The sequence below is a fragment of the Labrus bergylta genome, chromosome 8 (assembly GCF_963930695.1).
Source record: "Labrus bergylta chromosome 8, fLabBer1.1, whole genome shotgun sequence".
NCBI classification, from domain to species: Eukaryota; Metazoa; Chordata; class Actinopteri; order Labriformes; family Labridae; genus Labrus; species Labrus bergylta.
In genome coordinates, this window is record NC_089202.1 from 29,249,142 (window position 1) to 29,314,411 (window position 65,270).

The 65,270-nt window shown below is 41.4% G+C and overlaps 1 protein-coding gene and 2 long non-coding RNA genes across 3 annotated transcripts; 1 reads left to right on the plus strand and 2 right to left on the minus strand.

The window, feature by feature from the left end:
• Nucleotides 1-6,947: 6,947 nt before the first annotated feature.
• LOC109999519 (IgGFc-binding protein) lies at nucleotides 6,948-43,532 on the minus strand. Its single transcript, XM_065957869.1, has 36 exons — nucleotides 43,520-43,532; nucleotides 41,415-41,465; nucleotides 41,186-41,319; nucleotides 39,226-39,884; nucleotides 37,465-37,901; nucleotides 37,051-37,217; nucleotides 35,455-35,631; nucleotides 35,043-35,268; nucleotides 34,109-34,354; nucleotides 32,964-33,065; nucleotides 32,470-32,617; nucleotides 31,591-31,711; nucleotides 30,923-31,255; nucleotides 29,841-30,012; nucleotides 29,608-29,705; nucleotides 27,838-27,968; nucleotides 26,852-27,021; nucleotides 25,923-26,137; nucleotides 25,433-25,624; nucleotides 25,131-25,319; nucleotides 23,454-23,893; nucleotides 22,251-22,369; nucleotides 21,016-21,212; nucleotides 20,074-20,212; nucleotides 19,700-19,882; nucleotides 19,028-19,173; nucleotides 17,477-17,823; nucleotides 15,883-16,106; nucleotides 14,622-14,763; nucleotides 13,378-13,714; nucleotides 12,458-12,574; nucleotides 11,785-11,886; nucleotides 11,154-11,349; nucleotides 9,741-10,004; nucleotides 7,583-7,725; nucleotides 6,948-7,392 (listed from the first exon to the last, which is right to left on the minus strand). Exons 2-36 carry the CDS (start codon nucleotides 41,461-41,463, stop codon nucleotides 7,201-7,203), a joined length of 7,254 nt encoding a protein of 2,417 aa, XP_065813941.1. The 5' UTR covers nucleotides 41,464-41,465; nucleotides 43,520-43,532; the 3' UTR covers nucleotides 6,948-7,200.
• Nucleotides 43,533-46,507: 2,975 nt separating this feature from the next.
• On the plus strand, nucleotides 46,508-48,232 carry LOC136179804 (uncharacterized). The gene is made up of 2 exons (XR_010666759.1): nucleotides 46,508-46,744; nucleotides 47,710-48,232. It is a non-coding gene; the product is annotated as an uncharacterized lncRNA (long non-coding RNA).
• A 98-nt stretch (nucleotides 48,233-48,330) lies between these two features.
• LOC136179805 (uncharacterized) lies at nucleotides 48,331-51,635 on the minus strand. Its single transcript, XR_010666760.1, has 2 exons — nucleotides 49,423-51,635; nucleotides 48,331-48,810 (listed from the first exon to the last, which is right to left on the minus strand). It is a non-coding gene; the product is annotated as an uncharacterized lncRNA (long non-coding RNA).
• Nucleotides 51,636-65,270: the final 13,635 nt, after the last annotated feature.

Here is a 65,270-nt window from a genome sequence, read left to right on the forward strand (position 1 = left end):
CGACCATAGCGACCAGCTCTCCTCACTTGCTGCTACGGTAAACATACTGAAGGCGGAGGTAAAGTGTCTGACAGAGAAATGTGAGGATCTGGAGGGGAGATCAAGGAGGAATAACCTTCGGCTACTGGGGATTCCTGAGGGATCAGAGGGTCCACGCCCAACAGAATTTATTGGCCAACTGCTAAAGGACCTGCTTCACCTGGACGAGACGCCCCGACGACAGAGCCAATGTGCCAAACCCAGGGATGGGGAAGCACCCCGACCATTTATCATCAGGGTTCATTTCTTTCATGTTCGCAATGATATTCTACGCCGTGCCAGTGAAACATCCTGTGGCACCTCTCTTTCTCTCCAGGGTAAGAAACTCTTGATCTTCCCGGACTATACCCCCGCTGTTTTAAAGAAGAGAGCTGCATTTGGAAGAGTGAAGCGTGATCTGCGAGCCTGTCCCGGTGTGAAGTTTGGTTTGATGTTTCCAGCAGTTTTGAGAATCACTCTGCAGAATGGTACCTCTCACACATTTGACGACCCGGCTGCTGCTTCGGCCTTCATAGACAGTAAACTCAGAAAAGTGGTCCCTTCTACAAGCCCTGTATAGGGAAAGCGACAGTCTGTTCACAGTTCCTTTTGAGTGATGTTATTTGTATTGTTTTGTATACAGCTGCTGCACCTTTTTAACAAATAGCACAATTGTGTGATATTATCTATAATGCACTTTTTTATTTGTGACTCATCTAGCACCAGTCTGTTATTGCTAACAGGATTATTATTTATTTCCTTTATTTGTCATACCCTTTCCATCTGATTTATGAACCAACCTAGAGTTGCGCAGCAGACTGGAGGAGTGTTAAAATTCTTTAGTTGGAACTGCAAAGGCCTAAACCAGCCAATCAAACGTAGTAAAATACTTGGACATCTTCAACATTTAGGAGTTCACATTGCTTTCCTCCAAGAAACCCATCTTAAGCCAGCTAACCATATCAGATTGCGGAGGAGGTGGGTCGAACAGGTGTACCACTCTTAATTTCAAAGTAGATCTCGAGGGGTGATGATATTAATAAGTTGATTAATTTTATTTGCTCAGACGTCTTTTCTGATCCAAATAGTAGATATGTACGAGTGACAGGGAAACTATTTGGCTCTCCTGTGGTCCATCTTAATATTTATGGCCCTAACTGGGATAATGAACATTTTTTCAAATCAGTCTTTTGCTCTTTACCAGACCTATCCACAAATCATCTCATCCTGGGGGGGGACTTTATTTGCTGTCTTGACTCAAAATTAGACCGCTCCTCTACTAAAAGTACATCCCTTTCGAGCTCAACTAAGATTATTCAATCTTTTATGAAAGAACTTTCACTATCAGACCCTTGGCGATTCCATAACCCATCTGGAAGGGCATTCTCTTTTTTTCTCTCAGGTTCACCATACCTACACACGTATCGATTATTTCTTGATTGATAATCAGCTTATCCCAAAAGTATTGTCCTATTCGTACGAACCTATTGTTATATCGGATCATGCTCCTGTCCTAATGGAGCTACAAATTATGGGATGTGATTATACTCAACCACCCTGGAGACTGAATACCCGTCTTTCATCAAATGAAGATTTTGTGGCTTTTATCTCTCAGCAGATTGATTTCTTTTTAGAAATTAACAGAACTCCACTCTTACTCTTACTGTGCTCACGACGCTAAAATTAGAGGTAAGAAATTGGCAGATATATCCAAGCCTATTACGCAGATTGATGGGGTCTTCTCTACTGCTCCAACACCAGATTTATATAAAGAGCAACTCCTACTTCAAGCAGAATTCGACGTTCTTTCTACCACCCTTGCAGTGGAACTACTTTTCAAATCGAGATGTTATGAGCAGGTGGATAAAGCAAGTAAGCTTCTAGCCCACCAACTAAGACAAGAGTCAGCTTCACACCAAATCCCACAGATCCAAACTCCAACAGGTATAACCACGGACCCCAAACTAATCAACGAACAGTTTAAACAATTTTATGCCTCCCTTTATACTGCTGAACAATCCAATGACCCCACAGCGTTTAACAGTTTCTTTGCCCCCCTTGTCATCCCTAAGATTAGACCTGACCTTGCTGCAAGACTGGATGAGCCTATCTCTATAGAAGAGCTTGATAAAGCTGCGCGTGCTATGCAATCAGGTAAATGTCCGGGCCCGGATGGTTATCTCGTTGAATTCTATAGGACATTTTTCAGTAAGTTAGCGCCACTCCTCATTGATATGTTCAATGAATCCTTACTCACCCTTAATCTACCACATACACTTACTCAGGCCACAATTTCTTTAATTCCAAAAAATAAAAAGGACCCTCTCCTTTGTGGGAGCTACCGCCCTATAAGTTTACTGCAGGTCGATTTAAAACTCTTACCTAAATTATTAGCTTTGCGTTTAGAGACTGCTTTACCCCATATAATTTCCCCTGACCAGACAGGTTTTATACAAAATAGGCACTCATTTTCTAATATGAGGTGTCTCCTTAATGTCATATATAATCCTTCCACTTCTTCAGTGTCGGAGGCTGTGATTTCATTGGATGCAGAGAAGGCCTTCGATCGGGTGGAGTGGGGCTATCTTTTCCACACCTTGGAGAGATTTGGTTTTGGTGTAACTTTTATCAGCTGGGTGAGACTGCTCTACTCCTCCCCTACCGCCTGTGTCAGAACTAATAACACCTACTCTAAATACTTCTCTCTTTTCCGCTCTACTCGTCAGGGCTGTAATTTAAGCCCACTTCTATTTGCGATTGCAATTGAGCCGCTGGCCATTTCACTTAGATCAAACCCTCATATAACTGGTGTTTATAGATTTGGTGTTGAGCAAAGAACCTCACTATATGCCGATGATTTGATTCTATATGAATCTAACCTTTCTGTTTCTGTTCCAGCAGCCCTCAAGACTTTTAGGTCATTTGGCATGATTTCAGGCTATAAGCTTAACCTGGAAAAAGCAAACTCTTCCTTTTAAACACAGAAGCCCGTAATTTCCCCCTGCATACTTTGCCATTTAAAGTCACGCTGCTTAGCTTCACATATCTTGGTGTTTACTTTACAGATACATTTGAGGATCTGTTTAGGTTAAATTTTTTACCACTGCTAGATAAATTACGTAAAGACTTTGAATGCTGGTCCCTACTGCCCTTGTCACTAACCGCATGAATAAACTCAGTCAAGATGAACATTCTACCAAAATTCTCATACCTATTTCAGTGTTTACCTATTTTTCTAACTCAATAATTTTTTCATAAAATTGACAGCCTGGTGTCAGAGTTCATCTGGAACAAGAAAGTCCCTAGGCTTGGCAGAATCTTATTACAAAGACCAAAACCTTTAGGTGGCCTGGCTCTACCAAACTTCAGGTTTTGCTACTGTTTAGCTAACTTCAGAGTCTTGCAGCACTGGGCCCAATTTCATTATTCCCCCTCACTTCCAGCATGGTCACTCTTGGAAAATTCCTCTTGTAGTCCAGCGTCATTATCGGCACTGGCGCGTGCTCCTTTAAGTTTTCCCCTTTCTCCTTACTAAATATTATTGTTAAATCAACACTCAGGATTTGGAATCAGTTTAAACGTCACTTTGGTTTGCAGTCCTTATCTTTATCGGCTCCTGTCACAGCCAACCCGATCTTTCTCCCTTCCTTGATGGATGCAGGTTTTATATAGGTAATGTAGTGGCATCATTTGAACAATTATCTGAAAAATATGCACTTTCTAAATCACATTTCTTTAGATACATGCAAATCCGTAGTTTTCTCCGAAATAGAAACCCTGATTTCCCCAACCTTCCGGACCCCACTCCTATAGATTCACTCCTGAAACCCTCACATTGTGTAAAGGGTACTAGCTCTGTAATATATGCTCTCATCTCCTCACTGCGCCCCTCCTCTTTAGACAATATTAAAATCAAATGGGAGGAGGACTTGGGCGTAGAGATTACTGATGACCTGTGGTAGGTAATTTTGCGTAGAGTCCACTCCTCTTCATTTTGTGCCAGACATGGACTAATTCAATGCAAAATTGCCCATCATACACGTTTCACTAAAGTCAGATTAGCAAAAATCTATGGAAATATTGATCCCACCTGTGACAGATGCCATCAAGCACCAGCATCATACAGCCACATAATATGGTGCTGCCCTTCTCTAGTTACATTTTGGACAGAAATCTTCCAAACAATTTCTAAAAGTTTAGAGGTCCCTGTCAGGCCGTCTGCTATAACAGCTTGCTTTGGCATTCCCTCTCTTAATCTACAGCTTCCAAAATATAAGACAGATCTGGTGGCATTTGTGACACTCCTAGCAAGACGACAGATTTTGCTGCGTTGGAAATCACCCACTCCTCCCTCTCACTTTGCATGTCTCAAAGATGTTCTGTACTTTATTCAAATGGAGAAGATAAGATGTGTAACAAAAGGTTCAACCAAAAGATTTCGTAGAACATGGGGCACTTTTTTCAAATACGTTAAGGGTCTGCATTTACTGAATGACTCATAATAGTGGTATGTGTACATCCATCTTTTATGTGTATGTTTCTGCTTATTTATTTATGTGTGTGCACGTTACAAGTTTGCATACTTGTTCGGTTTTCCTTCTTTTGTCTTTTATAGCCCTTCCGTATAATATGCTATAGTTACCTCAATACATATTGTGTTTATTTCTTTTTGTAATTCGTTGAACGGCCAAGCTTAGTTTGTGTTGTGTTCTAGTTGTCTTTTCTTTGTTTTGTTTTTTTAATTCAAAATTACTCTTATTTTTCTGAAGAACCCGTCGAACATATATCTGTATGTCTCAAAACTCAATAAAAAAACTTGTGAAAAAATAAAAAATGGTAAATGGACTTGAGCTTGTATAGTATATATTTTCTATATATATATATATCACACCTACCCATTCACACACTGATGGCAGAGGTTGCTATGTAGTAAGACCATCAGAAGTAGCTAATCCCATTTATATGCATTCATACACTGATGACAAAGCAGCAGGAGCAATTCAGGGTAAAGTGCCTTGCCCAAGGACCCATCGGACATGTTGCTGCAGGAGCTGGGGATCGAACCCTCGACCTTCCAGTTGAGAGATGATGACTCTACCAACTAAGCCACAGCTGCCCAGTAATTATGTTGCTGACTAGTGAGTTTGAAAAAAATTAAATCGTTAAGCCAACTTGTCTTGCACATCCCCAGGGGTAATCAATGAGCCTCACACGGGGCACCACAATACAAAGGGTATTGAAAAGAATTGTTAAGTAATAACCGCCCTGTTTAAACGCCCACACAGCTAGATAAATTCAGATTTTGCACTTAAACCATGTTGTAGTAATATAAAAGCTATTTCCAAAAGGATGTCTTGTATAGATGTAGAGAAGTATGTAGAAAATTGCTTAAGGAGTCAAGTCGGTACAATACACCACCAACGATCACATTTCAGTCATTACATCCTGCTTTACCTTATAGTCACTAAGAGCTTTATCTAATAATAGATGTTTTTAATCTTGAGCTAAATAAATCAACAAAATTAGTAAGATTTTGCATTCCTTAAATCATACAGCAGGATAGAAACCCAAAAGAACATTCTCCTTTCAGAAAATGGATAACCAGAAATAGGTTTTCACTTCCCATGCAGGACCTACATAACCTGATAATTTACGTCATTAGTCTTAGAGTCTGTTTACACTTGCATGAACATCCGTCTTGGGTGATCTGATACGTGAAAAGCACTTATTTACACTTTATTTATTACACTTTGCATACTCCATTGAGTACTTGTCAGTCAAATAAGTGCCTATAAATCTTTTCCGTTGAAAAAAATGAATGCATCTTCGTTTACACCCAGTGGTAGGCAGCATTCTTCCCCCAGTTGAGGAGGTGGTCCTTAATGCTGCCCAAGACTCCTGAGCATTTACACAACCAAACCATTGTGGATAAATTGCGTGCCAGACCTACAGAAGCATATTGCATGAGAAAATAAAAATCTGCTCTGTTTTTCTGAATTATTGAGCATAGTTTTTATGAAGAATGAAAAATGTGTTCAACATCGACACCTACAGTAAGTCGCTCGCTATGGGGATCCAGTATTTATTGTTTCTTGAGGCACTATGTATCCATTCTGAAAGCATTTTAGATGCTTCAATTTAAATCATAGAAGTATGCCTTATTGGCAGAGCTGATCCTGATAGACCAGAGGGGGGTTTGCGTCTGAACTGCAAACATTTAAGTTGCAACATCACCATATGTTTCACCTAAATACACAAGTATCTGCCGATGCGTTAAAGAAAACAGTCTGGGAATGTTTTATTCTTTAAGTGGTCTAAATAAGAGCTTCTGCTGGGATTTTGATGTACTAGTATCTAATTGATTTTGAAAAACAGCTGTTTTCTATTTGTATTTAAAAAACAAAAAAACCTAACTCGTAAATCTGAGATTTTTAGCCTGAGAAGAACAAAGCAGATTTTTATTTTCTCATGTGAATTCAATACGCTTCTTTAAAGACCACCTCCTTATGTTGTCTCAGCTGTCAAGCAGGTCAAGGTCTGTCCTCAGGACGCATTGGGGTGCAGTTACACCCAGCATTATCAGATCATCCGGTATGTATATTTTTTTTAAGGTGTAAATAAACGCTTCGCCCTATCAAATCAGGTTTACAAATTGTGAAACTGTACACCTCTAAAATGCAGTCAAACATACGTAGAATATACCATGTTACTTTTCCACATCTTCACATGCTCCTCGCTTTCTCCTCATGATGATCATATATCTCTATGTAGAAATGTCTATAAACATGCTTTTGTGTAACACCTTTGCATCTAATTTAAGGGCCCCCATAAACAGCGATTGAAGACTTATCATGATTTTTGCTTATACATTTAATGTCGCCAATAACTGTCATTTGTACATTAAAAAAAAGACACAACAGACCATCATGTTGCTGAAATATTTTTAATGATCATTAGAAATACTTGATTAGTAAAGATTGATTGTACAGTTCACTGCAGATAAATGTGTGCATGGAAGGAAAAATCATAGGGAAAGATGATTACTGTGATTTTTTACTGTGAGTTATAACAAGGTAAGAATCATCAAGAGTTTCTCTAGTAATGGTAAAGGCTTTGTGTTAAACACTCGGTAAAATCAATATCCTGCTCTCTCCTAAATAACTTGATTTGATGACTCCCTGATTAGTAGCAGCCCCTCACTCCGTTCACCACACCACATTTCTGTTGGGGGCCGCAGGGTTTTAGTGCGCATATCCTTATCCCGTGCAAACACTCACAGTATAAACCGCAGTGATCGTCGTAGTGCCCCTCACCGTTCTCGAGGTAATGATCACCAAGGAAACAGCCACATTCAGCCAGTTTCACACAGCGATCCTGCAGAGGAAACGATTCAACAGTCAGGAAAATTAAATCAGGAATGTGTGATTCAAACACACGTCAAATAAATGTTTCTCAAACAATCCTGTCATTATAGTAAGTTCATATTGTGCTGATTTATGTCTTAAGTGATCAATTTAATCTAGTCAGTTTATTTCAGTGGGCGGGGCATGGATGAGGATATTACCTTATTCAGCACGTATCCATGTTGACACACACAGCCCTCACTTGGTGCGACTTTACAGTTGGCACGTAGAGATAAGGAGTCGCAGGTGATTGGACAGCCAGGAGCACTGAGACTGTAATCACTATTGGCTTGACAGTCCATCGCTGACAGACACACACACACACACACACACACAAACACACATAATATTAAATACATTACAGACACAAAAAATAATTAATCATGAAAGAATGGAGTCCGGAAAACACGTTTAGTACACCTTTTCAGAAGTTTGGAGCAGAAGAAGTTTGTTGTTTTATCTACAGAAACATCCAGTAAGAATTGCCATGATTCCCACATTTTAACTTAAAGGCTTTATCTGTGATTTTTCACACCTAAATGTAATAGAAATCAAGTATATCCACTGAAAATAACTCTGTGAGTCATGACTGTCTACAACAGGGGTGCCCAAACAGTTGATCACGATTGACAGGTAGATCGCTGACTGATTCTCAGTCGATCGAGATGTTTAGTCAATATAAAATACAATTGTAAAATAGAAAAGTGATTTCAATTTCATCTCATTGCACTGTTTCCCACACACGATACCTGTGTTGGGAGCCCAAGTATACTTCCGACCTGTTTGTATTTAATTTTTCATTTATTCATGAAATTGCTTGCGTGCATGAGAGAGCGAGCGGGGGAGCGAGAGAGCGAGCGGGGGAGCGAGAGAGAGAGCGCGCGCGCAAGAGAGAGTGCAGGCATGCGCAATGACGTGCAGGTAAAACCGGGGGGGTAAATGTTTTACCAAAAAGTCATATATAGAAACTATGCTACGAGTATTAAGCGCATTTGATGTAGCTGCAGCTACTTTTCTCTGCTCCTCTCTGCTGTCATGACTGTGAGCATCGCGGGGCACACCAACATACAGCGCAAACGCACACACATACACACACACTTGCACTGGAGCGCCAGCCACCACACGAACCTTTTTACTTTTTACTTTTAGTGCTACAGCACACAGTTGATCTGTGATCTTTACGGACCGAGGCGGGAACACACGTGACCCGGTCAAACGGTCGGTTGGACTTTACTCTGTTCACTCTCACCGTGTCTGCAGCTAATTTAACAAAAGCAACATCATCTCACAGCAGCCTGCTGTAGTCTGTGAACATCTCCACACAGATTAAAGTTGTTTGTTGTAAACAAAATTAAGGGAAAAACATATGTGATATAAATACAAACGTAATATTAAAATGTAGCCTACCCTAAAATAAGAGTTTTTAAAAAAGTCGATATTGCATTATTTTTTACAGAACTCTCATTTATTATATCTGATATTATTTTCTGTTTGTTGTTTGAGTATTAAATGCGTTTGTAGGCTGTCGGTAAAGGCTATGGCTCACTATGTGGACTGGTAGATCTCGGCAGACTGGCAACTTTAAAAGTAGATCTTGGTTCAAAAAAGGTTGGGCACCCCTGGTCTACAATGTCAGAGTCCCACTGTCTGTGATGTTTTCAGAGTCCTATCTTCACTTTGTTTACATCGCCCGGGTTAGGGTCCTCCCTTTGTGTGTAAAAGTTGTTTAATTGAGGGACTAGAGAAAAGAAGAATAACATATTGTACTCACTGCTTAACTGTGTTTCTAGATCACGCTCATTTCAGGTAAATTTACATGCAGTGTGAAGATAGGAGCATAATAAAGATCGCTAGCATTAGCATGCTAACACAACAATGCAGCGCGAGTTGTTTTGGTTTCATGCTGGTGCTCAAGGGAAAAAAGCCTTTAAGTTATACATAGTGCGCACATAAAGCCTTTAAGTTAAACAAAACCCAGCTCCTTTCTGAAGGATTGTGAATTTGTGTGCAGGGTGTCAATATGACTTTAAGAGTCTCAAGACTGTGAAACAACAGGACGTCTTCATTCTTCTGTTTCTTTGTTTTTTTTCATCTTTTTTTCTCTGTCACTTGTCTGCTGTGGCTCTGTCTTTTTTTTGCAGCGTTTTTTTCTTTTTTTATGAAGCTTTACTACTTTTCTTTCTATTGAACTTAAAATAAACAGGGTTTGTATTGTTTTAGAATGAGTGGTATTGATTTATTTATTTTTTACAACCAAAATCGATAACAATCAAGAAACAATCGTCATAAAAGTGAGAAAACGTAATTGAAAACACTCACGGCAGAAGTTCTCCGTCCTCCACGGTTTGACGTTGCCTTGTTTCCTCTGACACTCCTCCACGTAGTCTCTGATGATGTCACAGGCTGCCTCCTGTTTGCCTTCATTTAGATAAATGTCGTAGACACAGTCTTGGTGGTACTGTTTGGAATCCAGGAGCTCTGAACATTCAGCCAGGGGTCCGTCATTTGCCGTTATCACGTCACACGCCTTAGTGTAGTCGGGCAGTTTGTCGTCAGCGGGGAGGGGTGGAGGACAGTCTTTACCTGGAAACACAAAAAGCATCAGCAGCATTATCATTGATTTATTTGTTTTTATATGTGTGTGTCCAAGGGGAGCAAACAGGAGTACAGGCAAACAGGAGTACAGGTAGGTCATCATGGACTTTGTTGACTGGAGTGAGCTCAACAACCTTCAGCTCAACGCCAGCAAGACAAAGGAGATGGTGATTGACTTCCGCAGGATGTCACCCCAGACTGCACCGGTGAACATCCAGGGCTTGGACATCGAGAGGGTGGAGATGTACAAATACCTGGATGTTCACCTCAACAATAAACTGGACTGGTCACACAAAACCGTCGTCCTGTACAAGAAGGGCCAATGTCGACTTTGGAGTGTGCAGGACTCTGCGACAGACTTTTTATGACACTGTGGTGGTGTCTGCACTTTTCTATGCAGTGGTCTGCTGGGGAGGAGGGAGCACAGAGAGAGACAGGAAGAGACTGAACAGACTGGTCAGGAGGGCCAGTTCTGTCTTGGACTGTTCTCTGGACTCTGTAGAGGAGGTGGGTGAGAGGAGGATGTTAGTGAAGCTGACATCCATCATAGACAACCCCTCTCACCCCCTGCATGACACTGTGGGGGCCCTGAGCAGCTCCTTCAGCAGCAGACTCAGACACCCACCCTGCAAGACAGAGTGCTACCGCAGGTCGTTCATCCCATCTGCCGTCAGACTGTTTAATCGGATTCTTTAACAACATCACCACCTCATGCTACACACTGTGTGTGTTTTTTTAAGAACAAGTTACTGTGTAATTTTACATTATTGTATTTTTATTTTTTATTTTTTATTTAAATGATGTAAATATGTTTGATCTGTTTTTAACTTCTATTTTTATTTTTAATAAGTATATTCCCGTCCCCTGTTTTCTGGAGCTGCTGTAATGCACAAATTTCCCCCACGGGGGATCATTAAAGTTTATCTTTATCTTTATCTTTATCTTTATCTTTATCTTTATATGAAAGAAGATATCCATCAGACATTTTAATGTCTACTGTCCTGCTCTGAAACTCGTTTTTCCGATGTTTCCAACACCACATGAATGCAGGGTGATGCACAGCAATTTACATTTAAAATCTAGATTTAGATTCAAAATTAAATGACAAGTAAAAGTGAGAGCCAATGAGCTTCTTACACTCATGAGAGCATCCCTCCACATCAGCCACCCAATGGCTCACTCCAAACACCGTGGCGTTGTCGGCCTGCTTCCCGTCGGGCAGCATCAGGTCGTCCGCTGGGTCTCCGTTCATGTTTCCACAAAGACCACAGGCTGCATTTTTATAGGTAGAAGCCAGCTCCACCCTCACTGAACTCACATAGTCAAAGGAGACCTGTAACATGAAGGAGTGTTTATTAATTAATTTATTATTATTATTATTATTATCATTATTATTATTATCATTATTATTGTTTATTTATTTTTTATTTTTTTTGCTTTGTTAAAGAGAGCTTGGAACACAAAAATGTAATTGCCATCTATGACTGCTTTGCGTGTTATGTTGTGCATTTCAAAGAGTCAAAGAAAAATGTATTCTCTCTGATTTTTGACTCTATCCACCGTCCTCTCTTTAAAAAAGACCAAACCTGCCACACACCTGCTATTAATCAGATTTTTTTATTTTATGATGCCATTTGCCCGATTCAAAGTCATTCTGCAACATCATCACGACACACAAACAAGACGTCTCATGACGAGCGTGCAGGTAAACACACATTTCAGCCTCTTCAACAAACTGAATAAATCGTGTGTGTGTGCTCATAAATACCTTTAAAAAGTGTGTTTCGATGACGGCCTCTCTGTGTCTGCGATGAACCTGCACCTGTGATTTATTCCACAGGAGTGGCAGAGATTCTATCACTCCATCCACCTGTGGAAAACACACACACACACACACAGACATGCTTTAAAATGCATTTTGGTTTGTTATTTGAGTTTTGTTCAGAGAGGGAGAGAGGCGGATCAAGGTGAAGGGGGAAACACAGACAGTGTGAGAGGAGACATGGGTGAAGTGACGGCTCTAGGGAAGAAATATAAACGCCATTTTCATTTTCATTGTCAACTTTTTTGGTTGAAAAAAAAGACTGAAGGAAAGGGACCTGAAGGGTGGAAGCAACAAGAAGAGATGATAAAAATGGAGGTGCAATGAAATGAAAGCGTGTGAAGCGTCTCAATTTTGAAAACAGGAGAACTCCTTTGATTCAATGTTAATTTTTGTAAAATTGCCACCAACCAGATAAACTGTAGTCCATATATACTGTTCCTAACCTAAAAGGGATGCTAACTCCAAAAATGTTATGAATATGTTCATCAATGGCTGTGCACTTTTTCAAGCCTCATCATATATGTAGGCTGACCCTTTAAAACCCATTGTGTGTGTGTGTGTGTGTGTGTGTGTGTGTGTGTGTGTGTGTGTGTGCGTGTATTCGCATGTTTCTCACCATCACTTTGCCTTTGTTTTCCTGTGAGAGTGTGAACTTTTTGCCGAAGACATTAAGTGTCACCACTTTGGCGTAGGACACTTTTTTGTTGCCGCGGTTGTTGTTCTCCAGAGTTACCTACAATCAAAAAATACATAACTAAGAGCAGGGATGATTGATGGACAGAAGAGAGGAGGACACATTCATGAAACAACTACACTGGGATGATAAAGAGTTAAACATGTAATGCTGGCCACATCAGTCTGTAAACTGTAGCACACAAGCAGCAGGAGTTACTCTGCTCCTGTGAACTCAGGCTGGCTAAACGAAATGTTTTCTGCCAGTCTTCTTGTTACATTGTGTTCACTGTATGTAAACTCTACACATTGTTATCCACTCTGAATCTTGACACCATTAACTTAGCTCTCTGGCTTACAGCTGAGGTGAAACTAACTGGACTAAAAATGTCTCCAGTTGCCAAGTTATATCTGAGTGTCAGTCCTGTGAGCGAGGTAGAGCACTGCCTACCAAACAATTACAGCTGTGATTGGCTCCAGCATACCTGCGACCCCAAAGGGATAAGCGTTATACATCCCAACTGCTAAACCTCATCACAAACCAGCCTTGTGTGTTCGAGGAACAACTGTATAAATCTGAAAGGACTTCACATCTGACATGTTTTGTTTTCGAGTCAAACATCACTGACTGTTGGGGCGCTGGCGGCGCAGTGGTTAGAGCGTGCGCCCCATGTATGGAGGCTGCAGTTCTCCAAGCGGGCGGTCCGGGTTCATTTCCGACCTGTGGCTCCTTTGCCGCATGTCATTCCCTACTCTCTCTCTGATTTCCGACTCTATCCACTCTCCTTTCCCTCCAATAAAGCCCAAAAAAAGAAAAGAAAAAAAAAAGAAGAAAACATCACTGACTGTCTCTCTGCTGCTCACCTCAAAGTCCTTCAGTCCTTTAGTGTCTCCACACACACCGGCCAGCTTGTAGACACAGTTTCCCTGGAAGTCAAACTTGCGTCCATCGAAGGAGGAGTAGTGTGGGTCTCCGCGTGCTGTGCACGTCTTAAAGCTGATTGGATAACAGTCCCGGACTCCGTCTACGACGCTGCACATCTCTCCGGCCTGACATCCCACTGACTTACACTTCACCTGTTTTGTTGCTGCGTCACACACGCACTTGTCGTTGCATTCAGAGTCGCCCCAGAACTCCTCATCTGGCTTGTAATAATGTCCGTTATGTTCACAGCCGCAGCCCTTCTCCTTGGTCACACACCTGGCGGACAGGAGGGCAGTGAAATAACTCATCCCAGGTGAAATAATGAGAGGTTGCAAGTCATACTTCATTGTTTACATTTTTGGTTTTCTTTTTAGAAATCTGCAAACCATCACTGCACTATCATCCAGCCAAGAGAATAAACCACATGGGGGCTTTCCTCACTTTGCTGATGGATATGTCCTGGTACCACTGAAATTGCATGCTTGTAGAAAACAATAAAATCAATTTGGCAGCGGGTGTTGAGAGATCAGATTGGTCGTGTCGCATTCAGAATCCGAGTCCAAATTTAATCCCAAAATTCATTCAGATTCAGATTCAGATTCAGAAAACTTTATTTATCCCAGAAGGGCAATTCCGTTTCACAACCTACCGAGCCATTGAAAAACGCAAAGACAACATAAAAGGAAACAAACACATCACTACAGCATTCAAACAGTTACATTCACATGTCAGTAACAACAGTTCAACAGACAAATAGGTCGTCAAGTGAGAAAGCCAGCGCTATCAATCTACAATTTCCTAATAATAATAATAATAATAATAATAATAATAATAATAATTTATCAACTTTTTCCCCCTTTGATCATTTGCTGATTAAGTCATTCAAAACAGTACCGTGTCTAATATCTTTACTAAACATAAATTTCACCATAAGAATTAAGAACTAAAATTCCAAGATATCGTATCATGGTGTCATATACGTTATAATTGTTTAATGGTTTAAACATCTCAAGAACTTACTCTTCTGATATGAAATTGATTGATTAATTAATTACTACAAGTAATATTAATTTCCTTACTTTTAAGGATGGTGCCCGAGGAATAATTAGGAAATAACATCTTAATAAATTAATTACGCTACACTGGATTCTTTATACTATCTACATTGGTGTCGTACACTTACTCTGTTCCACTTTTCACATATCCTTCGTCACAGAAACAGCCCTCCACACAGATCTTAGTGCAGAACTCAGGCTGAGGTCCACAGCCGGGCGGACACGCTGAGCCGCACGGCTTGTAGTGACTGTTTTCAGGACACGGAGCAGCTGGAGGAATAACAGAGGGGAGGTCATGTTATTGGTTGGAACAAAGACTGCAAGTAAGTGAACGTAACCTGCAGGTCTGAAAGGTGTAACTAAAGCTGAAGTATCTTAAACCTGCATTCTTTATAATGTCCAGTAGGGGGCAACTCCACTGGTTGCAAAATTAAGTCGGATTGTATAGAAGTTTTTGAGAAAATGGTTGTACTTATCAGTAAAATTTCAGTTTATGGTCTCAGCCTCTAGTTTCAAGTCTTTTTCAGTTTAGCAGGATGTTCATTTAGTTGACTTCCTTTTCTGTGCTCTGCATTGTTTACAGTCAAATTATCAACTTACGAAGCAACTTTGTGTTACGATCAAAAGCAAGGAGAACTTCACCCTCCGGATTTGTCTGCAAAATAAACTCCTGGTTCATTACATCCCCCAAAGGAGCGCGGTTTCAACTGTTTCTAGCAAGTCTTACTTTAACTGTAAATGGGATTTATTTGCATTAATAGAGCTTTAATTTGCTGAAATAACATCTTGATGCAGATTTGTAAAAATGCTAAAGTCAAGCTTTGTCCGGTTCTCTCCTCAAGAGTAGAAGATTAATTTTATGTTAAATGCTTGTTGCATGCAGGTTGGATCGTTTCTCAAGGAATTTTGGAAATCTAAATGCTGATTGACTGTCAAACATACCCTCAAGCTGATTTGTGTCTTAAGTGTAAATGTTTGATCTACAACAGGCTGTTAGCTGCTGCTCCTACGTGCATTTCCATTTATAGAAATACAATTTTCTGATTGTATTCTGCCTGTTTTTACTTTCCATAAACAGTTTGTCCTGCATACACAGATGCTGAGACTTAATTGGTCAAAAAAGTTTTTAAATTTCAACTACACTTTTCCCGTTGTTGCCAAAATTACTCCCAAGTTGAAAAACTGGAGGTTCTCACAAATCGTTTTCTAACCAGCGTCTGATCCAAATACGGTCATTACTCGCTTCAAAGGAACAACATGGCAATGGCCAAAATGAACGACATAGACTTAAAAACAGTAGGCCGGATCTCAGGGCGAGATCAAGGTAGCAACATTCACATCTTATTATGCGTTGTTTATGTTGTGTAAAACATAATACATCTAACTTACGACAGCCTGCCAGTTGTCTCCATGGCGCTACTGATGCTTCATTTTCCTGGCACTCTGCCATGTAGGTGCTCAGAGCCTCACACAGCACCTTTTGTCGTCCTTCATTGATGCAGACGTCGTAGAGACAGTCAGACACAAACTCTTCAACTGAAACCTTAGCGTGACAGCTAGCGAACGGTCCGTTCTTATTACTCAGGAACCCACAGAACTGTGGCCCAAGGTACCTGAAAGAGTGCAGTGAGAAATGTAACATTTTTAGGCTATGGTCACAAAATGGCTATGGTCATGAAAACAGCAACAATTAAAATGGCTCTAGGGATGGTATTACAAATTGTATTAAAAGGTTGCTAGTTTCTTCACAATGGAAAAGTAAAACATTTCTGAGCTGAACTGAAAGTTACTGCTTCTTCAAATGATTAGTAAAAGAGCTAGTTCACAAAAAGAAATCAAGATTCAAACATCAGCATTTCACGGTCCTCTGTCAACAGTAAGTCATTCACTTCAGATTTTTCGTTTTTCAAGTAGTTGTTTTAAGACTTTCGACTTAATGCCACATGCATTTTATGTTAATTATACTATTCATCTGTATATCTGTGGATCTCAGTTTGTACATGCACATTCAATTTAGTCATGGAATTCCACAAGGTCCTGTACTCGGGCAGAGTCTTTTCACCTTATATATGCTTCCTCTAGGTAACCTGCTATGCAGATGATACTCAGTTATTCTTATCAATGAAGCCAGATGAAACCAATTAGCTAGCTAAACTAGATGCATGCCTTAAGGACCTGGATGACTAGAATTATTTTGTTGCTTAATTCAAACAAAATTGAAGTTACAGTTATTGGCATCAAACAACTCAGAGGGACATTGTCTAATGATGTAACTGTCTGAGATGACATCAGCCTGGCATGTAGCACCACATGTGTTTGGAATCTGGGAGTTGTATTAGATCAGTTTATGTCCTTCAACTTCCATATACAACACTTTTCAAGGAGAGCCTTATGTCCGCACATTATGTCTCAAAACGATGCAGAAAAACTAATCAATGCCTTTGTTAATTCTAGCTTGGATTAATACAATTCCCTTAATCGGGCTGCCCAATTAAGTCTCTAAAGACATTTCTGTATTAGATTCTCTGCACAGGTCCTTATAAAATCGGGATTCCTCATCGACAAGCTCTTAATGGTCAGACACCATCATATCTTAAAGCGCTAATTGTGCTGTATTACCCCTCTAGAAAATTCTGCTCCCAGAATGCAGGTCTGCCTGTGGTACCTATCGTCTTTTACGGTAGTATGGGAGGTCGAGCTTTCAGTTATCAGTCCAGACTCCTTTGGAATAATCTGCCACTGTAATTTAGTAGGCTTCAAAAAGACTAGCTTTAGCTGCATCTGGTTGGTCTCAATGTACTGTAATTTTGATCGACTCAAAACACTGTCATTCTTAACAAACCTTCTCATCCCGTGGCCCCTCTCATGACAGACATGAATGAAGATAAAGCTAAAAATTGAGGAGACCCCAGAGTGATTCTGCATTTCAAATTGGGCTGTGGTACTCTTAAGTTTTAAACATTTAAACATTTTGTGACTTTACTTCTTGCGGTCTTCCTCGGAGCACTGAGGACACTTCCCCTGACAGTGATGGTAACAGAACCGGTCTCCATCAGGGATGCTCCATGACGCCGCCCAAGATGTCACATTAGCAGCAATCTTGCCTCCAGCGGTGGTCAATTCGTCCTCCATGTCACCATTGTAGTTGCCACAGAGCCCAGCAACGTTACCAAAGTAACTGCTGCTGAGGATAACCGAGACGAAACTAGACCAATCAAAACTGACCTCCACACCAATTTGAGTCTCGATTGTTCCTCTTATTCCACTTTGTGTTATGGAGATGGCTCCTACATCAAGCTCGATGGGAAGTTCTTCCCTAATACCATCCACCTACAGGGGGACATTACAGTTATTCACCATTCTTACAGTTTTCATTTTACTCTGACATCACACTTAGGGTGGGATGCTCAATGCTGTTCTTCCAGGGTTCATTTTAGAGGGCTGTGTTACAACTGCAACCTGTAATCACAGGGAGTCGGAAAAATCAATCAAAGATCATTGATTACAGAATCATCTGTAACCAAATTTTTAGTAATAGAAAATATTCTACAGCTAATGTGTGATAGTCTCAATGAAAAAATAAAAAAATAAATCTTGGCTAAAAACATGTAAGATAAACTATGTTAGCTAAGAAACAAACTAGCTAATATACTGACCGCTTAGAAATAATTTCTATTATTAAAGGCTTTATGAGCGATTTTTTGATCCAGCAGATGTCACCCTTGAGCACCAGCATGAAACCAAAACAACTTGCGCTGCATTGTTGTGTTAGCATGCTAATGCTAGCGATCTTTATTATGCTGGTATCTTCACACTGCATGTAAATTTACCTGAAATAAACGTGATCTAGAAACACAGTTAAGCAGTGAGTACAGTATGTTATTCTTCTTTTCTGTAGTCCCTCAATTAAACAACTTTTATACGCGAGGGGATGAGCTGGCTGGCCGTCCCGGCGATGTAAACTGACTCAAAAAAACTCGGAAAGCATCACAGACAGTGGGACTCAGGTGTTACACCCATTGCAGACAGTCATGACTCACTTATTTTATCCTATTTTCAGAGGAAATACTTGATTTCTATTATATTTAAGTGTGAAAAATCACATTTTTAAGTGTCAAAAATGACATTTAAAGCCTTTAACTAGCTAACTTATGAACCAGTTTAAACAAGTAAGCTAGTATAAACTAGCTAATATAGGCTACCATGCTCTTGTTTGAATTAATTTAAGGCTAATTGTATTTTCCTTGCTGGTTAGAAAGAGAGATAAGCTAGCATGCTTACTTTTTGTCAGACTAATTTCCTATTGCCCTTGATGATGGTAATTTAGCTATGTTATCTAGCCGGATGTGGAAAGTGACGATGTCGTAGAAACGGTTTAAATTCTTTACTTACAGTATCGTTGCTAACAATGTGTCAACAGTATATTGACTTCACTATATTACAACATTTAAGATGACCCCCCTGAGGGTTACATTAGCACAAAATGGTAGCCTTAATATTTGTATTTGCTGACATACTCTCTAGTATAACCCACCACTACGATATCTTCTGGACCACTGGGGATGTAAATACTGTGGCCCAACATCTCCACAGTGAATGACTGCACAAAGGAGCCCTCAGAGTTCCCTCGCAGCTCGTTCTTCACGGTCACCGTTACCGCTGGCAGGGATGAATCAGCTCCTGAGGGATCAGAATAATTTATGTTCACAAACATTGATTTTTTTTAAGATTTACTTTTTATTGATTGAAGGGGAACCTTCAGTTTTTACACTCACACACACATAGGCTGAAGTATATACACACATGCACACAAACAGGATCCTATGGACATGCATTAAGGGAGAGATGTCAAAGTGACGGAGCAGCCCACAGTGGGTGTTCCTGAGCTGGTGATGGGGAGGGGGTTTGGTGCCTTGCTCAAGGGCACCTCGGCAGTGCTCAGGAGGTGATCTGGCACCTCTCCAAGCCAACTTCCATGCTTGGTCCGCACCGGGACTTGAGCCGACGACCCTCCGGTTCCCAACCCAAGTCCCTACAGACTGAGCTACTGCCGCCCCAACCCTGTGTCTCTGTTCTTTTTAATAATCGTACAAAGGGGGATTACAGAAATGTTGCTAATGTTTTTTGTAAAATAACAAGGATTTTAACATTTAAAATATGTGCAACGAAAAAGTATTGACATTTTCACTGTCAGTTAAAATCACACCTGTGGTGTTGACGAGGACGTAGCTGCAGGTTCCTTGGAATGAGTAACTCTTGGCGTCGAATGTCCTGTAGTGAGGGTCCCCAGATCCCCAGCAGATTGCGCGAGACTCCGGCACACACACTCCCTGACCCTCTTCCACCTCGCAGCGCTCCTTCACCCTGCAATTGGTCTTTGCACAGGGGTCTGAAACACACACACACACACACACACACACACACACACACACATTATGCAGGAATTTGGTTCTAAAAGTTTCCACAAATAGATACAGTATGACTCCTAAATCAGGATGGAAACAAAGAGACATACAGGTAGAGATGGAAACACTTTAGAGAAGAGCAGAAAGGAGAAAAATCACTCAGTGAGCATTTGACCTTTCGGGAAGCAGCCAGTGACTCCGTCCTTGTTGCGACAATCCTCCCCCTGCTGGCAGCTTGAGGCTTTACAGCTGAACTCTCCGGCCTCACAGGAACAGATCTCTGAACAGTCGCCTGCTCTTACTGATGAGCCCGACTGAAAAGAGTCCCACAAGCATTAGAAAAGAAACAATCAATGGCCACTGATACGTTGAGACATACGCTAGGTTATGCAAACAAAGCATTTGGTTTGGTTTTTGTGCCTTAAAGGGTCATAATGTTCGTTAAATGTGGGAACTTTTTGTTGCAGTTTTTCGGGGTCAAATAGGTACAAAAGTCACTCGAGTAGATGGCTTCAGCCTTCAGTAATGAGACCAGCTGTAATTATTCTTTGTAGAAAATGTGCACGATCAAATCTCGTCCTCTGAAAGTGCTTATAGAAATATTGTCTTAGCACGAGGTCACAACACAAATTTATTCCCAATGTTTTGCAGACTAGGGTTGTCACAGTGACAGAGTTTTAAACTTTGATTCAAAAGTCAAACCATCAATACCTGTTTCATTACCATGGCAACAACATTAGATGTCCAATGCACCCAATATGTGTTAATCCTTTTTCTTAAATTACCAAAAATTGCCAGCAAAATTCTGCACTCTGTCAAAAGGTTTTTGACTGCTTGAGAGCGAGGATGTCTGTCACTGTAAGGTTTTGTTTGTTTGGCATTTTTTTGGACTCTTATTGACCACGTTGTGCCTTTGGATTAATATGGAAAGTGTTTTAACTGCAATCCGGTCTAGGGGGCCAATCGTTTGTTGAAACACGTCAGTGGCAACGCGCGTCAAAGCCAGGTCATTCCTGGATCAGGCATGTCAGTAGTTTGGTACTTGATTGACCTCCTTTAACACAGCCATCTTTAAATTCAACAGATAAAGAAACTCCACTAAGATGATGGTTCTTACTTTATAATACTGTCCATCCACCACACAGCCACACTTCTCCACAGACACACAGTTGGCTCCGTCGGACATGAGGCCGTCGTCACACTGGCAACCCTCTTGACAAGCTGGGGCGGGAGCTGAGCTCTGCAGGGAGGAGCAGGTGGAGGGCCAGGAGGAGGCACACAGCTCATAGTGACTACCAGCGGGACACTTCAATGCTGCAGGGACAAAACCAGACACAGAGACTCAGAACTGAAAAAATTTGACCTGTTGTTGCTTTATTTATTCCAAGTTTAGTCTTCAGTGTTTCCTGTTTTATTTTGTCATTTCTTATCTTCATGTTTTATTTTTCTCCTGTGTGTATTTTTTCTGTTACATACTTAAGATCTCTATGTGTCTTTACTGTTTCCTGTTTTATTTTGTAGTTCTTGTCCCCGGGAGAAACTCCGGGTGAAAAATGTGTCTGTTTGCGTTCACACATGCAGCTCTTGCTGGAAATATCAGGAGTGATTCTGGAGTTATACCTGGTTCGATACCAAAGCATCAAAAATAGAAAATCCAATCACTCAATGCAGGGTAATTCCTTGTTTTTCATTACCAGAAGTTGCAGCAAACTGTCTAAATTGCACAGATGCATTGAGATTATTTCAGTACTGAAGTGTTGCCAACATATTTGTGCAATTTAAGACAATGCTCCTTCTCCTGCAGTGGCTTTTGGTTAAAAACATGACTGAAGCTATTACATTTTTAAAGCTTCTGTACTTTTCAATACGATGGATGATTAAAAAATTCAAATTTTTAAACATGAAGTATTTAAGTAGCTTATTTTTTTTTAGATTTATTTTGGGGCTTTTTGTGCCTTTAATAGAGAGATAGGGTAGTGGATGGAGTCAAAAATTGGGGAGAGAGACAACAGGGAATGACATGTGAAAGGAACGACAGGTTGGATTTGAACCTGGGCCGCCTGATTGGAAGACTGGTGGCGCACTAACCACTGTGCCACCAGCTAACTACCTTAATTACTTTTTATGGTTGCTTCTAGAAAAAAACATTTTAAGGTCAGGGTATCTCTGCAGCTCTAAAGTTCTTCATTGTTCTGTTGTTTTTAATCATGCACTTTTCATACATCCAACATCTGTACTTTCTGTGATGTGTTGCAGTTTTTGTTGTAATATTTAGATTAACTGTGCAGTCCTAATAAATCAAATCCAGATGAGTTCATCCACATTCAGCAGCAGAAAAGAAATCAGACTTACGACAGAACTTGTCACTCCTCCACTCCTTTATCTTTGCACCGGCGAGCTGACAGGCGGTGACGTAACTCTGGATGTGACTGCACAGGAGGACGTTGTCCCCTTTGCGTGACGTCATCTCCCTGAAAAAGATGAACACACAACAGAATCTCAACATCGGAACTCAAAATAAATCATCGATCTGGTTTAACTTGGATCTAATTTTTCCAGACAGGGACCAAGTGACGCCCTCTGGTGTTGAAAAATGACGCAGAAAACAGAAGTCCCAAGAACTGCAGTTCCTCCAGTGTCCACTTGAGGCTCTCTTCAAAAGTGGGTCAATCCCCATAGAGTGTGTTTGCATCCTGGTTCAAAATAACAGATTTGGTCTCTTTAGCTAATTCCTTTATTAATGAAAACTGTCCGGGCTGAGTTTTTATATAACTAACCTGAATAAATTATATTAAAGCTTACAGTTATGCACAATAAGGGGCGTGGCCTCTGCTAGGTGTCAATTCAGCTAATTAAGTCACTGAATTTAAACCTCTGGGCCGTGTTTTTGGTGTTGGTGGGATTGTTTCATTAAAAAATTGGACATATATATTCTGTGTTTCTGGCATTAGCCAGTCATTCAAGAAGTTATTATTTTAAAGGTCACATATTATGGAAAATACACTTCATGTTTTTCTAACTCTAAAATCTGTCTCTAGTCTGTCTGTACAAAGCCAACAATTATAAGAAAAGTCCATCCTCTGCGTCTTGTGCCTGCTCCACTTTTCAGAAAATGTGTGCTCAAACAGGCCGTTTGGAGATTTTCCCTTCATGACATCACAAAGGGCAGTAGCCCCTCTCCCAGGTGGGTGACACTCCCACAGCTAGGTGTTTGTTCTGCCCTCTGAGTCTGCCTTCTCACCGTAAACAATACGGCATGGAGCAAGACACCCCAAGCCACCCAAGCCCTTCAAGAGAGGGGGTGTGGTCAGTCACAGCTCATTTACATATTTAAAGGTACAGACACAGAAACAGCCTGTTCTGAGCAGGGCTGACATAGAGGGGTTTATAGACATGATCAAATACAGGATCAGAGTGGATTTAGAACAAGAAACTTCACACACATGTTTTGTGGAGCTCTGAGACTTATTTAAACTGGTTGAAGAGGAGGAGGATATGTCACCTTTAATATGTTTGATCATTGTTTACACAGTCTAGTTAGGAGTACTTCCTTACCTGATGCAGGCATCATAGTACGGAGTAGGTTTTACTGTAGAGTGGCATCCTTCAAATGGGCCCTGTGCTGATTTGATGATGTCACAGTTTTTCTCAGCGTCAGGGTCCGTCTGTTTATCAGTCTCAGGACAGGAAGTGTCCCGACAGCTTGTGTCACACTTGACGTCTTCGTCCTCCTCAACAACTGAGGCCGCAGCTGTGTCCTCCGGATTTCCGATCTCCCCCACCAGGTCGTCAGACACGTCGCCGTTGTAGTTCCCGCAGAGGCCACTGGTTGCGCTGTGATAGGTCGACGGGAGATGCACGACCACACCCGACTGAGTGTCATAGGTCACCTTTAGCCCAAAGTCAGTTTCGACAATGATGTTGACACCGTTTTGTTGTATTTGAACCCTTTCCTTAGCCAGTGACACGGGAAGGGTGACTTTGATGTCATCGACCTGAGACACAAAAACAAAACCATTTTCAGGTGAGCTGTTCAAATATTCCACCTCCCATCCTAAGGAATACGGCAGATCATTGAAGTTTGTCCATGTTGTGTTGTAGAACTAAAGGTTGGTCTTGGTCCTTCTCAGATTGGACTGCATTTTTACAGAGGCCTGTCTCATTCAATTACATGATGTTAAAAAAGTTAATTGATTGTGTTGGTCGACTAAAATTGGACTTTCAAAACACAAATTAAGCCATTTGTCCGACTGAAATCATACTAAAGGATTTCTCAAAGTAGGATTAGCACACCTAGATAATGCTTTGGGGGTCGACTTACTCATGCGGCCACAAACAGGCGTATTTGGTAAATTTGAAGCTTGATCCAAAGGCAGCTGGACAGGTTGAAGACCTTGAAGACCTTTCCCCTCTCCTCTGCTTCTTCAATTCTAAACTAACTGACTGAAGGTACCAGGGGGGTGGTGGTCTGAGGCACCATCTTTCACCAACCAACAGAGCTGTTTTGAATTGTCTCTTAAAACAAGTGAAGCCCCAGTCCCACCTTGGAACGTGACCCCAAGGACCCACAGAGACTGGGAGTGTTAATGACTCAGCTAATGACTCTCTGTGAGTTATCCTTGATCATCAGCCTGCCTATGATCCACAGAGGCTTACATTTCTAGCTTTATCCACCAGATAGTTTAAAACTGAGGAAGCCCTTCGGAGAAGAGGTGGAACGTCTAGATTGCACAAATATTTTGCCAACATTTCACTACTGAACCTTTATATGCGATTTTTTGATCCAGCAGATGTCGCCCTTGAGCACCAGCATGAAACCAAAACAACTCGCGGTGCATTGTTGTGTTAGCATGCTAACGCTAGCGATCATTATTATGCTCATATCTTCACACTGCATGTAAATTTACCCGAAATGAGCGTGATCTAGAAACACAGTTAAGCAGTGAGTACAGTATGTTATTCTTCTTTTCTCTAGTCCCTCAATTAAACAACTTTTATACACGAGGGGAGGAGTCGGCCGGCCATCTTGGCGATGTAAACAAACTGAAGATAGGACTCAGAAAACTCGGAAAAAATTACAGACATCGGGACTCGGGTGTTACACCCATTGTAGACAGTCATGACTCACAGAGTTATTTTCAGAGGATATACAGTACTTGATTTCTATTATATTTAAGTGTGAAAAATCACATATGAAGCCTTTAAATACATAATAAATACAAAATGTCATACCTTAACTTCCCAATTGACCCCTGTCTCCATGGAGATTTCAGAGTCATACACCTGAACCTCAACGCGGCGAGTGACAGAGCCGTCTTTATCTGTTTTCTGCTGCACCAACACGGAGAAGGGCGTCTTCCCCCCATCGTTCTTCTGCACCGCTGACAGCGTGAAGAGACAGTCTCCCAACAGAGGATACTCCTGCAGGAGGGGACAGATGTATGTCATAACGTCTACTGTCAGCGTCTCACAGCTTACATTTATTATTTCAATTCAGACAGCTTTGACCTCATGTAGAACAAAATGTACTCTACCTTTCCATCGAAGGAGCGGATGTTTCTGACTCCGCTGACCGAACAGGAACCAATACTTTTGGGTTGACAGGAGACGGCGCCGTCTTTCAGAACGCACTTCTCGTGTTGTGAACAGTGGAAGGTGGCGTCACACTTTATCTGTCCTTCTGAACACACACACTGAGTGTTACAGGACTGTCCGCGGTAGAACACCTGGGAACAGAGAGACAGGTGAGCGAGGGAAGATGTACAGGGAGCAGAGTGATTGATGTGTGTGCAGGTGTGTCACAGAGGAGGTGTGTATGTTATAAATCTGCAGGTGTGTCACAGAGGAGGTGTGTGTGTTCTGTGCAGGTGTGTTAGAGAGGAGGTGTGTGTGTTATATATCAGGAGGTGTGTCACAGAGGAGGTGTGTGTTATAAATCTGCACGTGTGTCACAGAGGAGGTGTGTGTGTTATATATCTGCAGGTATGAAAGGGGAGGTGTGTGTGTTCTGCCCAGGTGTGTTACCTGTCCATCCTGATAGTACTGCCCTCCGTCTTGACATCCGCACTCGGCCACAGGAACACACTTGTCGTTGCTCAGTATGTAGCCGTCGTCACACACACAGTCCTCTGTGCAGGGGTCGTCTTCGTCACAGTCATCAGGTAGGCTGAGGCCGCTGCAGGTGGGCTGGCAGGGGGAGGCACACACCTCATAGTGACTGTTTGCACCACATGGCAGAGCTGCAAGGAGACAAACACAGTCAGCGACACCTTCAAATTAAATACTGAGTGGGAAAAAGTAAAACAAATGAAAAGTGACAAGTTGGAAATATGCATCAAAATAGATATCAGAGTTCTCCAAAGATCCAAAGATTACAACCAGACAAAATGGACGCTGTTCACTTTTGACAAATCTCTAAATGTCCAGACATCATTTTGCTTTTTCAATTTAAGTTCTTATTAAAAGCTTTATATGTGATTTTTCACACTTAAATATAATAGAAATCAAGTATATATTCTGAAAATAACAATGTCTGTCTGTGATGCTTTCCGAGTTTTTTCAGAGCCTTATCTTCACTTTGTTTACATCGCCCGGACGGCCGGCTGACTCCTCCCCTCGTGTATAAAAGTTGTTTAATTGAGGGACTAGAGAAAAGGAGAATAACATACTGTACTCACTGCTTAACTGTGTTTCTAGATCACGCTCATTTCAGGTAAATTTACATGCAGTGTGAAGATACGAGCATAATAAAGATCGCTAGCATTAGCATGCTAACACAACAATGCAGCGCAAGTTGTTTTGGTTTCATGCTGGTGCTCAAGGGTGACATCTGCTGGATCAAAAAAAATCACATATAAAGCCTTTAAATGCCATTTTTGGTCTGATGACTGAAATAGATGTGTGTGTGTGTGTGTGTGTGTGTGTGTGTGTGTGTGTGTGTGTGTGTTTCTTACGACAGAACTTTTTGGTCCTCCAACTCTCAATTTTAGCTCCCGCCGCCTGACAAGACGTGCTGAAAGCTGATAGGCTGCTGCACAGAGCGGAGGCGTGGCCCTTGTATGCACACATATCAAAGACACAGTCGTTGAGGAAGGTCTTGTGGTCCAGTTTGCTGTGACACTGACTGCAGAGAAACAGAGAGTCGAAGGTGAGATGACAAACTGTAGTTGACGAAATATAGAGTTCATTCACCGATCTTTCATTTGTTGTTTGTCAGGCGTGAAGAACATCTCCTATGCTGATTGGTTACTGGCTTTAATGTTAAATATGCGAGGCCATGGGAATCCATCGCCCTGGAAAAAATAACAATGTGATCTGATCCGGTTGATGTTTCTAAAGCTAAATCTGACCCTGTTGTTGACCTTATACCATTATACAAGAGTAACTGCTTTATAACACACTAACACTTTATAATAACCATCATCTATAAAGGCTAAACAAGGGTAAATAGATAGTTAATTAACCATTAGTTAATAGTTATTTACTGTTAACAAACAATGAAATTCTAGTTAATAGTGTTTGCTAATGATTTGTAATACTATAATTTATGTTATGTTAACAGTTTATTGATGCACACATTATAACATTTCATACACTTTATAAAGTGTTTCTTAATGATGACCAAATGATTTATAAACCTTTAAGAGATGGTTTATGAAATGATTTATGGTTTATTCATTGTTTCAACAGTAAATAACTATCAACTAATGGTTAATTAACTTATGTATTTACCCTTATTTACCTTTTATAGATGATGGTTATTATAAAGTGTTACCGAGTAACTTTAGAACCACACTAAACGGGTAGAGAACCACAACATGTCCAAAATCACTAAAGTGATAATATTTCATTTCTTTTACACAACTATGTTTATTTTTCTTCTAAAAACAAAAACATTAGTTATTAATTAAATCATAAGAAGCACAGGAGACGTACGCACCCGAATGGTCCTTCCTTGTCAGAGATGATGCCACAGTAGCGCCCCTCCTGGTAGCGAAGTACCAGTGCAGGTTCGCACTCTGGACATTTACCTCCAGGGCAGTCACTGGTGCAGCCCACGTCTCCTCCGGCCTGGAATCAGATATACACAGTAGAGTAAACTATCTTCACAGTACAACAGAGTGTAGTTTGCAGATTTGGGTTTGAAGGGGAGATTAACATGTGCATGTTCACTAATAATGCTTCCTCCTGAAAATAAAGCTGGGAGTGATGTGGGTATGGTTTCAGGGTATTGTGTGTAGAAACCAAAATGGTCCAGACTGGTTTTAATACATGATTAAAGCAAGTTTCAGTATTCACGTTGTACAGCGGGAAATTTGTCTTTTAGATTCTTTCGATCGACTTTTGGTTTGAAGTTTTGGTTTTTAATCTTCTACAATTCTACAATTCACTTAGCAGACGCTTTTATCCAAAGCGACGTACATCATTGAGTAAGTACAACACAAGCAAGGATCTTTAAAAAAGGGAACAATGTCAGTAAGAGCAAACGATCAGCTTTGAGTCTGATTGGACACACAGGTGCTGACGGGAAGTGACCAGAGGCAAAGCACAACATTGAGGGCAGTTCTCGAGAGCTCTAATCAGTATAGAAACCATCTTATAAGTCGTCGTTATCAAACAAAAACCATCGTCATTACCATCATCATCATCAATAATATGGAGACCATCATCATTAAGTTAGTAGGTATTCATGAAAGAGCTGGGTCTTTAGCTTTTTCTTAAAGGTGCAGATCTTGACAATGGGGTGTTTAAAGTGCTTCCTAACATGCGAAACCTTCCAACTAAAACGAAGACATTAATCGTTAAAGGTAGAGTCAGTGGAAATGTTTGTTAAATTGGGTCACCTACGGCGTCTCTCTTCTGCGTATATTACATTTGTATAAAGACAATTTAGTAAGCTCGCACAAGCTAACCCTTGGTGATTGGCACCTGCCTGTTCAACAGCAAGAAGGCGAACTGAAATCCAATCCAATGTTCACCCTTGTTTTTGAACGAGCTTTATCCACTTGTTTTTTCGCCCTCTCTATGATTATATATTCTCATCTTTGCCGCTATTGCTCTGCAGTATTTGTCCAGCCTGAATCTCGCCCAGCCAATAAAATGTATTCGCTCCCAAATTCAGCAGGGCGCTTTCATTGGCTGGGGGAAACACACCCACTCCCCATTCAGAAACGTTCCCGAGTCAACAGAAACATCCGGCAGACCACAGGGTCACTGCAGACATTCATATGTATACAAAATGGACTTCTGCTTGTATATTTCTTTTCTAGTCTTCTGACTAGTCAAAGCACTTTTACACCGCCGGTCACACCTACACATTCACACACTGATGGCAGAGGCTGTGTTGTACAGTGTCCATCAGTATTCGCTTACCCAATTCATACACATTCATAGGCCATAGATGAATGAAAGGGAGCAACTTGGGGTTACATTTCTTGCACAGGGAAACATCGGACATGTGGCTGCAGGAGCTGGGGATGAAACCCCAGACCCTTCAGTTGAGAGGCAACCGGCTCTACCAACTGAGCCACAGCCAACTATGGAGGCCCATAAGTGACGACTGAGCTGGATTACTGTTGTTTAAGTCTATACATTTTATTTATTCAAATGCTACTGACTCCTGTTTTGTATTTTTCAATTTTTTTTACAGTATTTGGCTGAATATTTTTCTCTTTTGTTTATCCACCCTTCAGTCAAAAGCATCACAAACCTTCCAGCTGTCACCAAACTGATTGGGATTTTTGGCCAGGGTGCCGTCAGATTTGGTGAAGTCGTCGCCAGGTTTTCCGTTGTAGTTTCCACACAAACCTGAACAGAGAAACAGGATAAACAACAGCGTCAAACATAAAGAAAATACTTCATACTCATTCCTGATGATGTTTGGGAGCAAGAAAACAATCTGAATCAAGAACATAAGCTTTCAGCAAGTCACATCAGACTCACCGGCAGTTTCCCCGTTGTACGAGCTGGGGAGAGTCACCTTGACGTAACTGCGCCAGTCGAATCTGAGCGTCAAACCAAATGATGTTTTCACAACGCCGAACCTTCCCCCTTTGTGTGCGGTAAGTTTTCCGTCTTCAAACGAGAACGGCAGGTTGACTGACTGACCGTTCACCTGGGGGAGAGGGAAGGTTAGACACAGAAAAAAGACAGGCTTTATTTTGTGACTATTTATGTATTTGACATCTTGCTGAGAAGCATCAATGACAAACTGGCTTTATTAATGAGAGGGCGCAACAGGTGAAAGAAATATGAGCTTTCCACTTTTCACAAAAAAAACCTTCTGCCATGCTGACATTTGACGTCACAACATGCAGTCAAACATCGACGCAGTGTCTTTGTTCTTATTTCCAAAGATTACTACTAGTTGAGCTAAGACCGAGCCAGAGAACATAAACCCCCATGTGATTTAAATAAGGGGCGTGTCCAGACTTCTTGGACTGGGGTGGCCCAACTGGTGCTCTCACTTTTTCAGGGGTGGCCTCAAGTTTATATGCACACATAAATGCAGAGCATCTATTTACCCTATTTATTTTAAGTACACAGGATAATGGCAACATATACATCTTCTTAGCTTAATTATTCCAGGACTCAAAATAATATGTATACTGTAAAAATTTTGTAAAAGCCCATCATAATTTAAGGCGTAGTCCCCTTTACTAGCCTGGCCTTGTACCACGTTTTGAAAAATTAACACAGGTCTCAATTAGAAGCCCTGATGCTGTGATGTGTTAAAATAATTATTTAATGACTTCAACATCTGTCCAAGGAAGGCGGAAAAAACGTGAGAATGCTGGCCGTGCTCTATTAGAAAGCAAGACCATACTACAGATTCATAGTTCATTTTTCTTTATCGCATAGCTTACATTTTTAACACAGATTATATTCTTTTTGGTGTAAATCTACAATTGTATATTTAATAATTTGCTGTGCACACATTTTTTGATATTGTAAAAAATAAAGCTGCACGTTGTCCTTAAAGAACCAAAATATATTCAAGTCACATATAAACAGAGTTGTCTTACTATTATCTTTCTCGGGTTGGTGCTACTCAAGCTGACAGTGACGTTACCGAACACGGTGAGAGACACAGACTTAGTGTAGGCCACCGCCTTGTTCCGTCCCCTGTTCTCATTCTGGACCAGACACTGGAACGGCTCCAGTCCCTTGTCGGACCCCTTGGCCAGCTGAGAGAGGACGTAGGTACATGTACCCTGGAAATCAAAGCGCCGGTTGTCCAGGCTTATGCAGTGGGGGTCTCCGGTGCACTGACATGATGCAAAGGATGTTGCGTAACAGTCCCTGACTCCCTTCTTAAGCCCACAGTGCTCATTCTTCCTGCAGCTGACTTTATCACACTTCATAAAGAAAAGAAAACAAAGATGGATCACAGAGGAAAATAAACAGAAACAGCATAAAATCGACAAACATCTGTTTAAAATATGTTTATAAAATACTTTTATATCAAAAATTCAGATATGGCGGCCTGAAGAGAAACTAATCAACCTGTGTGAGAAATTACATGTTACAGCATCTGAAGAGTAGGAATGAACGAAAAAAAAGTATAAAGTGAATCATACAGTAGCTGTCGTGTAGTGTTTAAAAGTGATATCAGACTTGGATTCTGGTATTTAAAAGACCCGCAGAGATGATGGCACCAATATGACACTCTTACACAAACACACACACCTACCTTTGTTTTACCATTGACACATTTACACCTGGTGGAGCAGGTGTTATCCCCCCAAAACTTGGTGCCTGCTGGGTAATATTTGCCGTCATGCTGACATCCACACTGAGATTTAGGGACACATCTGAAACAGAAAGCCAAAGATCATCATGTCCTAAAGATTATCTTGCCTTCCTGTGATGTGAGGTGTGTAAAGACTGATCCGATCTGCTCGGAAAGATGTCAGGGACGTCCTGCCTGTCATTGTTAAATTGCTACAATCCTGGTTTGACCGCAAGAGATTTCCAGTTTGAGTGATGGGACTCTAGTTGTTTGTGAATGGAATCTGTTTGTGTATAGTGTGCTGTTTTAATCATATTGTTGCACCTCCACACACTATAGGAAAAAAACAACTGTTGGGACCGTCCCTACTCTGTTTCTCTGGCATTTTTGTCAAGTGAATTGGCATGCATCTTTGTGAGGTGTAAATACATCCTTCTTCGACAGAGAAAAGAAAAAAACTTTTTTCCTGGGGTAACTAAAAAGAAGAGGCATAAGAATAGAACCCTGAGGGACGCCACAAACTCAGGAACAGTGTGTAATTCTATCTAATTAACAGCACACTTGAAGGCATATTGGGTTATACCAAGGTTACAAAGTGCTTCATTCTGTCAGGGACACATGGTTTGATTAATCAAAGGGGATGATGGGTAAAAAAAACTATTTAAACCATTCAGGTCAGTGGCCTTTGTGTGTGTGATTATGGGAACTTATTTTATAAACGTGCAACATTTTTTATGCTTCAAGTCTACAAATAGCAGCGAGTATGATGATTTTTGTTCACAGAGTTTGTGTTTTCTTGATGTGCTCGCATTTACATCAGTAGCATCATTGCTAAGTTACCTGTCTCCGCTGAGCACCCTTCCTTTATCGCACTGACATCCCTCCACACAGGGAGACTTACAGCGCGTCGCAATGTCTGGGGACGAGCAAGTGTTGGGACACGCTGTACCACACGCCTCATAGTGGCTTCCAGCTGGACACGAGGGGGCTGCAGAGAGAGAGAGGAGAGCATTGGTAGTCCTGTTAAAGCTCAATCTTTTAATATGTGAGAAACGGTACCATTTCTACCAATGTAACAAAACCACAAATTACGTATTTACATAGCACTCAATCCCCCCAAAAGAAATCTTGGGAAACTTTACATAAAGATATCAACATTTTACATCAGACTTATTAGATTTCTTTATATTAAAACTTAAATAATTGGACAGCTCAATGTTCTGACCTCTTTAGTTATACGTGATAAAACAAAGAGTGACTGAGGACCGTTAACTCAGTTTTTGTTCACATCGTGAACAAGATGTAAAGTGGTTTTTACATGCTTCGTGACTTACTGCATCCGGAGTGCTCTCTCCACTCGGCGGTCATTTTCACTCCTTGTGACAAACAGGTGTCATAATAACTCTTCAGGTTATCACAACGAATCTGTTTGGCACCTGGACAGAAAAATACACACAATACATTATTTACGGTTGTACATGAAAACTCAGATCATAACATACATCTTTAAATCACAACATATTGAATTTTCACATTGAAACAACCATGGACCACTGAGTGGACAATCAAAGAGAGAAACAGCGCCCCTCTGGAATTTAATGAATTTTAAATCTGAGTCAGTGTTTCCTCCTAATAAATCCTGAGCTCCAGCAGAGCTGTGTTTAGCGCCCCCATAAACGCAGGTTAGGTATGTATAGAGAATTACGATTGAGTGTCAGCCAGTGTCAGACATTTTGATCCAATTCCCATTTTCATACGAGCTACAATACTCGAGTTAAGTAAGAACTGTTTAAATGGATTTTCCACTGAATATTCTAAGGTGAAGTATTACTTCTACCTTGTGGTTAGTATCGTCTTAGACACATAAGACTTTTAAACATATATTTAGACTGTTATAATGATATTTGCTTGTTATCATATATAAAGTACTTAACACATTTTTTTCTAAAATTACAGATTGCAAGAGAAGAATATTTTCCTAAATGTTCAGAGATTACTCTCACAATGTTAAAACTCAGACTCAAACTATTTCATTTCAATGTCAAAAGTCTGTATAAAACCATTATTAAAATCATAAAAATTATCATCTTTGATATTTACTTTATTTATCTGCATTATTGTATAAAAACTGTTATAAAATCACATGTAATCATTTAGAACTTTGTCTGTGTTTGCTTAATGATTAAAATTCTCCCAAAGGATTCACTATTCTGATTTGAGATTGATTGATTAATTAATTATTACAGTTAACTTCCTTCTTTTGAAGGTGGTGCCCACTTGGCGTACAAGGATATATTCATATCTTAATAAATTAATTTACTACAGGTATTAACAATGTTATATGTTATCAAAGGTTATAGAGAATCATCAGATTATCAAAAAAAAAACAAAGGGATTTGGATGAAAATACTGTGTATGTATTTATATTGCAGTTAGGTTATTACAACAGTAGCCTCTTATATTTCACTGGTTGTTTTACCTTTAGTGACACAGACGTCATAGACACAGTTGTCCAGGAATGGGTAGGGTTGGACGGTTTTGTGGCAGGCTGAGAAAGGGCCGTCCTCTTTGGTCATGAGCCCACACAGTGTGGGTTTTCTGAAGTGAATCTGTTGCTCTGGGGAACAGTGAGGACAGCGACCGCCACAGTTGTCGTTACAGAACAGATCTGGATCCTTCACCTTCCACTTTTTGATCATCTCCAGAACTATTGGGATACTGTTGCCTAGAAGAGACATAAAACAAACAGCTGTTTGAAGTGAAAGTACCTCTATAACCCCAAATCAAAACCTGGCAAACCTCCACTGTGACCATGAACCCTTCGATTAATGCGGCCAATGAGGTTAACTGTTGTTGTTTTTTGTTGTTCTATATTATAGCCTACTTGCAGCTAATGGTTAAAATGCTAACAGGCTAAGCTAATGGCTATCATGATAGCATGATTCACATGACAGCCTAACATTGCAGTGAATGTGATTTGGTAGGATTTTTGCTGATTATTCTCTTTGAGCATGCTCTCTCTACTTTGAGTAGTTATAATTCTCACAGCATGATTGATGGCTTGGAGATGCGAATAAAATGTAGCTCAAGGATCCCCTTTGATTTGTGATTTCAACTTGAGTGGAGTAACACGTGCAGATAGAATAGATTCATCCCAACCAGCAAGAAACAATCCGAACAAATGTTTTCATGAATATTGATCGTAATGAAGAATGGCATAAACCATCCATCTCATTTAGAGTGAAATATTTCACAGAAAAGGCCAGATTGGATCATTGTCGTCCAGTTGAAGTGTTTACAGAAAGCATTTTTTTCTTTAAATGTGAATAAAATTATTTTATCTGAACATTTTGTTCACATTAAAAATTGAATTTCCACCTCTGTGCTCTTTCATCTTGTACACCCCTCCTCACCTTTGGGGTCCGGCAGATCGTCCTTCCTGTCTCCGTTGTAGTTCCCACAAAGTCCTCCCATGTGTTCATAGTATGAGGAGGGAACTGTAATCCATAGCCTCATATTCCAGTCGTATTTTACAACCAGGCCAAAGTCAGTGCTGAGGACAGCGTAGGACCCACTCCTACTCACAGTGACCTTATCCTTCAACAGACTGACAGGCAGGTACTGAAGCTCCCCGTTCACCTGGAGGTAACAACAGACCATTAATCACAACTTCCCGTAAGTCTGTATCTCTCCTGGCTAAAAGCTGAGCCATGCAATCCAGCAGCTGTGTTGCTGACTACAAATATCTTCTGTAACTGAGTCGCAGCTAAGCCCGTTTTAACTGTGTCTTTATTGATAATTACATTCCACATGTGAGTGTGTTACCTCTACTCGTCCTCCATGTCTGCTGATGACTATCGTCTGCTCGTATACAGTCACGGTCACAGTCCTCACGTAGGAAACTCGGCGGCTTCCTCGATGGTTGTTCTTTGTAGTTACAGTGAATTGAGTAAGGGTAGGATCTTTTTCTGACACTGTTGCCATAATGTAGGTACAGGTGCCCTAAAAAGAATGATTTACGCCCATTATAAACATTTTCTGCAGCTTGTAAGACAACCTGAGACAGTGAGCTCAAATTATAAAAACAGACCAACAACATGACAGCTCCCTTAATGTGACGCCAGAGCATTTAGAGCTCCCCCTACTGACTGGCTGCAGTCATAAATCCCACCTCCTCCATGCTAACAGATGGGACATTTATCAAACTTTAAAAACCAAAATACATGTCAAATACATTTTTCTTAAACATGTTTTTTTTTTTATCATCGTTAGTTCTTATCATGCTTAATTATTTCCAAGTGATCATTTCTCTGAGAAGCTTAGTTCTAATTAGTTATGTGATGCTATTAAATGGGGTATAACCCCATGGTTGAAGGCTCTGTTGACCAATTAGGCTCTGTGCACCAGATTATCAGAGTAGAGGAGGCGTTCCCCTGCTGATGGGAAGCATAACACACGAGTCACTGAACTTCCTATAACTGTGTGTGTCTGCTTTAAACTAACACAAGAATCTGAGAGATCTTTGATGATTTATCTGTAAGTTTAATGTGTGCTTGCTGTTAAGGTCCTGACACACCAAGGAGATCATTGGCCATCGGTCTTAGTTGGTCTTAGTTGGACCGGCTCCATTGCTATCCATTGGCCACCATCGGCCTTTTTTTGGCCAATTCGACATGGTTGAATCTGCATCGGTGGTCGGTTAGAGGAATCTCTCTGATTGGCTGTTCGGAGGTTTCATTTCTCTCCAGCTCTCGACACAGTTTCTGTAAAGCCCCTTGAGCATGCCGCTGTAGTATCCATGCTTTCACCCATTAGTGCGGTTTCTCTTTATTTGTCGCCTCCGCCTCTTCTTTTCTTTTTCCACTAAAAGACCAAGGGCTGACAACGCCAGCGCCATTTTCAACTTGTTATCAGACATTATTCTTGATTAGCAGGCTAACTGTAATATGAGTGGCACACGGTGTGAAGGTGGTCTTCTCGTATCATAACAACGGACTACCGCCGCCTGCTAGCATGGAGAGTTATTTCCTCTCACACATTCGCAGAACTTACGTGGTGGTTGGCCGTTGGCTGTAGTCTTTGCGATGTGGTCTAGAGCAACTTTTTGGTGTGTCAGGGACTTAAAAGGACTTATTCAATTCTGTGGCTCCACCAGTTGATCCATACTGTTCAGACTCTGGCTCTAAATTATGTCACCGGGCCAAGATGTTAGCGATGTTTTTACTTCACTTTGTGTAAGGAGGGGAGGTGGAGCCGTGCGTCCATGTTTATATACAGTCTACGGTCCATGGTACATGTGCTTCTAACATTTCCGTGATAGAAGCACACTTCTATTTGTTGATTTGAGAAAATACTTTGTATTCACCACCTTAGTATAGATATGGTGAAAGCCTTCTGATAGCTTGCCTTGTTCAATCATACCTGGAAGTCAAAGCGACGTCCATCCAACGTTGTGAAGTGGGGGTCACCCATGGCTGTGCAAGTTGCCGTGGAAACAGGGACACATTCTCCATTCACACAACTCTCCTTTGACCGACATGTAACGTCTTCACAGGGATCTTTGGGTGGTGGTGGTGGGGGAGTGTTACCTTCAAAATATACACAACATGTAAATGCATATAAGTGAACAAATACAGCACAACATTGAATCAGCAGTTTTGTTGTGTGTGAGTGTGTGTGTGTGTGTGTGTGTGTGTGTGTGTGTGTGTGTGTGTGTGTGTGTATGTGTGTGTGTGTGTGTGTGTGTAACGCCTGTAGGGAAATGTGGGGATGAAATATTTTTTAAAAAGTGTGTGTGAATATGTGAATTTACAATATATATGTGAGTGATTGTACCTCCAGAACAGACTCCAGCGATTCCAAACCCGTGGGCTCTCCTTCCACCGTAGGCATAGACCGCCATACGAACATCTCCTTCCACTGTGAAATGACTCTGCTGTTTTCCCACTTTGACTTTTGTCGACACCCATACATTATCTGAGCCGACACTGGACCACTTGAGTTTTGAGAAGCACTGCCCCTTATTACACACCTTCACACTGCTTGCCCCCTCCCTCCGTGACACAATGGAGACCCAACTTTTTAACCCGTCCACTGTCTCCACCGCCCAATCAGTGGACAGCTTGCATGTCGGAATCAGAGTTATCAAGAAGGGGTCCCTTGGTTTGTTGTCGCTAAGCAGCAGCACCATCACCTTCTTGTTGCTCTTCACCATCAGAGGACGCTTCATTTTCATCGGAATGGCCAACATTTGTCCCGCTTTCTTCAGAATACTGTAGATGAAAAGGATTTTTATTTTTTAGTATTTCAATATAAAAAGTCATCTTAATTTTAAAGAGATTTAACATATTGGCATGTCTTTTATAACACAGTTCAAAAGTAGGAATGTTCTCAGCCGACTAATTTTCTAGTCGGTTAAACGGAAATTCGAATTCAGTTTAACTGACTAGTCCAAAGGTAAGAAAACACCCAGAAAAAAGTCAAAACTGTGCACAATTTCTTTTAAAAATGTCAGCAGGTAAAAGCGCCCAACCAATTAATCAGCCAGCCAACATCGGCTGATATTAGCGTATGTATTGACTATCGGTATCAGTTACTCTTATCGCAGATATGTGCCGATATTTCAAGATTTAGTCGTCTGTAGAGTAGCATTTATTTGACTTTCAGTGTTTTACTCTAGCAGTTATCTGTCACCAGCAGAGTTGATTACAACAAGCACTGTCATTCTCCAGCGTGTCAAGCGGAGATGCGCCTTCATTCGTAGTTACTTCCCTGTTGAGTGACCATCTTGTCTATGTCATATATCTTTTTACAAGGGTTTGGTAACTGCATTTGAGGGATCAAGGCAATAAAGGTACGAATCTATGTCTACAGATCAAAGATATATCTTAGAAAGATATTGGCCGATATTTTGGTTTTGGATTTTTTTCTCTCCCAAATATTGATATCGGTATCAGCCCCAAAAATTCCATATCGATCGGGCCCTAGCAGGTAAACAATGTTATTTGGTTTGGTTTCTATTTAGTGTCTGTGTGCTTTCTCTTCCCTGTCAGATCGTCACGTCAAAATCTTCTCCGTGTGTCCTTGGTGACATTTTGTTTCTCCCTGTGTTTGGACTTTTATATTGGACCTTTTTACTTTTTGGAATTTGGATTTAAGACATTTTTTTCATCTGAAATTGGGTCCAGTTCCTTGTTCCTCCATAGCTGTGACAATACCTGACATTTTGACTTCAGTCTCAAGTCAAAGACTTGTGTTCTCGATGTTTAAACTTCCCCATTATCATTGTTTCTCAACATTGCCTCTTTATTCTGGATTTTCCCTTGACATTGTCTTGTCTCTTGATTCATATTTTTCCTTAAACCTTGAACTAATGCTGTGACTTAAACTCTCTGGTTTATAAAGTCATTTGTATATTCAAAAAAAGTCACAAAACCACAGAAACGTCAAAGAACCTGGATTCCATTAAGGTCGAGTGACAAACACCAAAAACAATCTTTTTGACAAATGGGTGAACAAATGATCAAGCATCCAGAAAGTGTCAATAAACTCGATGTATGTAGCATCAACAGACTAATAATGAATATTTGACTCAACTGTTTCATTCGCTGTTGGCCTTGGTACACCGTCAATTCAGCGTCATCTTCACCAACCATAACCACAGCTACGTTAGTTGTTTTGGAGTTCCCAGTGAAGGGCACAATGTACTCCTTACCCATTTTAGCCACAGGGGGGAGCTGTTCATACACATGTTCACAACCACGACCGAGGTTCAGACACTGGTGACCAGTTAACACCGCCACAGGCTTCTGGGATTTAATCTGAGTGCCTGACAAACAGGTATGACTTCGTATCAGATAGGACTCGTAGGGCTGCAGGGTGACGGTCACCGCTTTCCCTTTATTCCACTTCGCTCCCCCTCTGAGTTTTGCATCACTGGCTGGCAATATGGTGATCATGTTCTGGCTGTCCCCGTTTACGATGCCAACTAGCCTGTCGAAGCCATGTCTCCCAGATGGGGGTGTGAACACATAGTGCTCAGTGCCTAGATCTTGAATTGGGGAAACCACTGCGCCGTCTCCGGAGCGGACGCGGCGGTTGAAGGTGACCACAGAGATTCCAGTGCTCGATGAGATTCGAACTGCAGATTTTGGACTGACGTATAGTTTCTGCAGCTCAGTTCCACATGGTAAAGAAACCCAACGAGTTTCCCCTGCACGTAGGGTCAGCTCCTTGGAGAACTTGACTGAAGCCACCTGCAGATCAATGAGAACTTTCAGAAACTACAATAAAATCAGACTGGCTGGTGTTAGATGATGTTCTCAGAGGACATTAAAGCAGTGACAAATACAATGAAATGTTTTGCTTTTGAAGGTCTTTAGAAGGAATCTGTGTCAGTATCAGTAAAAATTTCAGTTTTAAAACCAGATAAAACACTTAGGGCACACTCACACTAGGCCCAGTTGTCCCATACTGTGCTGAAGCTCCCTCCCCATTTCCCCGCCTGCCTGCACTCACACTGCTCCAGGACTAACCGGGCCTGAGCATGATTGCCTCTTGTACATAACATGATCATGAAGCGTGCTTAGTTTACAAGGCAAGCGGACTCAAAAAAATTTAAAAAGGGACGCGTGGTCGAGTCCGTGTCTGCATATCGGAGAATAACACAAAGAACAAAACTGCAAATAGTCAAAAGAACAGGACTTTGAGGGTGCTCTCGTACTAAAGCCCCATTTCCACCAAGTGGTCTGGTTCAGTTCGTGACACTACCCATTTATTGCCGTTTCCAGCGTCAGAAGTTGGGAATAGTACCAAAATAAGGGATCCGTACCGTCCTACTTTTTTGGTACCCTTCTGTTGAGGTGCCAAGGTTACCCTAAAGGGTCCCTTTTGTTTACTGTGTCCCGTTCTTCTTCTTCTTCATTGAACTTAATTAATAGCGGGGCTACACTGTGTTGGGCTGCTATGATGTCACACTATTTAATAGCTGACGCGACTATCTCCATCTGGCTTACACTATGCTTACCAAATAAGGGTACGGTTGGCTGTGAAAAAGCAAGCAAGATCAGGCTTTACCGTTGCCAACTAGACCAAACTGTACTGAACCAAGGCTCTAGGGAATCCAAAACTGTGCTTAGGCACGCTTCCCCCTCAAATCCCAGTTTGTTTGAGAAGTGTGAGTGCTCTGATCCGAGCTCAAACACGGAACACTTCCTTGGTTCCTGGCATGCTTCAAAGAGGTGTTCTTCGGCACGCTAAAGTTCATGCATGAGCACAATCACAGGGACACAGTGTGGACTGTTCTGGCTGTATCTGACTCAAATGACTCAAAATAAGACACAAAGTCAGTAAAGTAGCTGTTTCCTTTGCTGCACTTGATATTCTTTGTTTTATATTAATAGGGACACCAAGTCCATGTGGTATGATGGATTTATTCCTTTCCTGCGCCCCTGTCTCATGAATAGATGTAGGTTTTTCAAAAGCTTTGGTACTACTATAGAACCTTAGTTTTACCTGTGCATGAGCACCACATTAACTTTTAGATGCTAGTTCATACCTGAATGTGGACTTTGGCCTCAGATTCCTGAGCGGTCAGGACCAAGTGGAGTCTGTGGTCTGGGGGATTTTGTTGTTGAAAGTTTGGAAGAAAACCTGTGATAAACTCTTTTCCTGAAGAACAGCTGTGACATACTGCGGAGAAGAAGAGATTTTACTTAATGTATTAGTCATGACCCAAAACATTTTCAGTACTCAAAATGGATGATGCTGCGATAACACATTAATACCTGCAAAGAGTGCAGCAGCCAAACACAGCGTGAGAGGCCTCATTTCCATAGCTGAAGGAAAAGAGAGAGAGATGACAACACAATTTTAATAAAATAATCTTAGAGATAAGAATTCATTTTGACACACACACATTCTGCAGCTTCCTTCTTGTTTTCTATCCCACCCTTGAAATACTTTATACAACTCGTCACAATAAGCTGTTGTGTCCTTGAGGAAATGTATCTCAGACTAACACAGTAGACTCAATAAAAAAGAGGTAGAGGTAAGACATGACGTAAAAAAAACCCCACAGAAGTAGCGGACAAGGAGCAGAGTCCGCAAGACGCTATGATGAGAATATTTGCCTTTACATCAATGCTACAGAATCACACTATCAACAAAAGGGCGGAGGAAACACACTGGAGAATAAGAAGCATAATTCAGCCGTTTAATTATGTGCACTGAGATCGTAGCGGTCGCGTGCAAACACTCTATGCACCGGGGATATGAACTTCACTCCCCCCTCCCACAGGCTCATGTTGAACTCTCCGGAGAATATCCTGTTGCGTTCTCACATCAGCCCAGATAAATACTAGGTTTGTGGCAGGAAAAACTCTGGGTAAAGTCCGAGCGAATAATGCATCTGTTTGCGTTTTCACATACAGCTCCTCCTGGAAATATCAGGGGTTTTCTGTGTGAAGTGTGAAAGCCCTCTAAGAGATGTCCAAATAGCATCATGCCTAAATGTGCACTGTACTAATTCAATAAATAAATTAATACAAATATTAATAATTTTCCATGCTTAATTTTTAAAGGAATTAAAATGTCTCTCAAACAGTCATTCATAAAGGCCCAACATAAAAGACAACATGAAAAATTGGCCTGCAGCCTGTTGCAGTACATCTTCAATTAGCCAATCTAAGGGTGAAGGGGAAAATTATACATATCTATGTATATCGTACAAATTTCAAAATACTTGCATGTTATACATTTAACACTCACAAGGACATAATGTAGAAAGAGATTTCCCTAAACCTTCACTGAGTCCCAGCAAAACACTTTGTGAATCTTGGAGTATAATAAATATTTTGTTTCAAATGTAAGCAGGAGGATGAAGAAAACCGCAAACAAACTGAATGAGTAAGAAAAAAACACCGACTAGACAGTGACATGATGGTACACGATGCACGGAAAATAAGTTCTTAGTATTAATTTCAAGAATGCATCAAGTTAAGAATGTTTTAAATATGTTCTTTTTGTCGAGGATACAGCCGCCCCCTGCGCGCATTAACTTAAAATGGTGTCACAGCGCGGTTTGTCTGTTCAGCTAAAAACCAAACTAATCCTATTGATTCAGACTGCGTGCAAAATGATGGGAGCTAAATGTCACATATCGCTGCAGACTGATTTTGAACAGGCTGATTTGTCAGTGACCCGTCACATGGAGGAGCTGCTGTCCTTTGGTCAGAGGCTCAGAGTTTCCCGTTGTAGACTGAACAGGTCCTGGACTATCATTTGTCTTTTTCGTTTCTGCACTGCTATTTTAAGAACCTGGCGTTATTTGTATTGTTGATTTTTTTCTTAGATATTGTTGCTTGAGAATGCCGCAAATTTGCCAACAGGTCAAAAGATGTAGAAAAATCACAGCGCGGTTTGTCTGTTCAGCTAAAAACCAAACTAATCCAATTGATTCAGACTGCGTGCAAAATGATGGGAGCTAAAAGTCACATATCTGCTGCAGACTGATTTTGAACAGGTGTTATTTATATTGTTGATTTTTTTTCTTAGATATTGTTGCTTGAGAATGCCGCAAATTTGGTCAAAAGATGTAGAAAAAAAAAGAAGAAAATTCCTGTACTTAGAAGAACTCTAACTAATCACAAAAGCAGCATAGTAAAGCCCCAATAATGGAGATATAATTATGACTCTAACACAAAGAGTTAACCCTTTCGTTTTCAGACTAAGTTCTCAAACTTTCATCAAATCTAAACTACAGCTACGCTGATAATTTAAATCAAATTAATAGCAATCCTTACGTCTGTTTTAACACATATTATGAATCTAACATTTTATACAGAGTAAGCATAATCCTTAAATTGAGCGTGTATGAATAAATCATGCCTACCTGCGGATGACTGTGGAGGGGGCTGCAGGTGGAGGCAGAAAGGGACACTTTTATACGAGGGGAATAGAGAGAGGGGGAGAAATCATGCGTTACTGTTTTGCATCGGCTGACTGAAAAGCATATTGAATATAGGCGTGTTTGAGGTGTGGTCTCTGCAGGAATAACAGAGAGCATGGGAGAGGTGGAAAGGTGTTTGAACAGTGTCTGAGACATGTAAAGTAATGAAAACAAAGGAGAGGACACAGAGAACACTTTCATTTCATCCTGTCTTACTTCTGAGTAATTTCCTCTCTTCTGTCGTTTCAGCGTCTACGTTTTTATTTTTTACTTTTTGTGAAGTCATTTCTTGAGTTTCTTTATTCCTAGAATCTGCACGTTGAAAAGCAAAATGGTAATGCATGTCAAACAATTACATATAAAAGAGTCAACATTTCCTAAAAAAACATATTGATCCAGAAGTGTTCTGCAAATAGAGACGCAAACAAAATATTTTTTCTTTAACTGAGCAAAAAAAATATACCTGACACGTGGGTATTTTGCCTGGTTCGATGTCAGGTTATCTAAAGTTAAGTTTTAGAATGTGCACAACCTACGCTAACAGGTCATGGATCTCACTTAAATAATATATTAAAAGTTATTCAAGTGGGTGCTGGTAGCCTCGTGGTTTGTGTGCACGGCCCCATGTATCGAGGCCATATGTGTACCAAGCCCGTCTGCAGACGCCCAAATCATCAGAAAAGTCCATCTTTTCTGTCTTTTTTTAACAGCTCCATTTTGATTATGAAAACGGTATGCGTTATCCATAGTCAGGCGCGTAGCTGACATGATTGACACCTCAGCTTCAGCTCTCAGTCTGTCATTGGGTTGACTGAAAGTTAGGCTGAGACAGCATTTCCAACATGGCGGCTGCTGCAGATGGGACTCCAAAGCTGGAAGATGGCTGACATCACTCAGGCTTCAAATCCGACCTGTGGCTCCCTTCCTGAATATCATTCCCCACTCTCTCTCTCTCTCCTTGATCTTTGACTCTCTATCCATTGTACTCTAAAATAAAAGCATAAAAGCCCCAAAATAAACTTTAAAAAATTAAAATGAAATAAAACTATTTAAAATGTGTCTTTAGAAAAAACTAAAATGAGCTCTTTTCGTTCACATATGTTTAATACATACACTAAATACATTAATCCAGAACTACTTACAAGAATATATGGCCTCCATTACTGTGGGGGTTTTGTAAGCTAGGAGGTTGTGTAATTCAATAGCCCCAAAATATTTATTGAAAGCATTGAAATTGCGTCATAATGCAGCCGAGTGCGAAGGGGTTGGGACGAGGGTCTGAATGAAAATTGATTGCTCCCACAGGATGGGGCACGAGTCTTTGCCCTGAGTGAACGAGTTCAAGTATCTCCGGGTCTTATTCACAGTGTGGAGCTTAAACAGGATCAAGAGATTGACAGATGGATTGCTACAGCGGACGTTGTAATGTTGTACCCGACTGTCGTGTTGAAGAGGGAGCCAATCTTTGCTGCTGTAACACCGTAAATTTCCCCGTTGCGGGATAAATAAAGGATTATCTTATCTTATCTTATCTTACATGAATGAAATTAAATACAAAAAATTGGTTAAGCAGTCTTGTGTGGAGCCAGCTTTAGCCTGCTGCCTACGTGTCTAGGCCTAGGAAAAGAGGAAGACGATGGATGGTTAGGTATTGAAACATTTTGTTCTGTTTCTATATTTTTATTTCAGCTTATTGTGTTGTTCACTTCTTTGAAGTATAGTTCAAGTAATAAGTGGGTAGAGCTCCCAAAAACATGTGGATTTGCTTGTGGGCGGGTTTTAAGCCTCTTGATAAACTGTAACAATCACGCCCACCTATCAATCATGTCAGCTACGGGCCTCATTGTGTATAACTCAGATCCTTCATAAAATAAAAACGGATGAGTTATTGTTTTGTTTGTGCACACATTTTCTGAAAAGTGGACGGAGAGGATGGACTATTCTCATAATTCGGTCATCTGCAGACGGGCTTGGGACAAATATTAGTTCAAGCATCAGCTAGCGTCAGACATCCAAGCGTTTCCTCTGCAGGGAAAGAAAAGGCTGACGGTACTCTGGGTCATTATTTCCGATCAAATTTAAAAGGATTATGCAGACAGGGATCACATTTCAGAAGGATTAACTCTCAGACAGACTGTCATCAGTGTTCATACCTCCAGTGTCCACTCAAAAACTTTCAGGTTCATTTTATTTTAACATATTTTATTGCACACCTTCCTGTACAGTTATAATAAGGCACCTAAGCAGCGACCACAGCTTCAGAAGAAATCTTCAGGTTTTTCTTTCTTCAATTCTTTTTTTCTCTTTTCTCTTTATCTGTTTTCATGTAAAAAAAAAAAGTCTGTTTATTTCAGTTTTTCCCAGAATTTTAAAAAATGGATCAGGTTCAGGTTGCTTTATTTGTACCCGTAGGTAGATTTGTTTGCAGCCAGCAAGATTGACAGATTACAAGACAAATGTAACAACATATAAGAAAGAAGGAGATCTAAACCAACTCAAACATGTAATGACCACTCAAACGATTTTTCACAGACTTGCCTGTTTCACTAATACAAGCAGTTAGCCTTTTCACACATGCAACCTTCTGGAAGATTCCAGGACATGCGGCCCCTGAAATCTTCCTGAGTTCCCTCCAATTGGGGGCTGGCAAGAAAAAGTCAGGGGGTAACCAGCCATTTGTGTTCACACCAAGGGGCAACCTCAGGTCTCGAAAAATGAAGCCTATGCGGAAGTACAAAACACTGCAGTTCCTCGAGGTTCCTCTTGAGGCTGGCTGCAGAAGCGCCGGAAGTGCCATAAGCCCACAGCCAAAAAAGCCCGTTTTTACCACAGGAATCAACATGTTTACAGCCTGGTTCAAAAAACGAGATATATCTGAGAAGTTGACGGCCCCTTCTCCTCACACTGTGGGGGGGGGGGGGAATTTTTTTTGATAACTCATCGGATTTTATTCTATTAAGGAAAACGACTATGCCCATATTTGGTTGTGACAGATTTGATTGACAGCTCTGCGCGGTCAGCTGGTCAGGAGGCTAACAGCTTGATCCGTCTGATTTCTCCTCTTTCTTACTTCATTTGGAGAGTTTGTTTAACACATATCTGACAACATACATGGCTTGCTGTGCGGTTAACAGACCATCCAACAAGTTGATGCTTCAGTTTTTTTCGGTAAGTGATATAGTAGTGTTATATTTACTGCTTACTCGTGTTTATATTATTTACGGACCTAGCTTGTTTAGCGTTAGCTTGTAAACCAGTCGGCTAACTGTGTAGCTCATTATTTACGGTCAATGGTTTAGAAATGTTTGGTGTTAAGATGTTGAAAATAATGAGTTTGTGTGATGTTAGAAGCTAAAGGTTCACCTCAGTTGTTATCTGACGTTATGATGAATGTTATACTCCACGTAAATGTGGACATTAAAAAACAAACTTTGTGTAGTAATTATCCGTCAGTAACATAAACTGAACTGAACCTAATGTGCTGTGTAGGTTATAGAGGATGACATTAAAGTTACATGGTTGATGTAGTGTCTTAAGATTTGAGCAAACTGTTAACAAATAAAAAAAAAAACTATATTAACAACCATATTAATTTTCACTGAACTCATACACAGAATATAGCAGTAGAAATATAAAATATAAATAACATATGGAATGAAAATAAGATATAAAGCACATAGATATAAAGTATAAGAAATAGTTTGAAGAACACAGCCATGTACTGAGCTCATGTTAATAATAAATGAGTTACTGTATGTTCTGTACTAAAGCACAGAGAGTTGGGACCTGTTAATGATTTAAATAATTCAGGTTATATTTGTTTCATGTTAAGATGAAGTACTATCCACAATAAACTGCTTAATTTTTCCTCACACAAAATCTGAGACAGTTTGATGTGGAATATCATTGTGTGAGTGAGAGAGCTGAAAACAGCATGATTACAATAATGTTTATCTTCTTAACTTTGAATAGATGTTGATTACCTGAATACTGGACCTTTGTTGTCTGGGTAGTACACTGTTGAATTTATAAATGTGCTCTTACACACAGATGAATACAGAAAAATAGATGAGAACAAACAAAATGATTTAATGAATAACTGATTTTTTCTCTCTTTCTTTGCCATGCTGAAGACCTCTCACTAAAAGTTCATGTTCTCCTGGATCCATGTCACATGCTCAAGCTTCTTCTGAATGACATTTCAACAGTCAAAGTTCTGGAGAGAGAAGATGGCCAGCAGATAAGACAGCAGTACATCAAGGAGCTCCACAGGCTTCAGGAGGAGGAGGAGGAGGGTTTGCACCTTGGAAGATTGTGTTCATGCTTCAGCTGTTCAAATAAAAATAGATCTCCTCCAAACAACTTGCAATCAAACCATTTTCTTCCCATTTTAAAACCCTTTGTCCAGTTTAGATGGGAGAAGTTGATATTATGTGATATTGATCAGGGAAGACTACATTTCTAAATCATTTTTAACTGTGTTTTTATTCACAAGTTATTGATCTTATTTACTCTCCATGTATCTTGATTAAAGAATGGGGCTGTGTTTAAGGGCATATTTTTGCAATGACTCTGTTCCATCCCACTTTCAGAAATGAACTACATTAGTATTTGGTAAAAAAAAATGTTGAAAGAATAAAAAGTTGTGTAAAAGTAGACTTCCTTCCCTAAGCTATTGAGTTGAGCATTAATGCACATTTTAGTCTTGTCCTTTTAAAATCTGAAATGTATACTCATAAGTAGACATAAAGGAGTGCATTTATATAGAAATATTTATTTAATCTGAAAAACAACATTAAAAAAAATCTGTTTTTATAGCAGAGATTAACATGTTTACAGCTTGGTACAAAACAAACAAATAGGTGTGATTAGCTCATGTCTGGATGGACACACACTGTACGGGGGGTGAATGTTCTGATGACTCATCAGTTTTGATTTGATGAAGGATAAGAGTTATTCACGATAAGGCGTGTAGCTGACCAGCTTGACAGGTGGGCGCGGTGTAACGGTTTGTCAGGAGGTTTAAAACCCGTCTCAGCTCTCAGTCTGTGGGTGACATCACTCAGGCCATCCGGGGGAGACCTCCCTCACAGTGAGCTGTCGAAGAGAAGCAACCGAAGTCCACCCCAGAAGAACCAACAAATACAGATGTTGTTGAGGCTCAGGTTTCTTCCTCTGTCTCTGCAGCTCTCTGGGCACCTCGATGGACCAGTCACCAATAATCCACACTGTGTCTATAGGAGAAATACAAAGGTGTTCAATTAATGCCTCAGACAAGACAAAATGTACAGTTAACTACATGTGACAGCTCAGGGTGTTTTTTTGTTATTAGCCACATCTGCAGGAATAATATTGAACAAGGTAGCTGCAACTCATCATAATAGATGCCAGTCTTAAACACTACTTTTTCTAATTTCTAATACTAAAGTTTTTGGTGTGAAGCTGACACTGTCCACAGACTCCATGACTTCACAGGGTTCTATAGAAAACAAATGTCTTATAATAAATACTAAATAATTATTTTTCAATTGTCATGTTCACCTCATCGCTGTTGACATCAGTAAATATAAGACACAGACATTCCTCTTTTTGTCAGAACAGTAACATGAACTGTATGATTTGTAATATTGATTTCTTCTGGATGTCTCATATTTATTTACAGTTTATGGATAAAACTTTGTTAATGTATTTCTCTGTTAACACTGACAAAGTCTAACTGCTCTGACAAATAACTAATAACCATAGTTGTATATTTAAAAAAGTGTCGTTTTAAGACTTTAATTAAATATTTGGGTTGAATATAATTAGTTTTAACTGTGTTGTAGAAAAGTTAAATGTTAACTTACTGTTTGTAGAGTTTTCTCAGGACGAGCAGGAATAGTTGATGATAGCAGCCTAGCTGTTAGCTATGCTGTCAAGTGGACTGCTAACGTCGAGCTGAATGGGCGGAGTTAAGTCCCGCTGGTCCCGCCTTACTGCTGTTGCTAAGTTGATCCGAAGTTAGGTTGAGACTGCAAATCCAATATGGATGCGGCCGTCGATTGGACTCATTTTCTGCCTATGTCACAGACGGGTCAGGGTTCGTCCAGTAATATTTACAGTCTATGGTTCACACCTGCCGCTCACCCCGAAAATGCTCAGGAAATTTCCAGGTTTGCACATTTGTGAAAACACCAGACGTCACTCAGGCTTTGCTCATTAAAGAGGACATATTATCCCCCCTTTCCACCTTTTCAAACAGTCCCCCTGTGGTCTAAATGAAACATCTGTGCTGTGCTTTGGTCAAAATATAACATGAATCAAGCACCAGAGGAGGTTTGTGACCCTGTATAAACCAGCTCTCTGAGAACGCTCCGTTTTGGTGTGTGTGTCTATGGTTCAAATCTGACCTTAAAAATAAACCTTTAAAAAACATTTACACACATGGCTTTACACATAGTTTCAGGTATGAGACGTGGTGGGGTGCAGATATTTTGCACGCCCCGTGTGCAGAGGTTATAGTCCTCATCAGCGGAGCAGCTTAGTGTTTAAATCCGACCTCTGCCCTTTTTCTGCATGTCATCCCCCCTCTCTCTCCTCCCAACATTTCCTGTTTCATGTTGTTCATTTTGACATCACGGTTGAGTTTGAGCCTTTTGCAGGTGAACTTGAGTGTTTTTGGAAATGAGCAGCAGGAAAATTCAAAAGTTTGGAGAAATGTGCTAAGAGAGAAGTGTCAAAAAAGTTTTATAATTATAATAACTGAGCCAGCTCTCTGAATGTCAAAGTGACAGTCCACAGGTGGAGGTGTGACAATCCATTTAGTTATTTTATCTCCTGACATGGCGTCCGTTGTTTTAGCGTGTGTAAAATTAATATGTGTGAAAGGAGGAGCCGGGTAAGCCCACTACTTCTATACACAAGGATGTACAATAACACCTTTACACACGCTGATCCTCTAAATGTACTTAAAATGACAAAGTAAGCTCACTATTATGTCTGTGTCACATGGATGACAGGTCACTGTTTACCTTTAAAGGGCCCATATTCTGCTTTTTCTGGTTTTATATGCTCTTTAGTGTGTTTTCCAAGTGTCCTGTGCATGTTTAGGCACATCTATTTGCAAAAATTCAAAGTCCACGTAAATGCGGCTTCTCCTACGTCCTCCTGTTAGCTGTAGCATTAGCTGCATGTAATGCTCGGTTCTAGCCCCCCTCGAAAAAAATTTGCCAGTGTGACGTCTTGTCAGTGTGATATCACTGATCTAAGCCCATTGGCTCGTTGTGGCAAGCCCAGCAGCTCATGTTGAAATTTCCGAGACGCGTGCTGAGCAACTGGCCAATAACGACAGAGTGGATCGGCAGACCAATCAGAGCAGACTTGGCCCACGTGGGGTCTAACAGTGTGGGCTCAACAGAGTGCAGCTGATGGACTCAGAGCGGAGAGGGAGCAAGGAGGAGCAGTACATGAAAACAGACACTTTTTTCAGACTTTAGCTATTGTGAACGTACAAAAGTAGGAACATAGATTAAATATACGAACCCCAAAAAGGGCAGAATATGGGCTCTTTAAAAAAGGAAGATTTGATATAGGCCTGTAATTGTTCATTATTGACTTGTCTAGATTGTTATTTTTTAATAGTGGCTTGATGACTGCTGTTTTCAGGGCCTGAGAGAAGAGACAGGTTTACAATTTGTAACAGATCTGGAGCCATGACTTGGGAAACTTTTTAGAAAAAACCTGTTTGCAGAATATCAAGACAGCAGGAGGAGGAATTTAATTGTTGTATAATGTCCTCCAGGTTTTTTGAGGTTGATTTGATTAAATTGTGTCATGGTGCTTAAGTTGGTTTTAAATGGACACAGCACATATCCTGATCCTGATAATGAGTTACTGACAGTTTGTCTAATTTTCTTCACTTTCAGTAAAGAAGGTGGAAAATGTATTACAGGCCCCGGTAGAATGAAATTCAGATTCTATTGACACAGGAGGGTTTGGTAGCCTGTCGACAGTAGCAAACAGGGCACAAGCATTATTATTGTTTCTGGTGATGATGTCAGAGAAGAAAGATTGCCTTGCATTCCACAGTTGTGAATTATAAGTGTGAAGTCTCTCTTTGTAGATGTCATAATGAATCTGGAGATTAGTTTTACGCCACCTACGTTCAGCTTTTCAACAATCTCTTTTTCCGTTTCTTACCAGTGTTAAATTTCTCCATGGAGATTTTTTCTTACCAGAGACAACCTTCACCTTAGTGGAATCAATAACATTTGTGATTTTAGAATTGAAGTCATCTACCAACTCACTGACTGAGCCCCAGGACAGGGCAGCTGTGGAAGAGAAAACCTGGTTAAATATTTCACTGGTGTTTTCAGTGATACACCGTTTTGTGATCACTTTTGTTTGAATACTTTTGTACACTGACATAGTACTCTTAAATAAAACACAGGAGTGATCAGAGAGGGCAACATCTGACACAACAACCTTGGAGATGTCCAAGCCCTTGGAGATGATTAAGTCCAGAGTGTGCCCTCTGTTGTGTGTGGGCTCTGTCATGAGTCAGCCCAAAGCTATCAAGAGTGTGAAACAGTTCTTTAGTCCCTCTGTCCTGGGGGTTATCAACATGGATGTTAAAATCACCAACAAGTCAACTACCTTGACTTGAGAGCGTTATTAACCCCTCTTCCCAACATGATAGCGTGTCATGATACCTGTATATCCCCTCTAGCTTTAAAATTGAGCCCACGACGCCATCTGGAAAATAGTAACATTTATTTCGACTGAGGGCACCCTAACATGAGACAACAAGTTAACTGTTAACGATAGCTAGCTACAAAAATGACTGCTAGCTAACTGGTAAACCGTTACCGCAAGCTATTCTGTGAAATTGCTTGGTTGACTAATGTAACATAATGGTTTTATGAGTTTAGCTAGTTAGCCGTGAGCTAGCAAGAGTTACAGCCACTTCCTGTTTATGGTGATGTGATTTGTGGACTTCCTGTTGGATTTTGAGCATGGGTGCAAGAGGATTTATTGTAGGTGTTGTCAAGATAGATATGCACAGTAAAATTCAGAATGGTAGGTTCAACGTGCTGTGGGGGCTGAATGTTTGAAATATTGTAGGGGGCGCCACTGAACCATTAAGCCACGCCCACTAACTTAAACGGTATCAAATGTTTGACTTTACCACCAGGATTATATGTATGAAGTTTCGGGACTGAACTACGATGTTAAGCCTGTGAAAAAACTACTTCCTGTTTGATGGCGAACAACGCGTCCGTAAGGGAACAGCTTTCCACGCAGGACTTTGTGCTTGTAAAGATCGTATGGTCAAGGTCTTTGGATGGTCAACAGCAATTTTGAGGGAGATTTAAGCAACTGTGTAGCAATGGCTAGTGCAAAGGAAACAGTGCTCAGACGGAGTGACCTTCTGTTGTCAACAGGTGGTGCTGTGACTAATTTAAAAAAATCAATCATGGATGTGTTCAGGGCGGGCTCTTTGCCATGCATGAATTTTTTAGTGATGATTGAACACTGCATAGTAGAGTTAAAAGCATTTACTGTTTTGGCGCGATGCGAAAAACGACATCAAACTTTGACATCACGCCACGGCCACACCTTATTTTGAAACCTCGTGATTTGAGCACGACTTTTATTCTTCAACTTGTCTACTTTCATTTGACGCCAAACTTGAATTGATCAGATAAACGCTCTTGGGGGGATGCTTTCAGACAGGTACACCTGTAAACGGTGAAAATATGGACTTTTTAGACATTCAAAAAATCATAGCGGACTTCCTGTTGAAATTAGACAATGACTTCCACTGACTTTTTTGTAGGTATCGGCCTGCTCTAACATGTAAAAAAGATTTGTGTATGTAGGTAAACAAACCTATTCGTAAAAATCAAAAGGGGGCGCCGTCGAGCTAATTTGCAAAGTTCGTTCATGAAAAGGCCAAAATATCAAATTTTTCGCCGGACCCAATGACCGTGCAAATTTTGCTGAGTTTTCGCACACGTTCAGGCCCTCAAAATCGCATTTAAAGTGGCGGAACAATAAAAATAAAAATAATTAAAACCGCAAGCGGTGATGAAGGGCCCTCGCACCCCTGTACATGTCGGGTGTGTCGCGACCGTGGGAGTGCAGCAGCTGCGGAACGTGGCTAAGCAGCAGACCGTGCAGTCTGATTTGTGTAAAAGTGGTAGTACTGGCATGTTGAAATAGGCAATGTAATGAAGATCACATTAAATTTTGACGTAGAGCAGTTCAAGCTGGCACTGTCATGATAGCTATGAAATTTAGAGGAAATTGAGCATTGTATTATAGGATGTAGTACTTATTCTTTGTACTAGGGGGCGCTATGGTTGAAGTTGACTATTGTTATTTTAATGTGTTCAGAGGCCAACCCTGATCATACAAGTGAAATTTCAATCAGATCAGACATAGTATCTGAGATGCAGTACCGCCTCTTTCCAGTGGGGGCGCTATGTTAATGGCATAATTGTATTAGGTTAAATGTGATCAGGCCAGTACTGACATTGTTCATGTGAAATTTGGTGAAAATCTGACATTGTATCTAGGAGGTAGTACTTATTCTTTGCAGTAGGGGGCGTTGTGGTTGAAGTTGAACATTGTTATATGAATGTGTTCAGAGGCCAACCCTGATCATACCTGGGACATTTTAAGCAGATCCGAGAAAGTATGTATGATGTAGTACTTAGTCCTTGCATTAGGGGGTGCTATGGTTAAACTTTGTTATTGTTTTGTCATTGTGTCCAGAGGCCAACCCTGAATATACCTGAGAAATTAAAAAAAAAACAGACAAAGTATATAAGATGTAGTACTTACTCCTTGCAGTAGGGGGCGCTATGGTTAAAGTAAACTATTGTTATGTCAGTGTGTTCAGAGGCCAACTCTGATCATACCAGGGAAATTTTAAGCAGATCCGACAAAGTATATATGATGTAGTAGTCAGTCCTTGCAGTAGGGGGCGCTATGGTTAAAATGTATTATTGTTTTGTGTCACTGTGTTCAGAGGCCAACCCTGATCATACCTATGTAATTTCAAGAAGATCAGACAAAGTATATAAGAGTTACAGCCACTTCCTGTTTGATGGCGATGTGATTTGTGGACTTCTTGTTGAGTTTTGGGTGTGGGTTGAAGAGGCTTTTTTGTAGGTTTTGTCATGTTGGAAATGCATAATAAAATTCAGAATTGTAGGTTCAACGTGCTGCAGGGGCTGAATATTTAAAATATTGTAGGGGGCGCCACTGAGCCATTAAGCCACGCCCACTCACTTAAACGGTATAAGATGTTTGACTTTACTACCAGGATTATATGTATGAAGTTTCGGGACTGAACGACTATCTTAAGCCTGTGAAAAAACTACTTCCTGTTTGATGGCTAGCGACTCGTCCATATGGCAACAGCGTTGGACGTAGGCGTTTGAGCTTGAAAGTGTTGTATGGCCAAGGTGTTAGCATGGTCCACACCAATTCTGAAGGAAAAATGAGCTACCGTGTAGCAATGGCTAGTGCTAATTGAGAAGCAGTAACTTCCTGTTGTCAACAGGTGGCGCTGTGATTTATCGAAAAATTCGAAACATGGATGTGTTCAGGGCAGGCCCCGTATTATGCATGAGAAATTGTAATATGATTGAATTCTGCATAGTTGAAATATAAACATTTACTTTTTTGGCAAGTTGCCAAAACACACAAAAAAGTTCAAACACACGCCACGGCCACGCCCTTTGACGAAATAACGTGCGGAGCACAACGAGATATGCTGAACCTGTCTAGAACGCACTGATACTGAGTTTGCGGCGATCGGCTGAGCGCCCTCGGGCAAGATCCTTCAAATTGGAAGGCTGAAATCTGCGGTTTTGAGCGATTTTGGGCCATTTTTGTGAAATACAACTTGAATTTGTGGACTTCCTGTCATGTTTTTTGAAACGCCGCAAGAGAATTTTTAGTCCGTCCCGAGAAGCTTAATATGCGTACCAATTTTCGTGAGTCTACGTGAAAAAACCCTCTATGGGGAGGCCATTTTGAACATTTCAAGGGGCCGCCACTGAGCCATTTTGCGAACTCTGTTTACGAAACCACCAAAATATAAAAAATTGTGAGTTTTCGGGCACGTTCAGGCCCTCAAAAGTTGCCGCAAAGAGGAGGAACAATCAAAAGAAAAATGCTAAAAATAATAATCGCCTAGGGTTTCAAGAGGGTCCTCACACGGTTCGTGCTAGGGCCCTAATAATAATCATTTGCATCCCAAGAGGGTCCTATTCACTTGTCAGTTCTTCGGGCCCTAATAATTGCTAGGGTTTCAAGAGGGTCCTCGCATGGTTCGTGCTCGGGCCCTAATAATAATCCTTTGGGTTACAAGAGGGTCCTACGCACTTGTCAGTGCTTCGGGCCCTAATAATCGCTAGGGTTTCAAGAGGGTCCTCGCACGGTTTGTGCTCGGGCCCTAATAATAATTGCTAGGGTTTCAAGAGGGTCCCCGCAAGGTTCGTGCTCGGGCTATAATAATAATTGCTAGGGTTTCAAGAGGGTCCTCGCACGGTTTGTGCTCAGTCCCTAATAATGATCGCTAGGGTCTCAAGAGGGTCCTCGCACGGTTCGTGCTGGGGCTATAATAATAATTGTTAGGGTTTCAAGAGGGTCCCCGCAAGGTTCGTGATCGGGCCCTAATAATAAACATTTGCATTCCAAGAGGGTCCTACGCACTTGTCAGTGCTTCGGGCCCTAATAATTCCTTGGGTTTCAAGAGGGTCCTACGCACTTGTCAGTGCTTCGGGCCCTAATAGAAATAATAATCCCTAGGGTTTCAAGAGGGTCCTCGCACGGTTCGTGCTCAGGCCCTAACAATCCTTTGGGTTCCAAGAGGGTCCTACGCACTTGTCAGTGCTTCGGGCCCTAATAATCGCAAGGGTTTCAAGAGGGTCCTCGCATTGTTTGTGCTAGGGCCCTAATAATAATCGCTAAGGTCTCAAGAGGGTCCTCGCACGGTTCGTGCTCGGGCTATAATAATAATTGTTAGGGTTTCAAGAGGGTCCCCGCAAGGTTTGTGCTCGGGCCCTAATAATAATCATTTGCATTCCAAGAGGGTCCTGTGCACTTGTCAGTGCTTCGGGTCCTAATAATCATTTTGGTTCCAAGAGGGTCCAACACACTTGTCAGTGCTTCGGGCCCTAATAATTCCTTGGGTTTCAAGAGGGTCCTACGCACTTGTCAGTGCTTCGGGCCCTAATAAAAATAATAATCGCTAGGGTTTCAAGAGGGTCCTCGCACGGTTCGTGCTCGGGCCCTAACAATCCTTTGGGTTCCAAGAGGGTCCTACGCACTTGTCAGTGCTTCGGGCCCTAATAATCATTTTGGTTCCAAGAGGGTCCAACACACTTGTCAGTGCTTCGGGCCCTAATAATCCCTTGGGTTTCAAGAGGGTCCTACGCACTTGTCAGTGCTTCGGGCCCTAATAAAAATAATAATCGCTAGGGTTTCAAGAGGGTCCTCGCACGGTTCGTGCTCGGGCCCTAACAATCCTTTGGGTTCCAAGAGGGTCCTACGCACTTGTCAGTGCTTCGGGCCCTAATAATCAGTAGGGTTTCAAGAGGGTCCTCGCATTGTTTGTGCTAGGGCCCTAATAATCGATTGGGTTCCGAGAGGGTCCAACACATTTGTCAGTGCTTCGGGCCCTAATAAAAATAATAATCGCTAGGGTTTCAAGAGGGTCCTCGCACGGTTCGTGCTCAGGCCCTAACAATCCTTTGGGTTCCGAGAGGGTCCTACGCACTTGTCAGTGCTTCGGGCCCTAATAATCATTTTGGTTCCAAGAGGGTCCAACACACTTGTCAGTGCTTCGGGCCCTAATAATAATCCTTTGGGTTCCAAGAGGGTCCTACGCACTTGTCAGTGCTTCAGGCCCTAATAATCACTAGGGTTTCAAGAGGGTCCTCGCATTGTTTGTGCTAGGGCCCTAATAATCGATTGGGTACCGAGAGGGTCCTACACACTTGTCAGTGCTTCGGGCCCTAATAAATGGAAGGCGTGAAATCCGTACACAAAGCCCTCGCACCCAGCTTATTGTACAATTGTACAATTGTACAATTCACTTAGCAGACGCTTTTATCCAAAGCGACGTACATCAGAGAGTAAGTACAACACAAGCAAGGATCTAGAAAAAAGGGAACAATGTCAGTAAGAGCAAACGATCAACTTTGAGTTTTTGGATTAGGCACACAGGTGCTGACAGGCATTGCACAGAGGCAAAGCACAGCCTTAGCACAGCTTTCATGTCATTATTAGACTCTATTGGTTTCACCCAGGGTGTAAACGAACCTATTCATTGTTTTGACCACACCCTGGATCTTGTTTTAACTTATGGCACTGAAATCCAAAACCTAACAGTTTTCCTAGAAAATCCTCTTCTATCAGACCATTTCTTTATTACTTTCGACTTTGTCCTACCAGAATTATCTCTGCTTAATTAAAATGTGCTCTCTAGAAGTTTATCTGATAGTGCTGTGGCTACATTTAAGGAAGCTATTTCAGCTGCTTTTGATTCAGTACCGTGTTTCAACCCAGTTGGAAACTCTTATGATAGCTTATACTAACTAACCTCTACTCAAAAAACCTACTCTAGATTCAGGAACTCTAGCTAACTATAGGCCTATATCCAACCTTCCTTTTATCTCAAAGATCCTGGAGAAAGTAGTTGCTAATCAGCTGTGTGACTTTCTCCATGACAACAGTTTATTTGAGGAGTTTCAGTCAGGATTTAGAGTCCACCATAGCACTGAGACTGCACTAGTTAAAGTTACAAACAATCTACTTTTAGCTTCAGACGGGACTTCTCTCTGTGCTCGTCTTGTTAGATCTTAGTGCTGCTTTTGAAACCATTGACCAGCAGATCCTATTATACAGACTAGAACATTTACTTGGAATTTCAGGGACTGCTTTAAGCTAGTTTGAATCCTACTTATCAGACCGATCTCAGTTTGTTCATGATGTTAATGTTGTATGTTAATGATGAGTCCTCTATGCACACTAAAGTTCGCTATGGAGTCCCACAAGGTTCAGTGCTTGGACCAATTCTCTTTACATTATATACGCTTCCTCTGGGAAATACTATGAGGAAACACTCCATACAGTTTCATTGTTATGCAGATGATACTCAGCTTTATGTATCAATGATGCCCGATGGCACCAGTCAGTTATGTAAGCTAGAAACGTGCCTTAAGGACGTTAGGACCTGGATGACCAGAAATTTTTTGCTACTTAACTCAGACAAGACTGAAGTTATTGTGCTAGGCCCTAAAAACCTCAGAGAGACTTTTTCTAGTGATTTGACTGTCCTTAATGACATCAGCCTGGCATCTAGCACCACTGTTAGGAATATAGGAGGTAAAAATATAGCAGGTAAAAAACCTTACTCTTTGTCTGTTAACATTACAAAAGAGCAGGTAAAAAGACCTTACTCATTGTTATGTTACAAAAAGCAGGCAAAAGACCTTACTTATTTCTATGTTACAAAGATCCGGCCTATCCATCATGAGCACTTTAGCAAAGCAGCAAAAGTTACAGTGGTAAGAAAAAACTGCCTTATTAAAAGGCAGAAATCTTCGGACGGATCCCCGGCTCATGACGAAACAGCCTTCACAGGCCTAGAAAGGGATAGGGGGAGAGATGGGATAAGATGCAGGAAGAGGGATAGGGAGCAAGGGGACGGGGGAGGCAGACCGTCCATCAACAATCCAGTGGGGAGGGGTTGTTCTGGCAGGCCGTCAACCAATGATCCGGTGGGGAGGGGGTAGGGGTGGGGTGGGGGTTGTTCTGGCAGGCCGTCAACCAACGATCTTGAGGAGCCTAAGAGAGCTCAAGAGCTCTCAGGAAAGTAGGTGGTTAGTGACTGAGATTTACAGATAGATACATGCAGTAATATGATGTACTGTATATGCACAGAGAGAGAGAGAGAGAGAGAGAGAGAGAGAGAGAGAGAGAGAGAAAGAGAGAGAGAGAGAGAGAGAGAGAGAGAGAGAAAGAGAGAGAGAGAGAGAGAGAGAGAGGAGCTCAAGGTGCCAGTTCCCCCGGTAGTCTAAGCCTATAGCAGCATAACTAAGAGCTGGCCTACACCAGCACTAACTATAAGATTTATCAAAAAGGAAAGTTTTAAGTCTATTCTTAAAAATACAGACTGTGTCTGCCTCCTGGACCCCGGCTGGAAGGCGGTTCCAGAGGAGAGGAGCCCGATAACTGAAGGCTTTACCCCCCATAGTACACTTAGAGACTGTAGGTACTACCAGCAGGCCTGCACTCTGGGACCGCAACGTTCTCGAGGGACAGTACGGCACTAGTAGCTCCTTAAGATAAGATGGTGCCTGGCCATTTAGAGCTTTGTAAGTGAGAAGAAGGATCTTGAATTCTATTCTAGACTGTATAGGGAGCCAGTGTAGAGAAGCCAAGACAGGAGTGATGTGGTCCCTTTTCCTGGTTCTGGTCAGTACACGAGCTGCAGTGTTCTGGACCAGTTGAAGAGTCTTTAGAGACTTGCCAGAGCACCCTGACAAAAGAGAGTTACAATAATCCAATCTGGAGGTAACAAATGCATGAACTAGTTTTTCTGCATCATTTTGCGACAGGATATTCCTGATCTTGGATATATTACGAAGGTGAAAATTGTCATGGAGAAAGTCACACAGCTGTTTATCTACCACCTTCTCCAGGATCTTTGAGAAAAAAGGAAGGTTGGATATAGGCCTATAGTTAGCTAGAGTTCCTGAATCTAGAGTAGGCTTTTTAAGTAGAGGTTTGATTACTGCTACTTTAAATGCCTGTGGTACATAGCCTGCCAGTAAAGACGAATTGATCTAACTAATACAGAGTTGCTAACTAAGGGAAAGACTTCCTTAAACAGCTTGGTTGGGATTGGGTCCAAAAGACAGGTTGACGGTTTTGACGCAGAAAAAATGGAATATAGATCTGAAAGGTCGATTGGAGAAAAACAGTTGAGACTAATATCTGGTCCTGGAACTGTCTCTGCCATATCAGACGTATCCGCACCGGGTAAGGGCAGGAGGTTACCAATTTTGTCTCTGATGTCTAGAATTTTGTTATTGAAAAAGCTCAGGAAGTCATTACTGCTGAGGGCTAGAGGAATACAAGGCTCAATGGAGCCATGACTCTGTCAGCCTGGCTACAGTGCTGAAAAGGTATCTAGGATTGCCTTTGTTTTCCTCGATTAGAGAGGAGTAGTAGGCAGCTCGAGCGTGACGTAGACCCTTCATATATCTTCTATGACTATCCTGCCAGAAAAAACGAGATTCTACCGTTTTGGTCGAGCGCCATATTCTTTTAAAATTCCGCGACGATTGTTTTAGAGTACGGGTTTCTGAGTTGAACCATGGAGCCACTTTCCGCCGCTTGACAACCCTCCATTCCAGGGGAGCAATCGAATCAAGAGTAACTCTCAGCGAATCCACTGCACTATCAACAAACTGATCTAGCTGAGAAGGACTAAAGCTATCATAAGAGATTCCAACTGGGTTGAAAAACGGTACTGAATCAAAAGCAGCTGAAATAGCTTCCTTAAATCTAGCCACAGCACTATCCGACAAACTTCTAGAGAGCACACCGCTTCCAAGCAGAGATAATTCTGGCAGGACAAAGTCGAATGTAATAAAAAAATGGTCTGATAGGAGAGGATTTTCTAGGAAAACTGTAAGGTTATGGATTTCAATTCCATAAGCTAAAACAAGATCCAGGGTGTGGTTGAAACGATGAGTAGGTTCATTTACACCCTGGGTGAAACCAATAGAGTCTAATAGTGACATGAAAGCTGTGCTAAGGCTATCATTATCAACATCCACATGGATATTGAAGTCACCTACAACAATTATTCTATCACTGCTAAGGACTAAATCTGATAAAAATTCTGCAAATTCAGATAGAAACTCAGAATATGGGCCAGGAGGGCGGTAAACTACAACAACTAGAACTGGCTGATGTTCAAAAGTCCACAGTGAATCTTCTGATTTTTTAGCAAAATCGTATTCGTAGTCTTGATCCTGATGAGATTTTGAAGATTTACGCCGTTTGGATGACTTATAAAAACGGGTCTGGGCCGGGGGACAGACACACTACCTATAGTATAACTACAGTTCGATTCAGAATTACAGCTATAGTGACTGGGAGACAGATCTAAGGGAGGCGCAGAGAAGCGTGTAAGACTGCAGCTCTGCCTCCTGGTCTGAACTCTGTCTTGTTGTCAAGGTTTTGGACTAATAACCTCTGCTATGTTTCTAGATAATAGAGCTGCACCGTCCAAAGTAGGATGGATGCCGTCTCTAGCTAGCAACCAGGTTTTCCCCAAAAAGACTGCCAGTTATCTATGAAGCCCACATCGTGTGCTGGACACCACCTTGACAGCCAGCGGTTGAGTGATGACATGCGGCTATACATGTCATCACCGGTCTGATTTGGGAGAGGTCCAGAGAACACTACGGAGTCCGACATCGTCTTAGCAAAAGTACACACCGACTCCACATTAACCTTAGTGACTTCTGACTGGCGTAGTTGGGAGTCATTAGTGCCGACATGAATTACGATTGTATCAAATCTATCTTTAGTCTTTGTCAGCAACTTTAAATGAGATGCGATGTCGCCCGCTCTGGCCCCGGGTATACACCTAACTATGCCCGCTATCTTCACGTTTCGGACTATGGAGTCTCCAATAATCAGAGTTTTATTCTCAGTGTGTCGCTGAGTGGGGAAAATTTGTTTGAAACGTGAAGTGGTTGGTGGGGAACCGAGTGCTTCAATTTTCGACTATGCTTTCCTCGGACAGTAACCCAGCCACTGCCTCCCGGCTGCTCGGGAGCTACCGGGGGGGAAGCCAAGCTATGTCGGCCCGCACCGGCTACAGGTGGCTGGCTAACTACTGCTGCATACGATGACTCTGACTCAATGGTGCGGAGCCATCTCTCTAACTCAGACACCCTCGCCTCCAAAGCTAAAAATAAACTACATTTCTTACATGTATCATTATCACTAAAGGAGGACGAGGAGTAACTTAACATCTGACAAGTAGAGCAAGAGAGAGCAGGAGAGGGAGAGACAGAAAAAGAAGCCATTGTAAAGCTAACTGCTAAGCTAAGCTAAGAGTAGGTACACAGTAACACAGTACAGAGGAGAACAGAACAGAAAATGATGCAATACGCTCACCCGTAGTTCGCTGCTCAGGTGCTGCTCGCTGCTCTGCTCGGGTGCTGCTCGCTCGATTACCGGTGGTCAAAACCGGTGGAATGACAGGAAGAGCTGGGTATCATCAGCATAGCAGTGGTATGAGAACCCATGAGAGCAGAGTTTTGAACACGCATTTTAACATGTTGCTGCAGGAGCTGAAGATCGAACCCTCGACCTTCCATTTGAGAGACGATGACTCTACCAACTGAGCCACAGCTTCCTCAACTGACCAGTAATCATGCTGCATCCGTTCTGGGTGATCTGATAAGTGAAAAGCACTTTACACAATTTATTTCACTATTTCACTCCATTGAGTACTTGAGATCATAACTCACTTGTCTGCCTCACATGCAAATAAGTGCCTGTACATCATTTCCGCTGAAAAAAAATGCATCTTCGTTTACACCCAGCGGTAGGCAGCATTGTTCCCCCAGTTGAGGAGGTGGTCCTTAATGCTGCCCAAGACTCCTGAGCATTTACACAATCAAAAAACCTAGATCATAAATCTGAGATTTTTAGCTTTTTAATTGAGAAGAACAAATCAGATTTTTATTTTCTCATGTGAATTCAATACGCTTCTTTAAAGACCACCTCCTTATGTTGTCTCAGCTGTCAAGCAGGCCAAGGTCTGTCCTCAGGACGCATTGGGGTGCAGTTACACCCAGCATTATCAGATCACGGATGTATACTTTTTTTCAGGTGTAAATAAACGCTTCGCCCTATCAAATCAGGTTTACAAATTGTGAAACTGTACACCTCCTCTAAAATGCAGTCAAACATACGTAGAATATACCATGTTACTTTTCCACATCTCCACATGCTCCTCGCTTTCTCCTCATTATGATTATATATCTTGTTGGGGTTGTATCAAGTCAACTTTGGTTATATTCTTTAATAACTATATTTAATTATTAATAATATAACTAAAATATAATTAAATTATGTTTAATCTCGTTTTGGGGCACCACCCTGTACTCAGGGAAATATAACCAAAATATCACTCGAATCAGTCTCAAATTAGTTATTTAATTACTAATATTATTAATAATTTTTAACTATATTTAATAAATTGAAGGCGTGAAATCCGTACACAAAGCCCTCGCACCCAGCGAGTGTGTGAGAGAGGGGGGGGGGGGGGAAGGGGGGAGATGGCTTCATACTCACGTGGTCGCTCACGATGGCACACACCTAACAAAGACCTGGGTGCGTGCGTGTGTGTGTCCGTGGCTGAAAGAGAGAGAGAAGGGGGGAAGAGGGGGGAGATTGCTTCGTCCCACGTGGTCGCCCTTCCGATGGCGCACACCTAACAAAGACCTAACGTGGCCTTAATGTCTAAAAGACACCGAGTTCAGCCCTACACGATCTGTGTCTCTGAGGCGTCTGGATGGCCGCGAGTGTATAGATCTCTGTGTGTGTGGGTGTGTAGCCTATGTGCGTAATGGCACGGTGATAGACTTAGTCTCCAGATGTACGTCTACACACGAATATGTGTGTGTGTCGGTTAGTAAAAGGGGGAGAAAAGAGGAGAGTAGAGGAGAGTAGAGGAGAGTAGAAATGCGTGCCTTAAGAGGCCGGAGTACAGTCTGACTCCCGCGCCACAACTCGGAGTAATTCCCTTCATTCACAGAAACAAACCAATGGCCGAATTCAAGTTAATACGGCTTACACTGGCCTTTCTGATCAGAAGAGTAATACCCGGTTATAACACTGTTACGCTAAACACATATAGGACGCAGCGGTCCGAAACAACAACAAGAGTTTTAAACAGGTAAAACTCAGGACGCAGCGGTCCAACAAAGATAAAAATTACAGTTTCTGCATCAATCAAACAATTGTTAAAAACACTCTCTAAAGCTAATTCTGCCCAGACCTAATTAAGCCTCACTTGTGAATCGCTTTTCCCGCGATTGGTGAAAGGAAAAGAGTCCGGCGATGGAGCAGATCTTCTGTCCGTCCTGGTGCAGAGGCGTCTGATGGCGGCGAGGGTCCCTTACGGCGAGAGCGGCTTCGTTGGTTCTCCGTCGAGTGGGAAGATGTCCGTTGATGTCCTTTCGTTGCAGGACTGTTATCTTTCTGATGATCTGTTATAGTCTGACGGTCTCCAAGAAACTGAGATGCGTTCACTGGACAATCCGAGCTCGGAATTCAGAACACTGCCGGCCGCGGATTACCTGCGCGCCAAAACTTAAAACAAAGGAAGATTGTTGCAGGAAACAGGAGGTGAGCTTGTGTCTCCGAACACTTGAAGTCAGCGCGTGGAAAGAGAGAGAGCAATGGAAGTCTTGGAGCTTTGTAGCCTGGCCTGCTTCATGGGGGGTCTACCTCAGGTCCCCTCCAATGAGGAGAGAGAGGTTCCGGTCCCCCCTTACTTCACGCGTAGGTGTGCCTAGTACTGTCGGGGGATTCTGGGATTAAGAGTCCTTTTAGGCCTCTTTGTGATCTCAGCGAATAACTCAAATGAGGCTTCTCACAG

Bases quoted from the DNA above. Each gene is read 5' to 3' on its own strand.
- LOC109999519 (XM_065957869.1), bottom strand. From the start codon at position 41,463: ATGGAAATGAGGCCTCTCACGCTGTGTTTGGCTGCTGCACTCTTTGCA. The intron at 33,066-34,108 runs GTAAAACAACCA...TTTTCTGTCCAG, and splicing joins TGACGTCTGTGTCACTAAAG to GTGCCAAACAGATTCGTTGT. The intron at 22,370-23,453 runs GTAAGGAAGTAC...CATCTTTTTCAG, and splicing joins TACTATGATGCCTGCATCAG to GGAGATGACGTCACGCAAAG.